Source organism: Nicotiana tomentosiformis, unplaced genomic scaffold (genome assembly GCF_000390325.3).
Source record: "Nicotiana tomentosiformis unplaced genomic scaffold, ASM39032v3 Un00004, whole genome shotgun sequence".
NCBI lineage: Eukaryota > Viridiplantae > Streptophyta > Magnoliopsida > Solanales > Solanaceae > Nicotiana > Nicotiana tomentosiformis.
In genome coordinates, this window is record NW_027174563.1 from 184,164 (window position 1) to 256,252 (window position 72,089).

The 72,089-nt window shown below is 35.0% G+C and overlaps 3 protein-coding genes and 1 pseudogene across 3 annotated transcripts; 2 read left to right on the forward strand and 2 right to left on the reverse strand.

The window, feature by feature from the left end:
• The first annotated feature begins 31,279 nt into the window (after positions 1-31,279).
• Positions 31,280-32,859, forward strand: LOC138903811 (uncharacterized). The gene has a single exon (XM_070192380.1). It carries the CDS (start codon positions 31,311-31,313, stop codon positions 32,562-32,564), a length of 1,254 nt encoding a protein of 417 aa, XP_070048481.1. The 5' UTR covers positions 31,280-31,310; the 3' UTR covers positions 32,565-32,859.
• A 5,346-nt stretch (positions 32,860-38,205) lies between these two features.
• LOC104089801 (uncharacterized) lies at positions 38,206-39,619 on the forward strand. Its single transcript, XM_070192379.1, has one exon. It carries the CDS (start codon positions 38,299-38,301, stop codon positions 39,550-39,552), a length of 1,254 nt encoding a protein of 417 aa, XP_070048480.1. The 5' UTR covers positions 38,206-38,298; the 3' UTR covers positions 39,553-39,619.
• Positions 39,620-46,772: 7,153 nt separating this feature from the next.
• Positions 46,773-48,299, reverse strand: LOC138903810 (uncharacterized; annotated as a pseudogene).
• A 3,679-nt stretch (positions 48,300-51,978) lies between these two features.
• Positions 51,979-53,241, reverse strand: LOC138903812 (uncharacterized). The gene has a single exon (XM_070192381.1). The coding sequence runs from the start codon at positions 53,222-53,224 to the stop codon at positions 52,028-52,030; it is 1,197 nt and encodes a 398-aa protein (XP_070048482.1). The 5' UTR covers positions 53,225-53,241; the 3' UTR covers positions 51,979-52,027.
• Between the last annotated feature and the right edge of the window lie 18,848 nt (positions 53,242-72,089).

Below are 72,089 nucleotides of genomic sequence, written 5' to 3' on the forward strand. Positions count from 1 at the left end.
AAAACTTTCAAGGAAATATTGTATTTATTATGGTGGTTCATGCCACTTAGGTTTCAAGGATGAAAGGTTGGAACATGGGCAATCATTTCCTGGAGATAGTAATGGTAATTTTTCTGTTGCCAGGGAGAATTGGAACATGAAATTTAAGGATGCTACCTCTGCTGCTCAAGTAGAGGCTGAGTTTGCAGTACATGCAAGCCTAGCTGCCAGAGCTGTTGTAGAACTTTCAAGGAAATATTTTGTTGATGATGGTGGTTCATGCCACTTAGGTTTCAAGGATGAAAGGTTGGAACATGGGCAATCATTTCCTAGAGATGGTAATGGTAGTATTTCTGTTGGCAGGTAGAATTAGAACATGAAATTTAAGGATACTACATATGCTGCTCAAGCAGCGACTGAGTTTGCAGAACATGCAATCCTAGCTGCAAGAGATATAGTAGAACTTTCAATGCAATATTGTGTTGATGATCGTGGTTCATGCCACTTAGGTTTCAAGGATGAAAGGTTGGAACATGGGCAATCATTTCCTGGAGATGGTAAATTTTCTACTGGCAGGCAGAATTAGAACATGAAATTTAAGGATGCTACCTCTGCTGCTCAAGCAGCGACTAAGTTTGCAGAACATGGTGGCCTAGCTGCCAGAGCTGTTGTAAAACTTTCAAGGAAATATTGTATTTATTATGGTGGTTCATGCCACTTAGGTTTCAAGGATGAAAGGTTTGAACATGGGCAATCATTTCCTGGAGATAGTAATGGTAATTTTTCTGTTGCCAGGGAGAATTGGAACATGAAATTTAAGGATGCTACCTCTGCTGCTCAAGTAGAGGCTGAGTTTGCAGTACATGCAAGCCTAGCTGCCAAAGCTGTTGTAGAACTTTCAAGGAAATATTTTGTTGATGATGGTGGTTCATGCCACTTAGGTTTCAAGGATGAAAGGTTGGAACATGGGCAATCATTTCCTAGAGATGGTAATGGTAGTATTTCTGTTGGCAGGTAGAATTAGAACATGAAATTTAAGGATACTACATATGCTGCTCAAGCAGCGACTGAGTTTGCAGAACATGCAATCCTAGCTGCAAGAGATATAGTAGAACTTTCAATGCAATATTGTGTTGATGATCGTGGTTCATGCCACTTAGGTTTCAAGGATGAAAGGTTGGAACATGGGCAATAATTTCCTGGAGATGGTAAATTTTCTACTGGCAGGCAGAATTTGAACATGAAATTTAAGGATGCTACCTCTGCTGCTCAAGCAGCGACTAAGTTTGCAGAACATGGTGGCCTAGCTGCCAGAGCTGTTGTAAAACTTTCAAGGAAATACTGTATTTATTATGGTGGTTCATGCCACTTAGGTTTCAACGATGAAAGTTTGGAACATGGGCAATCATTTCCTGGAGATAGTAATGGTAATTTTTCTGCTGGCAGGCAGAATTGGAACATGAAATTTATGATGCTACCTATGCTGCTCAAGCAGCGGGTGAGTTTGTAGAACATGCAAGCCTAGCTGCCAAAGCTGTTGTAGAACTTTCAAGGCAATATTGCGTTGATGATGGTGGTTCATGCCACTTAAGTTTCAAGGATGAAAGGTTGGAACATGGGCAATCATTTCCTGGAGATGGTAATGGTAATTGTTTCTTTTGGCACGCATAATTGGAACATGAAATTTAAGGATGCTACCTCTGCTTCTCAAGTAGAGGCTGACTTTGTATAACATTCAAGCTTTGCTGCCAGATCTGTTGTAGAACTTTAAAGGCAATATTGTGTTGATGATGGTGGTTCATGCCACTTAGGTTTCAAGGATGAAAGGTTGGGCAATCATTTCCTGGAGATGGTAATTTTTCTGTTGGCAAGCAGAATTGGAACATGAAATTTAAGGATGGTACCTCTGCTGCTTAAGCAGCGGCTGAGTTTGCTAAACATGCAAGCCTAGCTGCCAGAGCTGTTGTAGATCTTTCAAGGCAATATTGTGTTGATGATGGTGGTTCATGCCACTTAGGTTTCAAAGATGAAAGGCTAGAACATGGGCAATCATTTCCTGGAGATGGTAATGGTAATTTTTCTGTTGCCAGGGAGAATTGGAACATGAAATTTAACGATGCTACCTCTGCTTCTCAAGTAGAGGCTGAGTTTTCAGTACATGCAAGCCTAGCTGCCAGAGCTGTTGTAGAACTTTCAAGGAAATATTTTGTGGATGATGGTGGTTCATGCCACTTAGGTTTCAAGGATGAAAGGTTGGAACATGGGCAATCATTTCCTAGAGATGGTAATGGTAATATTTCTGTTGGCAAGCCGAATTAGAACATGAAATTTAAGGATGCTACCTCTACTGCTCAAGCAGCGGCTGAGTTTGCAGAATATGGTGGCCTAGTTGCCAGAGCTGTTGTAGAACTTTCAAGGAAATATTATGTTGATGATGGTGGTTCATTACACATAGGTTTCAAGGATGAAAGATTGAACATGGGCAATCATTTCCTGGAGATGGTAATGATAATTTTTTTGTTGGCAGGTAGAATTGGAACATGAAATTTATGATGTTACCTCTGCTGCTCAAGCAACGGCTGAGTTTGCAGAACATACAAGCCTAGCTGCCAGAGCTGTTGTAGAACTTTCAAGGAAATATTATGTTGATGAAGGTGGTTAATGCCACTTAGGTTTCAAGGATGAAAAGTTGGAACATGGGCAATCATTTCCTGGAGATAGTAATGGTAATTTTTCTGCTGACAGGCAGAATTGAAACATGAAATTTATGATGCTACCTCTGCTGCTCAAGCAGCAGGTGTGTTTCCAGAACATGCAAGCCTAGCTGCCAAATCTGTTGTAGAACTTTCAAGACAATATTGCGTAGATGATGGTGGTTCATGCCACTTAAGTTTCAAGGATGAAAGGTTGGAACATGGGCAATCATTTCTGGGAGATGGTAATGGTAATTGTTTCTTTTGGCACGCATAATTGGAACATGAAATTTAAGGATGCTACCTCTGCTTCTCAAGTAGAGGCTGACTTTGCATAACATTCAAGCTTAGCTGCTAGATCTGTTGTAGAACTTTAAAGGCTATATTCTGTTGATTATGGTGGTTCATGCCACTTAGGTTTCAAGAATGAAAGGTTGGGCAATCACTTCCTGGAGATGGTAATTTTTCTGTTGGCAAGCAGAATTGGAACATGAAATTTAAGGATGGTACCTCTGCTGCTCAAGCAGCGGCTGAGTTTGTAAAACATGCAAGCCTAGCTGCCAGAGCTGTTGTAGATCTTTCAAGGCAATATTGTGTTGATGATGGTGGTTCATGCCACTTAGGTTTCAAAGATGAAAGGCTAGAACATGGGCAATCATTTCCTGGAGATGGTAATGGTAATTTTTCGGTTGCTAGGGAGAATTGGAACATAAAATTTAAGGATGCTACCTCTGCTGCTCAAGTAGAGGCTGAGTTTGCAGTACATGCAAGCCTAGCTGCTAGAGCTGTTGTAGAACTTTCAAGGAAATATTTTGTTGATGATGGTGGTTCATGCCAGTTATGTTTCAAGGATGAAAGGTTGGAACATGGGCAATCATTTCCTAGAGATGGTAATGGTAATATTTCTGTTGGCAGGCAGAATTAGAACATGAAATTTAATGATGCTACATCTGCTGCTCAAGCAGCGACTGAGTTTGCAGAACATGCAAGCCTAGCTGCCAGAGATATAATAGAACTTTCAATGCAATATTGTGTTGATGATCGTGGATTATGCCACTTAGGTTTCAAGGATGAAAGGTTGGAACATGGGCAATCATTTCCTAGAGATGGTAAATTTTCTATTGGCAGGCAGAATTAGAACATGAAATTTAAGGATGCTACCTCTATTGCTCAAGCAGCGGCTGAGTTTGCAGAATATGGTGGCCTAGTTGCCAGAGTTGTTGACGAACTTTCAAGGAAATATTATGTTGATGATGGTGGTTCATGACACTTAGGTTTCAAGGATGAAAGATTGAAACATGGGCAATCATTTCCTGGAGATGGTAATGGTAATTTTTCTGTTGGCAGGCAGAATTGGAACATGAAATTTATGATGCTACCTCTGCTGCTCAAGCAACGGCTGAGTTTGCAGAACATGCAAGCCTAGCTGCCAGAGATGTTGTAGAACTTTCAAGGCTATATTATGTTGATGATGGTGGTTCATGCCACTTAGGTTTCAAGGATGAAAGGTTGGAACATGGGCAATCTTTTCCTGGAGATGGTAATTTTTCTATTGGCAAGAAGAATTGGAAGATGAAATTTAAGGATGCTACCTTTGTTGCTTAAGCAGCAGCTGAGTTTGCAGAATATGCATGCCTGGCTGCCAGAGCTGTTGTAGAACTTTCAAGGCAATATTGTGTTGATGATATTTGTTCATGCCACTTAGGTTTCAAGGATGAAAGGTTGGAACATGGGCAATAATTTCCTAGAGATGGTAATGGTAAATTTTTTGTTGGCAGGCAGAATTGGAACATAAAATTTAAGGATGCTACCTCTGATGCTCAAGCAGCTACTGAGTTTACAGAATATGCAAGCTTATCTGCCATAGATATAGTAGAGCTTTCAATGCAATATTATGTTGTTGATGGTGGTTCATGCCATTTAGGTTTCAAGGATGAAAGGTTGGACCATGGGCAATCATTTCCTGAAGATGGTAAATTTTCTATTGGCAGGCAGAATTAGAACATGAATTTTAAGGATGCTACCCCTGCTGCTCAAGCAACGGCTGTGTTTGCAGAACATGGTGGCCTAGCTGCCAGAGCTGTTGTAGAACTTTCAAATAAATATTGTGTTGATGATGGTGGTTCATGCCACTTAGCTTTCAAGGATGAAAGGTTGGAACATGGTCAATCATTTCATGGAGATGGTAATGGTAATTTTTCTGTTGGCAAGCAGAATTGGAACATGAAATTTATGATGCTACCTCTGCTGCTCAAGAAACGGCTGAGTTTGCAGAACATGCAAGCCTAGCTGCCAGAGCTGTTGTAGAACTTTCAAGGCTATATTGTGTTGATGATGGTGGTACATGCCACTTAGGTTTCAAGGTTGAAAGGTTGGAACATGGTCAATTCTTTCCTGGAGATGGTAATGGTAATTTTTCTGTTGGCAAGCAGAATTGGAACATGAAATTTATGATGCTACCTCTGCTGCTCAAGCAACGGCTGAGTTTGCAGAACATGCAAGCCTAGCTGCCAGAGCTGTTGTAGAACTTTCAAGGCTATATTGTGTTGATGATGGTGGTTCATGACACTTAGGTTTCAAGGATGAAAGATTGAAACATGGGCAATCATTTCCTGGAGATGGTAATGGTAATTTTTCTGTTGGCAGGCAGAATTGGAACATGAAATTTATGATGCTACCTCTGCTGCTCAAGCAACGACTGAGTTTGCAGAATATGCAAGCCTAGCTGCCAGAGCTGTTGAAGAACTTTCAAGGCTATATTGTGTTGTTGATGGTTGTTCATGCCACTTAGGTTTCAAGGTTGAAAGGTTGGAACATGGGCAATCATTTCCTGGAGATGGTAATGGTAATTTTTCTGTTGGCTGGTAGAATTGGAAAATGAAATTTAAGGATGTTATCTCTGCTGCTCAAGCAGGGGCTGAGTTTGCAGAATATGCAAGCCTAGCTGCCATAGCTGTTATAGAACTTTCAAGGCAATATTATGTTGATGATGGTAGTTCATGCCACTTAGGTTTCAAAGATAAAAGGTTGGAACATGGGGAATCATTTCCTGGAGGTGGTAGTAGTAATATTTCTGTTGGCAAGCGGAATTGGAACATAAAATTTATGGATGCTACCTCTGTTGCTCAAGCAGCGGCTGATTTTGCAGAATATGCAAGCCTAGCTGCCATAGCTATTGTAGAACTTTCAAGGCAATATTGTGTTGATAATGGTGGTTCATGCCACTTAGGTTTCAAAGAATAAAGGTTGGAACATGGGCAATCATTTCCTGGAGATGGTAATTGTAATTTTTCTGTTGGCAGGTAGAATTGGAACATGAAATTTAAGGATGCTACCTCTGCTACTCAAGCAGCGGCTGAGTTTGCAGAACATGCAAGCCTAACTGCCAGAGCTGTTGTAGAACTTTCAAGGCAATATTGTGTTGATGATGGTGGTTCATGCCACTTAGGTTTCAAGGATGAAAGGTTGTAACATGGGCAATCATTTTCTGGAAATGGTAATTTTTCTGTTGGCAAGAAGAATTGGAACATGAAATTTAAGGATGCTACCTTTGTTGCTCAAGCAGCAGCTGAGTTTGCAGAATATGCAAGCCTAGCTGCCAGAGCTGTTGTAGAACTTTCAAGGCAATATTATGTTGATGATATTGGTTCAGGCCACTTAGGTTTCAAGGATGAAAGGTAGGAACATGGGCAATAAATTCCTAGAGATGGTAATGGTAATATTTTTGTTGGCAGGGAGAATTGGAACATAAAATTTAAGGATGCTACCTCTGATGCTCAAGCAGCTACTGAGTTTGCAGAACATGCAAGCCTAGCTGCCATAGATATAGTAGAACTTTCAATGCAATATTGTGTTGTTGATGGTGGTTCATGCCATTTAGGTTTCAAGGATGAAAGGTTGGAACATGGGCAATCATTTCTTGGAGATGGTAAATTTTCTATTGGCAGGCAGAATTAGAACATGAATTTTAAGGATGCTACCTCTGCTGCTCAAGCAGCGGCTATGTTTACAGAATATGGTGGCCTAGCTGCCAGAGCTGTTGTAGAACTTTCTAGGAAATATTGTGTTGATGATGGTGGTTCATGCGACTTAGCTTTCAAGGATGAAAGGTTGGAACATGGTCAATCATTTCCTGGACATGGTAATGGTAATTTTTCTGTTGGCAAGCAGAATTGGAACATGAAATTTATGATGCTACCTCTACTGCTCAAGCAACGGCTGAGTTTGCAGAACATGCAAGCCTAGCTGCCAGAGCTGTTGTAGAACTTTCAAGGCTATATTGTGTTGATGATGGTGGTACATGCCACTTAGGTTGAAAGGTTGAAAGGTTGGAACATGGGCAATCATTTCTTGGAGATGGTAATGGTAATTTTTCTGTTGGCAGGTAGAATTGGAAAATGAAATTTAAGGATGCTATCTCTGCTGCTCAAGTAGCGGCTGAGTTTGCAGAATATGCAAGCCTAGCTGCCAGAGCTGTTGAAGAACTTTCAAGGCAATATTATGTTGATGATGGTAGTTCATGCCATTTAGGTTTCAAAGATGAAAGGTTGGAACATGGGCAATCATTTCCTGGAGGTGATAGTAGTAATTTTTCTGTTGGCAGGCAGAATTGGAACATAAAATTTAAGGATGCTACCTCTTTTGCTCAAGCATCGGTTGATTTTGCAGAACATACAAGCCTAGCTGCCAGAGCTGTTATAGAACAATCAAGGCAATATTGTGTTGATGATGGTTGTTCATGCCACTTAGGTTTCAAAGAATAAAGGTTGGAACATGGACAATCATTTCCTGGAGATGGTAATTGTAATTTTTCTGTCGGCAGGTAGAATTGGAACATGAAATTTAAGGATGCTACCTCTGCTGCTCAAGCAGCGGCTGAGTTTGTAGAACATACAGGCCTTGCTTCCAGAGCTGTTGTAGAACTTACAAGGCAATATTGTGTTGATGATGGTGGTTCATGCCACTTAGGTTTCAAGGATGAAAGGTTGGAACATGGGCAATCATTTCCTAGAGATGGTAATGGTAATATTTTTGTTGGCAGGCAGAATTGGAACATGAAATTTAAGGATGCTACCTCTACTGCTCAAGCATCTACTGAGTTTGCAGAACATGCAAGCCTAGCTGCCATAGATATAGTACAAATTTCAATGCAATATTGTGTTGTTGATGGTGGTTCATGCCATTTAGGTTTCAAGGTTGAAAGGTTGGAACATGGGCAATCATTTCCTGGATATGGTAATGGTAATTGTTTCTTTTGGCACGCATAATTGGAACATGAAATTTAAAGATGTTACCTCTGCTGCTCAAGCAGCGGCTGAGTTTGCAGAACATGCAAGCCTAGCTGCCAGAGCTGTTGTAGAACTTTCAATGCAATATTATGTTGATGATGGTAGTTCATGCCACTTAGGTTTCAAAGATGAAAGGTTGGAACATGGGCAATCATTTTCTGGAGGTGGTAGAAGTAATTTTTCTGTTGGCCGGCAGAATTGGAACATGAAATTTAAGGATGCTTCCTATATTTCTCAAGCAGCGGCTGAGTTTGCAGTACATGCAAGCCTAGCTGCCAGAGCTGTTGTAGAACTTTCAAGGCAATATTGTGTTGATGATGGTGGTTCATGCCATTTAGGTTTCAAGGATGAAAGGTTGGAACATGGGCAATCATTTCCTGGAGATGGTAAATCTTCTATTGGCAGGCAGAATTAGAACATGAATTTTAAGTATGCTACCTCTGCTGCTCAAGCAGCGGCTATGTTTACAGAACATGGTGGCCTAGCTGCCAGAGCTGTTGTAGAACTTTCTAGGAAATATTGTGTTGATGATGGTGGTTCATGCGACTTAGCTTTCAAGGATGAAAGGTTGGAACATGGTCAATCATTTCCTGGACATGGTAATGGTAATTTTTCTGTTGGCAAGCAGAATTGGAACATGAAATTTATGATGCTACCTCTACTGCTCAAGCAACGGCTGAGTTTGCAGAACATGCAAGCCTAGCTGCCAGAGCTGTTGTAGAACTTTCAAGGCTATATTGTGTTGATGATGGTGGTACATGCCACTTAGGTTGAAAGGTTGAAAGGTTGGAACATGGGCAATCATTTCTTGGAGATGGTAATGGTAATTTTTCTGTTGGCAGGTAGAATTGGAAAATGAAATTTAAGGATGCTATCTCTGCTGCTCAAGTAGCGGCTGAGTTTGCAGAATATGCAAGCCTAGCTGCCAGAGCTGTTGAAGAACTTTCAAGGCAATATTATGTTGATGATGGTAGTTCATGCCACTTAGGTTTCAAAGATGAAAGGTTGGAACATGGGCAATCATTTTCTGGAGGTGGTAGAAGTAATTTTTCTGTTGGCCGGCAGAATTGGAACATGAAATTTAAGGATGCTTCCTATATTTCTCAAGCAGCGGCTGAGTTTGCAGTACATGCAAGCCTAGCTGCCAGAGCTGTTGTAGAACTTTCAAGGCAATATTGTGTTGATGATGGTGGTTCATGCCATTTAGGTTTCAAGGATGAAAGGTTGGAACATGGGCAATCATTTCCTGGAGATGGTAAATTTTCTATTGGCAGGCAGAATTAGAACATGAATTTTAAGTATGCTACCTCTGCTGCTCAAGCAGCGGCTATGTTTACAGAACATGGTGGCCTAGCTGCCAGAGCTGTTGTAGAACTTTCTAGGAAATATTGTGTTGATGATGGTGGTTCATGCGACTTAGCTTTCAAGGATGAAAGGTTGGAACATGGTCAATCATTTCCTGGACATGGTAATGGTAATTTTTCTGTTGGCAAGCAGAATTGGAACATGAAATTTATGATGCTACCTCTACTGCTCAAGCAACGGCTGAGTTTGCAGAACATGCAAGCCTAGCTGCCAGAGCTGTTGTAGAACTTTCAAGGCTATATTGTGTTGATGATGGTGGTACATGCCACTTAGGTTGAAAGGTTGAAAGGTTGGAACATGGGCAATCATTTCTTGGAGATGGTAATGGTAATTTTTCTGTTGGCAGGTAGAATTGGAAAATGAAATTTAAGGATGCTATCTCTGCTGCTCAAGTAGCGGCTGAGTTTGCAGAATATGCAAGCCTAGCTGCCAGAGCTGTTGAAGAACTTTCAAGGCAATATTATGTTGATGATGGTAGTTCATGCCATTTAGGTTTCAAAGATGAAAGGTTGGAACATGGGCAATCATTTCCTGGAGGTGATAGTAGTAATTTTTCTGTTGGCAGGCAGAATTGGAACATAAAATTTAAGGATGCTACCTCTTTTGCTCAAGCATCGGCTGATTTTGCATAACATGCAAGTCTAGCTGCCAGAGCTGTTGTAGAACTATCAAGGCAATATTGTGTTGATGATGGTTGATCATGCCACTTAGGTTTCAAAGAATAAAGGTTGGAACATGGACAATCATTTCCTGGAGATGGTAATTGTAATTTTTCTGTCGGCAGGTAGAATTGGAACATGAAATTTAAGGATGCTACCTCTGCTGCTCAAGCAGCGGCTGAGTTTGTAGAACATGCAGGCCTTGCTGCCAGAGCTGTTGTAGAACATACAAGGCAATATTGTGTTGATGATGGTGGTTCATGCCACTTAGGTTTCAAGGATGAAAGGTTGGAACATGGGAAATCATTTCCTAGAGATGGTAATGGTAATATATTTGTTGGCAGGCAGAATTGGAACATGAAATTTAAGGATGCTACCTCTACTGCTCAAGCATCTACTGAGTTTGCAGAACATGCAAGCCTAGCTGCCATAGATATAGTACAACTTTCAATGCAATATTGTGTTGTTGATGGTGGTTCATGCCATTTAGGTTTCAAGGTTGAAAGGTTGGAACATGGGCAATCATTTCCTGGATATGGTAATGGTAATTGTTTCTTTTGGCACGCATAATTGGAACATGAAATTTAAGGATGTTACCTCTGCTGCTCAAGCAGCGGCTGAGTTTGCAGAACATGCAAGCCTAGCTGCCAGAGCTGTTATAGAACTTTCAATGCAATATTATGTTGATGATGGTAGTTCATGTCACTTAGGTTTCAAAGATGAAAGGTTGGAACATGGGCAATCATTTCCTGGAGGTGGTAGTAGTAATTTTTCTGTTGGCCGGCAGAATTGGAACATGAAATTTAAGGATGCTACCTATATTTCTCAAGCAGCGGCTGAGTTTGCAGTACATGCAAGCCTAGCTACCAGAGCTGTTGTAGAACTTTCAAGGCAATATTGTGTTGATGATGGTGGTTCATGCCACTTAGGTTTCAAGGATGAAAGGTTGGAACATGGGCAATCATTTCCTAGATATGGTAATGGTAATATTTCTGTTGGCAAGCAGAATTGGAACATGAAATTTAAGGATGCTACATCTGCTGCTCAAGAAGTGACTGAGTTTGCAGAACATGCAAGCCTAGCTGCCAGAGATATAGTAGAACTTTCAATGCAATACTGTGTTGATGATCGTGGTTCATGCCACTTAGGTTTCAATGATGAAAGGTTGGAACATGGGCAATCATTTCCTGGAGATGGTAAATTTTCTATTGGCAGTCAGAATTAGAACATGAAATTTAAGGATGTTACCTCTGCTGCTCAAGCAGCGGCTGAGTTTGCAGAACATGGTGGCCTAGCTGCCAGAGCTGTTGTAGAACTTTCAAGGAAATATTGTGTTGATGATGTTGGTTCATGACACTTAGGTTTCAAGGACGAAAGATTGGAACATGGGCAATCATTTCCAGGAGATGGTAATGGTAATTTTTCTGTTGGCAGGCAGAATTGGAACAAGAAATTCATGATGCTACCTCTGCTGCTCAAGAAACGGCTGAGTTTGCAGAATATGCAAGCCTAGCTGCCAGAGCTGTTGTAGAACTTTGAAGGCTATATTGTGTTGATGATGGTGGTTCATGCCACTTAGGTTTCAAGGTTGAAAGGTTGGAACATGGGCAATCATTTCCTGGAGATGGTAATAGTAATTTTTCTGTTGGCAGGCAGAATTGGAAAATGAAATTTAAGGATGCTATCTCTGCTGCTCAAGCAGCGGCTGAGTTTGCAGAATATGCAAGCCTAGCTGCTAGAGCTATTGTAGAACTTTAAAGGCAAAAGTGTGTTGATGATGGTAGTTCATGCCACTTATGTTCCAAAGATGAAAGGTTGGAACATGGGCAATCATTTTTTGGAGGTGGTAGTAGTAATTTTTCTGTTGGGAGGTAGAATTGGAACATAAAATTTAAGGATGCTACCTCTGTTGCTCAAGCAGGCGGCTGATTTTGCAGAACATGCAAGCCTAGCTGCCAGAGCTGTTGTAGAACTTTCAAGGCAATATTGTGTTGATGATGGTGGTTCATGCTACTTAGGTTTCAAAGAAGAAAGGTTGGAACATGTGCAATCATTTCCTGGAGATGGTAATTGTAATTTTTCTGTAGGCAGGTAGAATTTGAACATGAAATTTAAGGATGCTACCTCTGCTGCTCAAGCAGCGGCTGAGTTTGCAGAACATGCAAGCCTAACTGCCAGAGCTATTGTAGAACTTTCAAGGCAATATTGTGTTGATGATAGTGGTTCATGCCACTTAGGTTTCAAGGATGAAAGGTTGGAACATGGGCAATCATTTCCTGGAGATGGTAATTTTTCTGTTGGCAAGAAGAATTGGAAAATGAAATTTAAGGATGCTACCTTTGCTTCTCAAGCAGCAGCTGAGTTTGCAGAATATGCAAGCCTAGCAACCAGAGCTGTTGTAGAACTTTCAAGGCAATATTGTGTTGATGATATTGGTTCATGCCACTTAGGTTTCAAGGATGAAAGGTTGGAATATGGGCAATAATTTCCTAGAGATGGTAATGGTAATATTTTTGTTGGCAGGCAGAATTGGAACATAAAATTTAAGGATGCTACCTCTGATGCTCAAGCAGCTACTGAGTTTGCAGAACATGCAAGCCTAGCTGCCATAGATATAGTAGAACTTTCAATGCAATATTGTGTTGTTGATGGTGGTTCATGCCATTTAGGTTTCAAGGATGAAAGGTTGGAACATGGGCAATCATTTCCTGGAAATGGTAAATTTTCTATTGGCAGGCAGAATTAGAACATGAATTTTAAGGATGCTACCTCTGCTGCTCAAGCAGCGGCTGTGTTTGCAGAACATGGTCGCCTAGCTGCCAGAGCTGTTGTAGAACTCTCAAGGAAATATTGTGTTGATGATGGTGGTTCATGCCACTTAGCTTTCAAGGATGAAATATTGGAACATGGTCAATCATTTCCTGGAGATGGTAATGGTAATTTTTCTGTTGGCAAGCAGAATTGGAACATGAAATTTATGATGCTACCTCTGCTGCTCAAGCAACGGCTGAGTTTGCAGAACATGCAAGCCTAGCTGCCAGAGCTGTTGTAGAACTTTCAAGGCTATATTGTGTTGATGATGGTGGTACATGCCACTTAGGTTTCAAGGTTGAAAGGTTGGAACATGGGCAATCATTTCCTGGAGATGGTAATGGTAATTTTTCTGTTGGCAGGTAGAATTGGAAAATGAAATTTAAGGATGCTATCTCTGCTGCTCAAGCAGTGGCTGAGTTTGCAGAATATGCAAGCCTAGCTGCCAGAGCTGTTGAAGAAGTTTCAAGGCAATATTATGTTGATGATGGTAGTTCATGCCACTTAGGTTTCAAAGATGAAAGGTTGGAACATGGCAATCATTTCCTGGAGGTGGTAGTAGTAATTTTTCTGTTGGCAGGCAGAATTGGAACATAAAATTTAAGGATGCTACCACTTTTGCTCAAGCATCGGCTGATTTTGCAGAACATTCAAGCCTAGTTGCCAGAGCTGTTGTAGAACTTTCAAGGCAATATTGTGTTGATGATGGTGGTTCATGCCACTTAGGTTTCAAAGAATAAAGGTTGGAACATGGACAATGATTTTCTGGAGATGGTAATTGTAATTTTTCTGTCGGCAGGTAGAATTGGAACATGAAATTTAAGGATGCTACCTCTGCTGCTCAAGCAGCAGCTGAGTTTGCAGAACATGTAGGCCTTGCTGCCAGAGCTGTTGTAGAACTTTCAAGGCAATATTGTGTAGATGATGGTGGTTCATGCCACTTAGGTTTCAAGGATGAAAGGTTGGAACATGGGCAATCATTTCCTAGAGATGGTAATGGTAATATTTTTGTTGGCAGACAGAATTGGAACGTGAAATTTAAGGATGCTACCTCTGCTGCTCAAGCATCTACTGAGATTGCAGAACATGCAAGCCTAGCTGCCATAGATATAGTACAACTTTCAATGCAATATTGTATTGTTGATGGTGGTTCATGCCACTTAGGTTTCAATGATGAAAGGTTGGAACGTGGGCTATCATTTCCTGGAGATGGTAATGGTAATTTTTCTGTTGGCAGGTAGAATTGGAACATGAAATTTAAGGATGCTACCTCTGCTGCTCAAGCAGCAGCTGAGTTTGCAGAACATGCAAGCCTAGCAGCCAGAGCTGTTGTAGAACTTTCAATGCAATATTATGTTGATGATGGTAGTTCATGCCACTCAGGTTTCAAAGATGAAAGGTTGGAACATGGGCAATCATTTCCTGGAGGTGGTAGTTGTAATATTTCTGTTGGCCGGCAGAATTGGAACATGAAATTTAAGGATGCTACCTCTGTTGCTCAAGCAGCGGCTGAGTTTGCAGTACATGCAAGCCTAGCTGCCAGAGCTGTTGTAGAACTTTCAAGGCAATATTGTGTTGATGATGGTGGTTCATGCCACTTAGGTTTCAAGGATGAAAGGTTGGAACATGGGCAATCATTTCCTAGAGATGGTAATGGTAATTTTTCTGTTGGCAGGCAGAATTGGAACATGAAATTTAAGGATGCTACCTCTGCTGCTCAAGCAGCGGCTGAGTTTGTAGAACATGCAAGCCCAGCTGCCAGAGCTGTTGTAGAAATTTCAAGGAAATATTGTATTGATGATGGTGGTTCATGACACTTAGGTTTCAAGAACGAAAGATTGGAACATGGGCAATCATTTCCTGGAGATGATAATGGTAATTTTTCTGTTGGTAGGCAGAATTGGAACATGAAATTTATGATGCTACCTCTGCTGCTCAAGCAACGGCTGAGTTGGCAGAATAAGCAAGCCTAGCTGCCAGAGCTATTGTAGAACTTTCAAGGCAATATTGTGTTGATGATGGTAGTTCATGCGGCTTAGGTTTCAAAGATGAAAGGTTGGAACCTGGGCAATCATTTCCTGGAGGTGGTAGTAGTAATATTTCTGTTGGCAGGCAGAATTGGAACATGAAATTTAAGGATGCTACATCTGTTGCTCAAGCAGCAGCTGAGTTTGCAGTACATGTAAGCCTAGCTGCCAGAGCTATTGTAGAACTTTCAATGTAATATTGTGTTGATGATCGTGGTTCATGCCACTTAGGTTTCAATGATGAATGGTTGGAACATGGGCAATCATTTCCTGGAGATGTTAAATTTTCTATTGGCAGGCAGAATTAGAACATGAATTTTAAGGATGCTACCTCTGTTGCTCAAGCAGCGGCTGAGTTTGCAGAACATGGTGGCCTAGCTGCCAGAGCTGTTGTAGAACTTTCAAGGAAATATTGTGTTGATGATGGTGGTTCGTGACACTTAGGTTTCATGGACAAAAGATTGGAACATGGGCAATCATTTCCTGGAGATGGTAATGGTAATATTTCTGTTGGCAGGCAGAATTGGAACATGAAATTTATGATGCTACCTCTGCTGCTCAAGCAACGGCTGAGTTTGCAGAATATGCAAGCCTAGCTGCCAGAGCTGTTGTAGAACTTTTAAGGCTATATTGTGTTGATGATGGTGGTTCATGCCACTTAGGTTTCAAGGTTGAAAGGTTGGAACATGGGCAATCATTTCCTAGAGATGGTAATAGTAATTTTTCTGTTGGCAGGCAGAATTGGAACATGAAATTTAAGGATGCTACATCTGTTGCTCAAGCAGCAGCTGAGTTTGCAGTACATGTAAGCCTAGGTGCCAGAGCTATTGTACAACTTTCAATGTAATATTGTGTTGATGATCGTGGTTCATGCCACTTAGGTTTCAATGATGAATGGTTGGAACATGGGCAATCATTTCCTGGAGATGTTAAATTTTTTATTGGAAGGTAAAATTAGAACATGAAATTTAAGGATGCTACCTCTGCTGCTCAAGCAGCGGCTGAGTTTGCAGAACATGGTGGCCTAGCTGCCAGAGCTGTTGTAGAACTTTCAAGGAAATATTGTGTTGATGATGGTGGTTCATGACACTTAGGTTACAAGGACGAAAGATTGGAACATGGGCAATCATTTCCTGGAGATGGTAATGGTAATTTTTCTGTTGGCAGGCAGAATTGGAACATGAAATTTATGATGCTACCTCTACTGCTCAAGCAACAGCTGAGTTTGCAGAATATGCAAGCCTAGTTGCCAGAGCTATTGAATAACTTTCAAGGCAATATTGTGTTGATGATGGTAGTTCATGCGGCTTAGGTTTCAAAGATGAAAGGTTGGAACATGGGCAATCATTTCCTGGAGGTGGTAGCAGTAATTTTTATGTTGGCAGGCAGAATTGGAACATGAAATTTAAGGATGCTACATCTGTTGCTCAAGCAGCAGCTGAGTTTGCAGTACATGCAAGCCTAGCTGCCAGAGCTATTGTAGAACTTTAAAGGCAATAGTGTGTTGATGATGGTGGTTCATGCCACTTAGGTTTCAAGGATGAAAGGTTGGAACATGGGCAATCATTTCCTAGAGATGGTAATGGTAATTTTTCTGTTGGCAGGCAGAATTGGAACATGAAATTTAAGGATGCTACCTCTGTTGCTCAAGCAGCGGCTGAGTTTGCAGTACATGCAAGCCTAGCTGCCAGAGCTGTTGTAGAACTTTTAAGGCTATATTGTGTTGATGATGGTGGTTCATGACACTTAGGTTTCAAGAACGAAAGATTGGAACATGGGCAATCATTTCCTGGAGATGATAATGGTAATTTTTCTGTTGGTAGGCAGAATTGGAACATGAAATTTATGATGCTACCTCTGCTGCTCAAGCAACGGCTGAGTTTGCAGAATATGCAAGCCTAGCTGCCAGAGCTGTTGTAGAACTTTTAAGGCTATATTGTGTTGATGATGGTGGTTCATGACACTTAGGTTTCAAGAACGAAAGATTGGAACATGGGCAATCATTTCCTGGAGATGATAATGGTAATTTTTCTGTTGGTAGGCAGAATTGGAACATGAAATTTATGATGCTACCTCTGCTGCTCAAGCAACGGCTGAGTTGGCAGAATAAGCAAGCCTAGCTGCCAGAGCTATTGTAGAACTTTCAAGGCAATATTGTGTTGATGATGGTAGTTCATGCGGCTTAGGTTTCAAAGATGAAAGGTTGGAACCTGGGCAATCATTTCCTGGAGGTGGTAGTAGTAATATTTCTGTTGGCAGGCAGAATTGGAACATGAAATTTAAGGATGCTACATCTGTTGCTCAAGCAGCAGCTGAGTTTGCAGTACATGTAAGCCTAGCTGCCAGAGCTATTGTAGAACTTTCAATGTAATATTGTGTTGATGATCGTGGTTCATGCCACTTAGGTTTCAATGATGAATGGTTGGAACATGGGCAATCATTTCCTGGAGATGTTAAATTTTCTATTGGCAGGCAGAATTAGAACATGAATTTTAAGGATGCTACCTCTGTTGCTCAAGCAGCGGCTGAGTTTGCAGAACATGGTGGCCTAGCTGCCAGAGCTGTTGTAGAACTTTCAAGGAAATATTGTGTTGATGATGGTGGTTCGTGACACTTAGGTTTCATGGACAAAAGATTGGAACATGGGCAATCATTTCCTGGAGATGGTAATGGTAATATTTCTGTTGGCAGGCAGAATTGGAACATGAAATTTATGATGCTACCTCTGCTGCTCAAGCAACGGCTGAGTTTGCAGAATATGCAAGCCTAGCTGCCAGAGCTGTTGTAGAACTTTTAAGGCTATATTGTGTTGATGATGGTGGTTCATGCCACTTAGGTTTCAAGGTTGAAAGGTTGGAACATGGGCAATCATTTCCTAGAGATGGTAATAGTAATTTTTCTGTTGGCAGGCAGAATTGGAACATGAAATTTAAGGATGCTACATCTGTTGCTCAAGCAGCAGCTGAGTTTGCAGTACATGTAAGCCTAGGTGCCAGAGCTATTGTACAACTTTCAATGTAATATTGTGTTGATGATCGTGGTTCATGCCACTTAGGTTTCAATGATGAATGGTTGGAACATGGGCAATCATTTCCTGGAGATGTTAAATTTTTTATTGGAAGGTAAAATTAGAACATGAAATTTAAGGATGCTACCTCTGCTGCTCAAGCAGCGGCTGAGTTTGCAGAACATGGTGGCCTAGCTGCCAGAGCTGTTGTAGAACTTTCAAGGAAATATTGTGTTGATGATGGTGGTTCATGACACTTAGGTTACAAGGACGAAAGATTGGAACATGGGCAATCATTTCCTGGAGATGGTAATGGTAATTTTTCTGTTGGCAGGCAGAATTGGAACATGAAATTTATGATGCTACCTCTACTGCTCAAGCAACAGCTGAGTTTGCAGAATATGCAAGCCTAGTTGCCAGAGCTATTGAATAACTTTCAAGGCAATATTGTGTTGATGATGGTAGTTCATGCGGCTTAGGTTTCAAAGATGAAAGGTTGGAACATGGGCAATCATTTCCTGGAGGTGGTAGCAGTAATTTTTATGTTGGCAGGCAGAATTGGAACATGAAATTTAAGGATGCTACATCTGTTGCTCAAGCAGCAGCTGAGTTTGCAGTACATGCAAGCCTAGCTGCCAGAGCTATTGTAGAACTTTAAAGGCAATAGTGTGTTGATGATGGTGGTTCATGCCACTTAGGTTTCAAGGATGAAAGGTTGGAACATGGGCAATCATTTCCTAGAGATGGTAATGGTAATTTTTCTGTTGGCAGGCAGAATTGGAACATGAAATTTAAGGATGCTACCTCTGTTGCTCAAGCAGCGGCTGAGTTTGCAGTACATGCAAGCCTAGCTGCCAGAGCTGTTGTAGAACTTTCAAGGCAATATTGTGTTGATGATGGTGGTTCATGCCACTTAGGTTTCAAGGATGAAAGGTTGGAACATGGGCAATCATTTCCTGGAGATGTTAAATTTTCGATTGGCAGGCAGAATTAGAACATGAAATTTAAGGATGCTACCTCTGTTGCTCAAGCAGCGGCTGAGTTTGTAGAACATGGTGGCCTAGCTGCCAGAGCTGTTGTAGAACTTTCAAGGAAATATTGTGTTGATGATGGTGGTTCATGACACTTAGGTTTCAAGGACGAAATATTGGAACATAGGCAATCATTTCCTGGAGATGGTAATGGTAATATTTCTGTTGGCAGGCAGAATTGGAACATTAAATTTATGATGCTACCTCTGCTGCTCAAGCAACGACTAAGTTTGCAGAATATGCAAGCCTAGCTGCCAGAGCTGTTGTAGAACTTTCAAGGCTATATTGTGTTGATGATGGTGGTTCATGCCACTTAGGTTTCAAGGTTGAAAGGTTGGAACATGGGCAATCATTTCCTGGAGATGGTAATGGTAATTTTTCTGTTGGCAGGTAGAATTGGAAAATGAAATTTAAGGATGCTATCTCTGCTGCTCAAGCAGCGGCTGAGTTTGTAGAATATGCAATCCTAGCTGCTAGAGCTATTGTAGAACTTTAAAGGCAATAGTGTGTTGATGATGGTAGTTCATGCCACTTAGGTTCCAAAGATGAAAGGTTGGAACATGGGCAATCATTTCCTGGAGGTGGTAGTAGTAATTTTTCTGTTGGGAGGTAGAATTGGAACATAAAATTTAAGGATGCTACCTCTGTTGCTCAAGCAGCGGCTGATTTTGCAGAACATGCAAGCCTAGCTGCTAGAGCTCTTGTAAACTTTCAAGGCAATATTGTGTTGATGATGGTGGTTCATGCTACTTAGGTTTCAAAGAAGAAAGGTTGGAACATGCGCAATCATTTCCTGGAGATGGTAATTGTAATTTTTCTGTTGGCAGGTAGAATTCGTACATGAAATTTAAGGATGCTACCTCTGCTGCTCAAGCAGCGGCTGAGTTTGCAGAATATGCAAGCCTAGCTGCCAGAGCTGTTGTAGAACTTTCAAGGCAATATTATGTTGATGATGGTACTTCATGCCACTTAGGTTCCAAAGATGAATAGTTGGAACATGGGCAATCATTTCCTGGAGGTGGTAGTAGTAATTTTTCTGTTGGCAGGTAGAATTGGAACATAAAATTTAAGGATGCTACCCCTGTTGCTCAAGCAGTGGCTGATTTTGCAGAACATGCAAGCCTAGCTGCCAGAGCTGTTGAAGAACTTTCAAGGCAATATTGTGTTGATGATGGTGGTTCATGCTACTTAGGTTTCAAAGAAGAAAGTTTGGAACATGGGCAATCATTTCCTGGAGATTGTAATTGTAATTTTTCTATTGGCAGATAGAATTGGAACATGAAATTTAAGGATGCTGCCTCTACTGCTCAAGCAGCGGCTGAGTTTGCTGAATATGCAGGCCTAGCTGCCAGAGCTGCTGTAGAACTTTCAAGGGAATATTGTGTTGATGATGGTGATTCATGCCACTTAGGTTTCAAGGATGAAAGGTTGGAACATGGGCAATCATTTCTTGGAGATAATAATTTTTCTGTTGTCAAGCAGAATTGGAACATTAAATTTAAGGATGCTACCTCTGCTGCTCAAGCAGCAGCTGAGTTTGACGAATATGCAAGCCTAGCTGCCAGAGCTGTTGTAGAACTTTTAAGGAAATATTGTGTTGATGATATTGGTTCATGCCACTTAGGTTTCTAGGATGAAAGGTTGGAACATGGGCAATCATTTCCTAGAGATGGTAATGGTAATATTTTTGTTGGCAGGCAGAATTGGAACATGAAATTTAAGGATGCAACCTCTGCTGCTCAAGCAGCTACTGAGTTTGCAGAACATGCAAGCCTAGATGCCATAGATATAGTAGATCTTTCAATGCAATATTGTGTTGTTGATGGTAGTTAATGCCATTGAGGTTTCCAGGATGAAAGGTTGGAACATGGGCAATCATTTCCTGGAGATGGTAAATTTTCTATTGGCAGGCAGAATTAGAACATGAAATTTAAGGATGCTACCTCTGCTGCTCAAGCAGCGGCTGAGTTTGCTGAACATGGTAGCCTAGCTGCCAGAGCTGTTGTAGAACTTTCAAGGAAATATTGTGTTGATGATGGTGGTTCATGCCACTTAGGTTTCAAGGATGAAAGGTTGGAACATGGGCAATCATTTCATGGAGATGGTAATGGTAATTTTTCTGCTGGGAGGAAGAATTGAAACATGAAATTTATGATGCTACCTCTACTGCTAAAGCAACGGCTGAGTTTGCAGAACATGCAAGCCTAGCTGCCAGAGCTGTTGTAGAACTTTCTAGGCTATATTGTGTTGATGATGGTGGTTCATGCCACTTAGGTTTCAAGGTTGAAAGGTTGGAACATGGGCAATCATTTCCTGGAGATGGTGATGGTAATTTTTCTGTTGGCAGGTAGAATTGGAAAATAAAATTTAAGGATGCTACCTCTGCTGCTCAAGCAGCTACTGAGTGTGCAGAACATTCAAGCCTAGATGCCATAGATATAGTAGATCTTTCAATGCAATATTGTGTTGTTGATGGTAGTTCATGCCATTTAGGTTTCCAGGATGAAAGGTTGGAACATGGGCAATCATCTCCTGGAGATGGTAAATTTTCTATTGGCAGGCAGAATTAGAACATGAAATTTAAGGATGCTACCTCTGCTGCTCAAGCAGCGGCTGAGTTTGCTGAACATGGTGGCCTAGCTGCCAGAGCTGTTGTAGAACTTTCAAGGAAATATTGTGTTGATGATGGTGGTTCATGCCACTTAGCTTTCAAGGATGAAAGGTTGGAACATGGGCAATCATTTCCTGTAGATGGTAATGGTAATTTTTCTGCTGGGAGCAGAATTGGAACATGAAATTTATGATGCTACCTCTGCTGCTCAAGCAACGGCTGAGTTTGCAGAACATGCAAGCCTAGCTGCCAGAGCTGTTGCAGAACTTTCTAGGCTATATTGTGTTGAAGATGGTGGTTCATGCCACTTAGGTTTCAAGGTTGAAAGGTTGGAACATGGGCAATTATTTCCTGGAGATGGTAATGGTAATTTTTCTATTGGCAGGTAGAATTGGAAAATGAAATTTAAGGATGCTACCTCTGCTGCTCAAGCAGTGGCTGAGTTTGCAGAACATGCAAGCCTAGCTGCCAGAGCTATTATAGAACTTTCAAGGCAATATTATTTTGATGATGGTAGTTCATGCCACTTAGGTTTCAAAGATGAAAGGTTGGAACATGGGCAATCATTTCTTGGAGGTGGTAGTAGTAATTTTTCTGTTGGCAGGCAGAATTGGAACATGAAATTTAAGGATGCTACCTTTGTTGCTCAAGCAGCGGCTGATTTTGCAGAATATGCAAGCCTAGCTGCCAGAGCTGTTGTATAACTTTCAAGGCAATATTGTGTTGATGATGGTGGTTCATGCCACTTAGGTTTCAAGGATGAAAGGTTGGAACATGGGTAATCATTTCCTGGAGATGGTTATTTTTCTGTTGGCAAGCAGAATTGGAACATGAAATTTAAGGATGCTACCTCTGCTGCTCAAGTAGCGGCTGAGTTTGCAGAACATGCAAGCCTAGCGGCCAGAGCTGTTATAGAACTTTCAAGGCAATATTATTTTTATGATGGTAGTTCATGCCACTTAGGTTTCAAAGATGAAAGATTGGAACATGCACAATCATTTCCTGGAGGTGGTAGTCGTAATTTTTCTGTTGGCAGGCAGAACTGGAACATGAAATTTAAGGATGCTACCTTTGTTGCTCAAGCAGCGGCTGATTTTGCAGAACATGCAAGCCTAGCTGCCAGAGCTGTTGTAGAACTTTCAAGGCAATATTGTGTTGATGATGGTGGTTCATGGCACTTAGGTTTCAAAGATGAAAGGTTGGAACATGGGAAATCATTTCCTGAAGATGGTAATTGTAATTTTTCTGTTGGCCAGTAGAATTGGAACATGAAATTTAAGGATACTACCTCTACTGCTCAAGCAGCGGCTGAGTTTGCAGAACATGCAGGCCTAGCTCCCAGAGCTGTAGTAGAACTTTCAAGGCTATATTGTGTTGATGATGGTGGTTCATGCCATTTAGGTTTCAAGGATGAAAGGTTGGAACATGGGCAATCATTTCCTAGAGATGGAAATGGTAATATTTTTGTTGGCAGGCAGAATTGGAACATGAAATTTAAAGATGCTACCTCTGCTGCTCAAGCAGCTACTGAGTTTGCAGAACATTCAAGCCTAGAAGCCATAGATATAGTAGATCTTTCAATGCAATATTGTGTTGTTGATGGTAGTTCATGCCATTTAGGTTTCCAGGATGAAAGGTTGGAACATGGGAAATCATTTCCTGGAGATGGTAAATTTTTTATTGGAAGGTAGAATTAGAACATGAAATTTAAGGATGCTACCTCTGCTGCTCAAGCAGCGGCTGAGTTTGCTGAACATGGTGGCCTAGCGGCCAGAGCTGTTGTAGAACTTTCAAGGAAATATTGTGTTGATGATGGTGGTTCATGCCACTTAGGTTTCAAGGATGAAAGGTTGGAACATGGGAAATCATTTCCTGTAGATGGTAATGGTAATTTTTCTGCTGCGAGGCAGAATTGGAACATGAAATTTATGATGCTACCTCTGCTGCTCAAGCAACGGCTGAGTTTGCAGAACATGCAAGCCTAGCTGCCAGAGCTGTTGTAGAACTTTCTAGGCTATATTGTGTTGATGATGGTGGTTCATGCCACTTAGGTTTCAAGGTTGAAAGGTTGGAACATGGGCAATTATTTCCTGGAGATGGTAATGGTAATTGTTCTGTTGGCAGGTAGAATTGGAAAATGAAATTTAAGGATGCTACCTCTGCTGCTCAAGCAGCGGCTGAGTTTGCAGAACATGCAAGCCTAGCTGCCAGAGCTGTTATAGAACTTTCAAGGGAATATTATTTTGATGATGGTAGTTCATGCCACTTAGGTTTCAAAGATGAAAGGTTGGAACATGGGCAATCATTTCTTGGAGGTGGTAGTAGTAATTTTTCTGTTGGCAGGCAGAATTGGAACATGAAATTTAAGGATGCTACCTTTGTTGCTCAAGCAGCGGCTGATTTTGCAGAACATGCAAGCCTAGCTGCCAGAGCTGTTGTATAACTTTCAAGGCAATATTGTGTTGATGATGGTGGTCCATGCCACTTAGGTTTCAAGGATGAAAGGTTGGAACATGGGTAATCATTTCCTAGAGATGGTTATTTTTCTGTTGGCAAGCAGAATTGGAATATGAAATTTAAGGATGCTACCTCTGCTGCTCAAGTAGCGGCTGAGTTTGCAGAACATGCAAGCCTATCGGCCAGAGCTGTTATAGAACTTTCAAGGCAATATTATTTTTATGATGGTAGTTCATGCCACTTAGGTTTCAAAGATGAAAGATTGGAACATGCGCAATCATTTCCTGGAGGTGGTAGTCGTAATTTTTCTGTTGGCAGGCAGAACTGGAACATGAAATTTAAGGATGCTACCTTTGTTGCTCAAGCAGCGGCTGATTTTGCAGAACATGCAAGCCTAGCTGCCAGAGCTGTTGTAGAACTTTCAAGGCAATATTGTGTTGATGATGGTGGTTCATGGCACTTAGGTTTCAAAGATGAAAGGTTGGAACATGGGAAATCATTTCCTGAAGATGGTAATTGTAATTTTTCTGTTGGCCAGTAGAATTGGAACATGAAATTTAAGGATACTACCTCTACTGCTCAAGCAGCGGCTGAGTTTGCAGAACATGCAGGCCTAGCTCCCAGAGCTGTAGTAGAACTTTCAAGGCTATATTGTGTTGATGATGGTGGTTCATGCCATTTAGGTTTCAAGGATGAAAGGTTGGAACATGGGCAATCATTTCCTAGAGATGGAAATGGTAATATTTTTGTTGGCAGGCAGAATTGGAACATGAAATTTAAGGATGCTACCTCTGCTGCTCAAGCAGCTACTGAGTTTGCAGAACATTCAAGCCTAGAAGCCATAGATATAGTAGATCTTTCAATGCAATATTGTGTTGTTGATGGTAGTTCATGCCATTTAGGTTTCTAGGATGAAAGGTTGGAACATGGGAAATCATTTCCTGGAGATGGTAAATTTTTTATTGGAAGGTAGAATTAGAACATGAAATTTAAGGATGCTACCTTTGCTGCTCAAGCAGCGGCTGAGTTTGCTGAACATGGTGGCCTAGCGGCCAGAGCTGTTGTAGAACTTTCAAGGAAATATTGTGTTGATGATGGTGGTTCATGCCACTTAGGTTTCAAGGATGAAAGGTTGGAACATGGGAAATCATTTCCTGTAGATGGTAATGGTAATTTTTCTGCTGCGAGGCAGAATTGGAACATGAAATTTATGATGCTACCTCTGCTGCTCAAGCAACGGCTGAGTTTGCAGAACATGCAAGCCTAGCTGCCAGAGCTGTTGTAGAACTTTCTAGGCTATATTGTGTTGATGATGGTGGTTCATGCCACTTAGGTTTCAAGGTTGAAAGGTTGGAACATGGGCAATTATTTCCTGGAGATGGTAATGGTAATTTTTCTGTTGGCAGGTAGAATTGGAAAATGAAATTTAAGGATGCTACCTCTGCTGCTCAAGCAGCGGCTGAGTTTGCAGAACATGCAAGCCTAGCTGCCAGAGCTGTTATAGAACTTTCAAGGGAATATTATTTTGATGATGGTAGTTCATGCCACTTAGGTTTCAAAGATGAAAGGTTGGAACATGGGCAATCATTTCCTGGTGGTGGTAGTAGTAATTTTTCTGTTGGCAGGCAGAATTGGAACATGAAATTTAAGGATGCTACCTTTGTTGCTCAAGAAGCGGCTGATTTTGCAGAACATGCAAGCCTAGCAGCCAGAGCTGTTGTAGAACTTTCAAGGCAATATTGTGTTGATGATGGTGGTTCATGGCACTTAGGTTTCAAATATGAAAGGTTGGAACATGGGAAATCATTTCTTGGAGATGGTAATTGTAATTTTTCTGTTGGCCAGTAGAATTGGAACAAGAAATTTAAGGATGCTACCTCTACTGCTCAAGCAGCGGCTGAGTTTGCAGAATATGCAGGCCTAGCTCCCAGAGCTGTTGTATAACTTTCAAGGCAATATTGTGTTGATGATGGTGGTTCATGCCACTTAGGTTTCAAGGATGAAAGGTTGGAACATGGGCAATCATTTCTTGGAGATGGTAATTTTTCTGTTGGCAAGCAGAATTGGAACATGAAATTTAAGGATGCTACCTCTGCTGCTCAAGCAGCAGCTGAGTTTGCAGAATATGCAAGCCTAGCTGCCAGAGCTGTTGTTGAACTTTCAAGGCAATATTGTGTTGATGATGCTGGTTCATGCCACTTAGGTTTCAAGGATGAAAGGTTGGAACATGGGCAATCATTTCCTAGAGATGGTAATTGTAATATTTTTGTTGGCAGGCAGAATTGGAACATGAAATTTAAGGATGCTACCTCTGCTGCTCAAGCAGCGGCTGAGTTTGCAGAATATGCAGGCCTAGCTGCCAGAGCTGTTGTAGATCTTTCAATGCAATATTGTGTTGTTGATGGTAGTTCATGCCATTTAGGTTTCCAGGATGAAAGGTTGGAACATGGGCAATCAATTCCTGGAGATGGTAAATTTTCTATTGGAAGGTAGAATTAGAACATGAAATTTAAGGATGCTACCTATGAAAATCAAGACGGATTAAAAATTAAAATAATATTTTCAAACTTAGGTAGAAGATATAAAAAAATAGGAGACCAATTATACTTAATGATAGAAAAAGAAACAGCAAGATTAGAAGATAGCCTAACAGCTATGACTAGAATAAGTAGAGAAAATGAAGAAATCGATAAGAAAAAAGAAATCGAAATCATTAAAAAACAAGCAACCAAAGAAATACAACAATTGGAAGAAACTAAAAACATAAGAATTATAGCATTAGAAAAAGAATTAAACATGTTAAAAGCAATATATGAAAACAAACAAAGAGAAAAGAATAAAGAAATAGAATTAACAGATGAAATAAATAAATTTAAACAAATATTACAACCAGAAGAAATTCCTAGAATTGAAGAAATAGATAAAATAGATACAGGTGACAATATAGATGACCAAAAATCAGAATCAAGTGAAATAAGTGAAACATATACAGAACTTCTAGAAAATATAGAAAAAATAAAAAATGTAGAAATAAACACAGGAGATGTAAATATGGATGAAAAGCCGAGTACATCGGGTGTAAAAAATCCGAAAGGATTATACCCAAATTATTATACAGCTAACTATGAACAATCTGATAGATATGATACACTATGGAATAGTAGGTTAAATAAAAAATGGACACCAAAACCAATATCTGAACAATATAACTTTTTAGATTTAGATTGCGTAGCTGATATAAATAAAACAATCCAACTATGGATAGGATTTTTATCTAAGCAATTAGTAGATAATAAAATAGGAATGACTGAAACACCAGGATACATAGAAAGAACACTTATAGGAACCGTAAAATTATGGTTACACAATCTAACAAGAGAAAGTATAGATACCTTAAGAAGCAATAAAAAATTTAATGGTGAAATAGCAACAACAAATATAGAAATATTATACAAATATGAAATAGCCATAAGAAATGAATTTAGTAGTATGACTACAGAAATTGAAGAACAAAATAAAGAAAAACAAACAAATAGAAATCTAATAACAAAATTAGCAATATGTAATATGTGCTATATAGATGAATATACTTGTGCATTTAGAGAATATTACTATAAAGGAACATATAATACAGAAGAAAGTAAAGAAATAAGAAAATTATATTTCACAAAATTACCAGAACCTTTTAATTCTAAAATAATAAAAGAATGGAATGAAGCAGGATTAACAGATACTTTAGGAGCTAGAATAAAATTCCTACAACAATGGTTTGTACAATTATGTGAAAAATATAAAGAAGAAACAAAAATGGAAAAAATATTAATAAAAAACTTAAGATGTTGTAAAAATAAAACAGCACCACAATTTGGATGTACAGATAAATATTATAATAAAAAATGGAAAACAAAGAAATATAATAGATATAAGTCAAAATATAAAAATAAAAAACCAAGAAAAAGATATTATGTAAAAAACTATCAGAATAAAAGACCATTTAGACCAAAAAAGAAACTAACAGAATGTACTTGTTATAACTGTGGAAAATTAGGACATATAGCTAAAGACTGTAAAGCACCTAGAAACCTAAAGAAAAAACAAATAACTGAAATCGTAATTGATAATGAAGAATATATGCAAATGGAATATATAGATTACGAACTAGATAGCGAAGACAGTGTGTATGAAATATCAGACATAGAAGATGAAATAGAAGAAGAAATAGGAAATGAAATAACAAAAGAAGATGATGAAACCTAATGACTGAAAAAGAAATAGAAGTAATAAGACGAGAAGAATATAAAGATGAAGAATCATCAGAACAAAAAATTATATTTGATAATAATATTTTTGAACAAATAAAAGGAAAAGAGTTAGACCTTAGTGTTGAAAAAATATTTGAAGTACCTACAATAAAAAATTGGTTCAAAAGACAAAGAGAAGAATACTACGTAGTTAGTCAAAAAGAACATATAATTGACTGTAAATATACAAAAGGAAAAGCTAAAATACCAATAATAAATAAAAGAATAATAAATAAAGAAATACAAGATATAAAGGCAAAAAACCCAATTAAATATGTACACCTAGGAGGAACTGAAATATTAATAAAAGCATGTTTTAGAGAAGGAATAGATACCCCTATAGAAATATATTTAGCAGATGATAGGATAATCCAACCTATAGAAAAAAGCATAATAAGTGCAATAAAAGGAAATCTCATATACCAAAAATTTAAATTCATAATAAGTGCCAATTATTCAATAGCAATAAACGATAGGAATATAGATAAATCATTAGTATTATACTGGAAAATGTCAGGAATAGAATTAACACCTGGAAGTAAGATATTTACAGCTAGATGTAAAAACTTATACGTTTTAACAACAAAACATAAAATAGCAGCAAAAAATAAAATTAATAAAATAAAAATAGAAAATCCATTTGAAAGAATAGTTACAGTTATTGATAATAATGAATATAGTTATAAAGAAATTGACATGGAAGAAGACTTAGAAATAGTAAAAGAAAGATTAAGTACATCAAGTATACCAAACCAATTAACTTATGAAACACCAACATCATCAAGGATAAGTACATCAAGAAGGGAATATATAATCCCAAAAAACTTAATAAGAAACACAAAAGAAAAAATAAATCCATACCATTACTATATAACTGGAATCATGGAACAAAGAAAATATCAAATATTAATAAATACAGGTCAAGAAGAAAACTATATCACAAGAGAATTAGTAACAGAAACTGAAATAATAACTACTGAACAACTATGCCCAGAATTACCTAAAGAATTAATAATAAATGAAGAAATAACAGAAAAAGAAATAATTATTGGAGGAATACCCTTGATAATACAATTTAAAATATATCAAGAAAATGAAAACGAAAACATTACATTAGGAATAAAATGGTTAGAAAAAGTAAAACCATACAATCTAGGAGATAAACAATTAACCATAACATACAAAGATAAGAAAATAATAATAAAAAGAACAGAAGAATGAAAATATATATACTCGCAAAAATCATAGTAGAAGGATATTATAATAGATACTATACACCAATGATAGATACAGGAGCAGAAGCTAGCATATGTAAATATAATTGTTTACCAACAGATAAATGGGAAAAATTAAAAACACCTATGGTAGTAACAGGATTTAATAATGAAGGTAGTATGATTAACTACAGAGCCAAGAATATAAAAATACAAATATGGGATAAAATATTAACTATAGAAGAAATATATAACTTTGAATTCACTACAAAGGATATATTATTAGGAATGCCATTTTTAGATAAACTATACCCACATATAATAACAAGGACACACTGGTGGTTTACCACACCATGTAAAAACAAAGTAGGAGCAAAAAGAGTAAATAATAAACAAAGAAAAAATACAGAATGGATAAAAGGAAGTGAAAAAATCACACAAAAATTAGAAAATATAAGTAAAAATATAACTACTCAATTAGAAATTATTATATTTACAATAGACAAAGTAAAAATAATCCAGAATGAATTAGAAAAATTATATAATGATAACCCTCTAAAAGGATGGAATAAACATAAAACAAAAATAAAAATAGAATTAATAGAAGAAAACAGTATAATAACACAAAAACCTTTAAAATATAACTTTGATGACTTAGCAGAATTTAAAATGCATATAAAAGAATTGTTAGATAACAATTACATACAAGAAAGTAATAGTAAACATACAAGTCCAGCATTTATAGTAAATAAACATAGTGAACAAAAAAGAGGAAAAAGTAGAATGGTTATAGATTACCGAAACTTAAATGCAAAAACTAAAACATATAATTACCCAATACCTAATAAGATATTAAAAATAAGACAAATCCAAGGATATAATTACTTCAGTAAATTTGACTGTAAATCAGGATTTTACCATCTAAAACTAGAAGATGAATCTAAAAAACTAACAGCATTTACAGTACCACAAGGATTTTATGAATGGAATGTTTTACCATTTGGATATAAAAATGCACCAGGAAGATACCAACATTTTATGGATAATTATTTTAACCAACTAGAAAATTGTATAGTATATATAGATGATATACTACTATATTCAAGAACACAAGATGAACATATAAGATTATTAGAAAAATTCATACATATTATAGAAAACTCTGGCATAAGCTTAAGCAAAACCAAAGCAGAAATTATGAAGAATCAGATAGAATTTTTAGGTATACAAATAGATAAAAATGGAATAAAAATGCAAACACACATAGTACAAAAAATAATCAATCTTGATGAAAACATAGATACAAAAAAGAAATTACAATCATTTTTAGGATTAGTAAACCAAGTAAGAGAATATATACCTAAATTAGCAGAAAACCTAAAACCTCTACAGAAAAAACTAAAAAAGGATGTAGAATATGGGTTCGATGAAAAAGATAAGGAACAAATAAGGAAGATTAAAATATTGTGTAAGAAACTACCAAAATTATACTTCCCAGATGAAAATAAGAAATTTACTTATATTGTAGAAACAGATTCGAGTAATCATAGTTATGGAGGAGTTCTTAAATATAAATATGATAAAGAAAAAATAGAACATCATTGCAGATATTATTCAGGATCTTATACTGAACCACAAGAAAGATGGGAAATAAATAGAAAAGAATTATTTGCATTATATAAATGTTTATTAGCATTTGAACCATATATAGTTTACAACAGATTTATTGTAAGAACAGATAACACCCAAGTTAAATGGTGGATAACCAGAAAAGTACAAGATTCAGTTACAACAAAAGAAATACGCAGACTGGTATTAAATATATTAAACTTTACATTTACAATTGAAATAATCACTACTAACAAGAATGTTGTTGCAGATTATTTATCAAGACAAAGCTACCCAAACTGAACCAGATAATACAATGGAAAATCTACTCTTAGCTATGACTACACTTTGTAAAAAAGTGGAAAGCATAGAAGAAGAGATACAGATATTAAAGAAAACAGCTAGTGGTCAGCAGCATGACTTGAAAAATGCGGAGATAAGACGATCGGAAGTCTCTAAAATTCCAGAGCTAGAAGGTGACGTTGAGAAACACCTAAAAACTCATAACAGTTTGTTAAATGCAGTTGCAGGAAGCAGCACAGCTAGCAGTTCATCTGCAAAGAAAAAGGAAGAAATCAAACCTAGATATACAAATACAAATATGAACAATTTATTTTCAAAACCATTCATACAGAAAAATATCCAAAATACCCAGAAAGAAATATTCCTACCACCACAGATAAACACCTACAAAGAAAGCCTAAACCAAGCCAAAAAGACATACAACCATATAACCCGTACATATATAGACAACATATATAAAATACAAAACTTCCTAAACAAAAATCCAAGATCCCAAACTACCCAAAATCCAGATGAAGATTATATTACTCATTATCTAACAGGATATAATAAACTAATAGCATTACCAAATACAAATGCAAAACTAGTAGCCACTTGCTACAATTACGGATTACTAGATACAGTATATACACAGACAGGACAAGAAATAGCTACCATACCAGAAGTATACAGAGCATTTATGCAGTACAAAAGAATAACCAAAGGAACATTATTCTATATACGATTCTATTCAGCTACAGCAGAGATACTATATGAAGAAATAAAACCCATCATACAAGTTATCAAGATCGGACTTACAAGGGAGATGCTAGTACCAGAAAAAATAGAAGAACAAGAAGAGATAGAAAAAATAAATATTCCAGACTTTTATGCAAATAAAAGGATTATCGGAATATCCACTATACTAAATGAACTAGCAAACAACTACCTAAACCAGAATGCTATTTGGAGTTATTATTCAAGAGAACAGACAATGATATATTCAAACTGCAGAGAAATACGAGAACCAGATATGGAAGAATTAAGACAATGGGTCTTGAGTCTTTTGAAGCCAGAACAATCTACAACCACAAGAGCTATAAGGACAAATTTTATTTCTCCAGAATTATTAACAAGATATTGCAAGTTAATCAGTCACAAATATCCAGATCACATATGCTCAAAATGCAAAGGAGAAGATAATATTGTTCCAGACGTACAACTGGAATAAACAAGAAGAAGATTACTGAAGAAGAAGACGACAAGCTAGACAAAGAAATATGGCAGACAAAATAATATGAAAGAGATATTAGATTCCTTTCTTTTCTTTATGTTATTTTGTTTTTTGTAAAAAGTCGTAAAGTAAATAGTAAGAGTCAGTTTTCATGAACAGTAAAGGTCGTTCATGAATAGTAAGAGTCAAGAGTCAGTTTTCATGAACAGTAAAGGTCGTTCATGAATAGTAAGAGTCAAGAGTCAGATTCATGAACAGTAAAGGTCGTTCATGAATAGTAAAAGTCATTTTGTAATATTATAAATAAGTCTTTCGTTTATGAAATAAAACAGGCTACATCTTCAGGCCAAGGGCTTCTCTCTCCTCTCTCTTCTCTTCTCACAAGAAATACTTACAGATAAAATACAGGAGAGCTATGGAAGATAAGCAAGCTATGAATCAGCAAGAAAATATGAAAGATCAACAAGAAGACACCAAGAATCTACAAAAACAGGTATGTAACACTATGAACATGAGTAGCTAAACTAGTATATTCCTGATAATCTCTTACATGTAGATTATAATTATCCATCATATAAATTTTTCTTTTGTATTTTTTATTAGATTATTTGGGATTATATAATCTCTTCTTGATGTACTTATTCTCGATGATGTTGGTGTTTCATAAGTTAATTGGTTTGGTATACTTGATGTACTTAATCTTTCTTTTACTATTTCTAAATCTTCTTCCATATCAATTTCTTTATAACTATATTCATTATTGTCAATAACTGTAACTATTCTTTCAAATGGATGATTAAAATAACTTATTATAATATGATGAAAATCAGTTACCCTAACTACCATGCCATAGATTAAAAAATGAACAAAGAAGAATTTGCAATAGATGAAAAAACCTATGAAAATCAAGACGGATTAAAAATAAAAATAATATTTTCAAACTTAGGCAGAAGATATAAAAAAATAGGAGACCAATTATACTTAATGATAGAAAAAGAAACAGCAAGATTAGAAGATAGCTTAACAGCTATGACTAGAATAAGTAGAGAAAATGAGGAAATTGATAAGAAAAAAGAAATTGAAATTATTAAGAAACAAGCAAGCAAAGAAATACAACAATTGGAAGAAACCAAAAATACAAAGATTATGGCATTAGAAAAAGAGTTAAATATGTTAAAAGCACTATATGAAAACAAGCAAAGAGAAAAGAATAAAGAAATAGAATTAACAGATGAAATAAATAAATTTAAACAAATATTACAAACAGAAGAAACCCTCAGAATTGAAGAAATAGATAATAATATAGATGACCAAGAGTCAGAATCAAGCGAAATAAGTGAAACATATACAGAACTTTTAGAAAATATAGAAAAAACAAAAAATGTAGAAGTAAATACAGGAGATGTAAAAATGGAAGAAAAACCTAGTACATCAGGTGTAAAAAATCCAAAAGGATTATACCCAAATTATTATACAGCCAATTATGAACAACATGATAGATATAATACACTATGGGATAGTAGATTAAATAAAAAATGGACACCAAAACCAATATCAGAACAATATAACTTTTTAGATTTAGATTGCGTAGCAGATATAAATAAAACAATCCAACTATGGATAGGATATGTATCTAAACAATTGGTAGATAATAAAATAGGAATGACAGAAACACCAGGATATATAGAAAGAACACTTATAGGAACGGTAAAATTATGGTTACAAAATTTAACTAGAGAAAGTATAGATACCTTAAGAAGCAATAAAAAATTTAATGGTGAAATAGCAACAACAAATATAGAAATATTATACAAATATGAAATAGCTATAAGAAACGAATTTAGTAGCATGACTACAGAAATTGAAGAACAAAATAAGGAAAAACAAATAAATAGAAATCTAATAACAAAATTAGCAATATGTAATATGTGTTATATAGACGAATATACTTGTGCATTCAGAGAATATTATTATAAAGGAACATATAATACAGAAGAGAGCAAAGAAATAAGAAAACTATATTTCACAAAATTACCAGAACCTTTTAATTCTAAAATAATAAAAGACTGGAATGAAGCAGGATTAACAGATACTTTAGGAGCTAGAATAAAATTTCTACAACAATGGTTTGTACAAATATGTGAAAAATATAAAGAAGAAGCAAAAATAGAAAAAACATTAATAAAAAACCTTTAAGATGTTGTAAAAATAAAACAGCACCACAATTTGGATGTACAGATAAATATTATAATAAAAAATGGAAAACAAAGAAATATAATAAATACAAGTCAAAATATAAAAATAAAAAACCAAGAAAAAGATATTATGTAAAAAATTATCAGAATAAAAGACCATTTAGACCAAAAAAGAAACTAACAGAATGTACTTGTTATAACTGTGGAAAATTAGGACATATAGCTAAAGACTGTAAAGCACCTAGAAACTTAAAGAAAAAACAAATAACTGAAATCATAATTGATGATGAAGAATATATGCAAATGGAATATATAGACTATGAACTAGATAGTGAAGATAGTGTATATGAAATATCAGATATAGAAGATGAAATAGGAGATGAAATAACTAAAGAAGATGATGAAACCTAATGACTGAAAAAGAAATAAAAATAATAACACGAGAAGAATATAAAGATGAAGAATCCTCAGAACAAAAGATTATATTTGATAATAGTATATTTGAACAAATAAAAGGAAAAGAATTAGACCTCAGTGTCGAAAAAATATTTGAAGTACCTACAATAAAAAATTGGTTCAAAAGACAAAAAGAAGAATACTACGTAGTTAGCCAAAAAGAACATATAATTGACTGTAAATATACAAAAGGAAAAGCCAAAATACCAATAATAAACAAAAGAATAATAAACAAAGAAATACAAGATATAAAGGCAAAAAACCCAATTAAATATGTACACCTAGGAGGAACTGAAATATTAATAAAAGCATGTTTTAGAGAAGGAATAGATACCCCTATAGAAATATATTTAGCAGATGATAGAATAATCCAACCTATAGAAAAAAGCATAATAAGTGCAATAAAAGGAAATCTTATATACCAAAAATTTAAATTCATAATAAGTGCCAATTATTCAATAGCAATAAACGATAGGAATATAGATAAATCATTAGTATTATACTGGAAAATGTCAGGAATAGAATTAACACCTGGAAGTAAGATATTTACAGTTAGATGTAAAAACTTATACGTTTTAACAACAAAACATAAAATAGCAGCAAAAAATAAAATTAATAAAATAAAAATAGAAAATCCATTTGAAAGAATAGTTACAGTTATTGATAATAATGAATATAGTTATAAAGAAATTGACATGGAAGAAGACTTAGAAATAGTAAAAGAAAGATTAAGTACATCAAGTATACCAAACCAATTAACTTATGAAACACCAACATCATCAAGGATAAGTACATCAAGAAGGGAATATATAATCCCAAAAAACTTAATAAGAAACACAAAAGAAAAAATAAATCCATACCATTACTATATAACTGGAATCATGGAACAAAGAAAATATCAAATATTAATAAATACAGGTCAAGAAGAAAATTATATCACGAGAGAATTAGTAACAGAAACTGAAATAATAACTACTGAACAACTATGCCCTGAATTACCCAAGGAATTAATAATAAATGAAGAAATAACAGAAAAAGAAATAATTATTGGAGGAATACCTTTGATAATACAATTTAAAATATATCAAGAAAACGAAAACGAAAATATTACATTAGGAATAAAATGGTTAGAAAAAGTAAAACCATACAATCTAGGAGATAAACAATTAACCATAACACACAAAGATAAGAAAATAATAATAAAAAGAACAGAAGAATGAAAATATATATACTCGCAAAAATCATAGTAGAAGGATATTATAATAGATACTATACACCAATGATAGATACAGGAGCAGAAGCTAACATATGTAAATATAATTGTTTACCAACAGATAAATGGGAAAAATTAAAAACACCTATGGTAGTAACAGGATTTAATAATGAAGGTAGTATGATTAACTACAGAGCCAAGAATATAAAAATACAAATATGGGATAAAATATTAACTATAGAAGAAATATATAACTTTGAATTCACTACAAAGGATATATTATTAGGAATGCCATTTTTAGATAAACTATACCCACATATAATAACAAGGACACACTGGTGGTTTACCACACCATGTAAAAACAAAGTAGGAGCAAAAAGAGTAAATAATAAACAAAGAAAAAATACAGAATGGATAAAAGGAAGTGAAAAAATCACACAAAAATTAGAAAATATAAGTAAAAATATAACTACTCAATTAGAAATTATTATATTTACAATAGACAAAGTAAAAATAATCCAGAATGAATTAGAAAAATTATATAATGATAACCCTCTAAAAGGTTGGAATAAACATAAAACAAAAATAAAAATAGAATTAATAGAAGAAAACAGCATAATAACACAAAAACCTTTAAAATATAACTTTGATGACTTAGCAGAATTCAAAATGCATATAAAAGAATTATTAGATAACAATTACATACAAGAAAGTAATAGTAAACATACAAGTCCAGCATTTATAGTAAATAAACATAGTGAACAAAAAAGAGGAAAAAGTAGAATGGTTATAGATTACCGAAACTTAAATGCAAAAACTAAAACATATAATTACCCAATACCTAATAAGATATTAAAAATAAGACAAATCCAAGGATATAATTACTTCAGTAAATTTGATTGTAAATCAGGATTTTACCATCTAAAACTAGAAGATGAATCTAAAAAACTAACAGCATTTACAGTACCACAAGGATTTTATGAATGGAATGTTTTACCATTTGGATATAAAAATGCACCAGGAAGATACCAACATTTTATGGACAATTATTTTAACCAACTAGAAAATTGTATAGTATATATAGATGATATACTACTATATTCAAGAACACAAGATGAACATATAAGATTATTAGAAAAATTCATACATATTATAGAAAACTCTGGCATAAGCTTAAGCAAAACCAAAGCAGAAATTATGAAGAATCAGATAGAATTTTTAGGTATACAAATAGATAAAAATGGAATAAAAATGCAAACACATATAGTACAAAAAATAATCAATCTTGATGAAAACATAGATACAAAAAAGAAATTACAATCATTTTTAGGACTAGTAAACCAAGTAAGAGAATATATACCTAAATTAGCAGAAAACCTAAAACCTCTACAGAAAAAACTAAAAAAGGATGTAGAATATGGATTTGATGAAAAAGATAAGGAACAAATAAGAAAGATCAAAATATTGTGTAAAAAACTACCAAAACTATACTTCCCAGATGAAAATAAGAAATTTACTTATATTGTAGAAACAGATTCGAGTAATCATAGCTATGGAGGAGTTCTTAAATATAAATATGATAAAGAAAAAATAGAACATCATTGCAGATATTATTCAGGATCTTATACTGAACCACAAGAAAGATGGGAAATAAATAGAAAAGAATTATTTGCATTATATAAATGTTTATTAGCATTTGAACCATATATAGTCTATAACAGATTTATTGTAAGAATAGATAACACCCAAGTTAAATGGTGGATAACCAGAAAAGTACAAGATTCAATTACAACAAAAGAAATACGCAGACTGGTATTAAATATATTAAATTTTACATTTACAATTGAAATAATCACTACTAACAAGAATGTTGTTGCAGATTACTTATCAAGACAAAGCTACCCAAACTGAACCAGATAATACAATGGAAAATATACTCTTAGCTATGACTACACTTTGTAAAAAAGTGGAAAGCATAGAAGAAGAGATACAGATATTAAAGAAAACAGCTAGTGGTCAGCAGCATGACTTGAAAAATGCGGAGATAAGACGATCGGAAGTCTCTAAAATTCCAGAGCTAGAAGGTGACGTTGAGAAACACCTAAAAACTCATAACAGTTTGTTAAATGCAGTTGCAGGAAGCAGCACAGCTAGCAGTTTATCTGCAAAGAAAAAGGAAGAAATTAAACCTAGATATACAAATACAAATATGAACAATCTATTTTCAAAACCATTCATACAGAAAAATATCCAAAATACCCAGAAAGAAATATTCCTACCACCACAGATAAACACCTACAAAGAAAGCCTAAACCAAGCCAAAAAGACATACAACCATATAACCCGTACATATATAGACAACATATATAAAATACAAAACTTCCTAAACAAAAATCCAAGATCCCAAACTACCCAAAATCCAGATGAAGATTATATTACTCATTATCTAACAGGATATAATAAACTAATAGCATTACCAAATACAAATGCAAAACTAGTAGCCACTTGCTACAATTACGGATTACTAGATACAGTATATACACAGACAGGACAAGAAATAGCTACCATACCAGAAGTATACAGAGCATTTATGCAGTACAAAAGAATAACCAAAGGAACACTATTCTATATACGATTCTATTCAGCTACAGCAGAGATACTATATGAAGAAATAAAACCCATCATACAAGTTATCAAGATCGGACTTACAAGAGAAATGCTAGTACCGGAAAAAATAGAAGAACAAGAAGAGATAGAAAAAATAAATATTCCAGACTTTTATGCAAATAAAAGGATTATCGGAATATCCACTATACTAAATGAACTAGCAAACAACTACCTAAACCAGAATGCTATTTGGAGTTATTATTCAAGAGAACAGACAATGATATATTCAAACTGCAGAGAAATACGAGAACCAGATATGGAAGAATTAAGACAATGGGTCTTGAGTCTTTTGAAGCCAGAACAATCTACAACCACAAGAGCTATAAGGACAAATTTTATTTCTCCAGAATTATTAACAAGATATTGCAAGTTAATCAGTCACAAATATCCAGATCACATATGCTCAAAATGCAAAGGAGAAGATAATATTGTTCCAGACGTACAACTGGAATAAACAAGAAGAAGATTACTGAAGAAGAAGACGACAAGCTAGACAAAGAAATATGGCAGACAAAATAATATGAAAGAGATATTAGATTCCTTTCTTTTCTTTATGTTATTTTGTTTTTTGTAAAAAGTCGTAAAGTAAATAGTAAAGAGTCAGTTTTCATGAACAGTAAAGGTCGTTCATGAATAGTAAAAGTCAAGAGTTAGTTTCATGAACAGTAAAGGTCGTTCATGAATAGTAAGAGTCAAGAGTCAGATTCATGAACAGTAAAGGTCGTTCATGAATAGTAAAAGTCATTTTGTAATATTATAAATAAGTCTTTCGTTTATGAAATAAAACAGGCTACATCTTCAGGCCAAGGGCTTCTCTCTCCTCTCTCTTCTCTTCTCTCAAGAAATACTTACAGATAAAATACTTAAAGATAAAATACAGGAAAGCTATGGAAGATAAGCAAGCTATGAATCAACAAGAAAATATGAAAGATCAACAAGAAGACACCAAGAATCTACAAAAACAGGTATGTAACACTATAAACATGACTAGCTAAACTAGTATATTCCTGATAATCTCATACATGTAGATTATAATTATCCATCATATAATAGTACTGTTATAAAAATCATCTTGAGTAAGTTTGCCATGAAAATATGCTAAGAGTAGGTAAGCCCAGACTATGCATCCTAAAGTTGAAACCGGTAGGCAGAAGGCCGTTTAGGGGAGTAAACATGAGTTGAAGCGCTGTTAGGGTAACTGATTGAAGCAGAAAATCATGGTAGTGACCAAAAAGACGATTAAAATAACTTATTATAATATGATGAATAAGGATAATAAACATAGAGATTAAAAGGAATATGTTTTAGCAAATCATATGATAAGATGAACACTTATCTAATAGACGACGATATTACCTATAAAACACTTATACTTTATATACTAAAAGACATTAATAATGATGTAAGAAGAATAATCTATGAAAAAATATTAGCCTTTGAAATAACAGAAATAATAGAACCAGAATTGGACAGAACTAATTATACCAGAAACAGACTTATATGAACTAGATCTATATTTTGATAATATATAATGAATCAAACATATCTACAATACTGGCAACAAACTACAGAAAATATAAATTCACTAAAAAATCTAATAACAATTAATATAGAACGGTATCAAAGAACCCAAGATATAGTATACATAGAATATGTATTAGAATGCATATCAGAAATAATTAGAATCGTTCCACTACAAAGAGAATTTTATGCAAAATCTTTATAGATAGCTATAAATTAAAAATGAATAAAGAAGAATTTGCAATAGATGAAAAAACCTATGAAAATCAAGACGGATTAAAAATTAAAATAATATTTTCAAACTTAGGTAGAAGATATAAAAAAATAGGAGACCAATTATACTTAATGATAGAAAAAGAAACAGCAAGATTAGAAGATAGCCTAACAGCTATGACTAGAATAAGTAGAGAAAATGAAGAAATTGATAAGAAAAAATAAATCGAAATCATTAAAAAACAAGCAACCAAAGAAATACAACAATTGGAAGAAACTAAAAACATAAGAATTATAGCATTAGAAAAAGAATTAAACATGTTAAAAGCAATATATGAAAACAAACAAAGAGAAAAGAATAAAGAAATAGAATTAACAGATGAAATAAATAAATTTAAACAAATATTACAACCAGAAGAAATTCCTAGAATTGAAGAAATAGATAAAATAGATACAGGTGACAATATAGATGACCAAAAATCAGAATCAAGTGAAATAAGTGAAACATATACAGAACTTCTTGAAAATATAGAAAAAATAAAAAATGTAGAAATAAACACAGGAGATGTAAATATGGATGAAAAGCCGAGTACATCGGGTGTAAAAAATCCGAAAGGATTATACCCAAATTATTATACAGCTAACTATGAACATTCTGATAGATATGATACACTATGGAATAGTAGGTTAAATAAAAAATGGACACCAAAACTAATATCTGAACAATATAACTTTTTAGATTTAGATTGCGTAGCAGATATAAATAAAACAATCCAACTATGGATAGGATTTTTATCTAAGCAATTAGTAGATAATAAAATAGGAATGACTGAAACACCAGGATACATAGAAAGAACACTTATAGGAACCGTAAAATTATGGTTACACAATCTAACAAAAGAAAGTATAGATACCTTAAGAAGCAATAAAAAATTTAAAATCCTTGTGGTACTGTAAATGCTGTTAGTTTTTTAGATTCATCTTCTAGTTTTAGATGGTAAAATCCTGATTTACAGTCAAATTTACTAAAGTAATTATATCCTTGGATTTGTCTTATTTTTAATATCTTATTAGGTATTGGGTAATTATATGTTTTAGTTTTTGCATTTAAATTTCGGTAATCTATAACCATTCTACTTTTTCCTCTTTTTTGTTCATTATGTTTATTTACTATAAATGCTGGACTTGTATGTTTACTATTGCTTTCTTGTATGTAATTGTTATCTAACAATTCTTTTATATGCATTTTAAATTCTGCTAAATCATCAAAGTTATATTTTAAAGGTTTTTGTGTTATTATACTGTTTTCTTCTATTAATTCTATTTTTATTTTTGTTTTATGTTTATTCCATCCTTTTAGAGGGTTATCACTATATAATTTTTCTAATTTATTCTGGATTATTTTTACTTTGTCTATTGTAAATATAATAATTTCTAATTGAGTAGTTGTATTTTTACTTATATTTTCTAATTTTTGTGTGATTTTTTCACTTCCTTTTATCCATTCTGTAGTTTTTCTTTGTTTATTATTTACTCTTTTTGCTCCTACTTTGTTTTTACATGGTGTGGTAAACCACCAGTGTGTCCTTGTAATTATATGTGGGTATAAATTATCTAAAAATGGCATTCCTAGTAATATATCTTTTGTAGTAAATTCAAAGTTATATATTTCTTCTATAGTTAATATTTTATCCCATATTTGTATTTTTACATTCTTTGCTTTGTAGTTAATCATACTACCTTCATTGTTAAATCCTGTTACTACCATAGGTGTTTTTAATTTTTCCCATTTATCTGTTGGTAAACAATTATATTTACATATACTAGCTTCTGCTCCTGTATCTATCATAGGTGTATAGTATCTATTATAATATCCTTCTACTATGATTTTTGCAAGTATATAAATTTTCATTCTTCTGTTCTTTTTATTATTATTTTCTTATCTTTGTATGTTATGGTTAATTGTTTATCTCCTAGATTGTATGGTTTTACTTTTTCTAACCATTTTATTCCTAATGTAATGTTTTCGTTTTCATTTTCTTGATATATTTTAAATTGTATTATCAAGGGTATTCCTCCAATAATTATTTCTTTTTCTGTTATTTCTTCATTTATTATTAATTCTTTAGGTAATTCTGGGCATAGTTGTTCAGTAGTTATTATTTCAGTTTCTGTTACTAATTCTCTTGTGATATAGTTTTCTTCTTGACCTGTATTTATTAATATCTGATATTTTCTTTGTTCCATGATTCCGGTTATATAGTAATGGTATGGATTTATTTTTTCTTTTGTATTTTTTATTAGATTATTTGGGATTATATAATCTCTTCTTGATGTACTTATTCTCGATGATGTTGGTGTTTCATAAGTTAATTGGTTTGGTATACTTGATGTACTTAATCTTTCTTTTACTATTTCTAAATCTTCTTCCATATCAATTTCTTTATAACTATATTCATTATTGTCAATAACTGTAACTATTCTTTCAAATGGATTTTCTATTTTGATTTTATTAATTTTATTTCTTGCTGCTATTTTATGTTTTGTTGTTAAGACGTATAAATTTTTACATCTAGCTGTAAATATCTTACTTCCAGGTGTTAATTCTATTCCTGACATTTTCCAGTATAATACTAATGATTTATCTATATTCCTATCGTTTATTGCTATTGAATAATTGGCACTTATTATGAATTTAAATTTTTGATATATGAGATTTCCTTTTATTGCACTTATTATGCTTTTTTCTATAGGTTGGATTATCCTATCATCTGCTAAATATATTTCTATAGGGGTATCTATTCCTTCTCTAAAACATGCTTTTATTAATATTTCAGTTCCTCCTAGGTGTACATATTTAATTGGGTTTTTTGCCTTTATATCTTGTATTTCTTTATTTATTATTCTTTTATTTATTATTGGTATTTTAGCTTTTCCTTTTGTATATTTACAGTCAATTATATGTTCTTTTTGACTAACTACGTAGTATTCTTCTTTTTGTCTTTTGAACCAATTTTTTATTGTAGGTACTTCAAATATTTTTTCAACACTAAGGTCTAACTCTTTTCCTTTTATTTGTTCAAAAATATTATTATCAAATATAATTTTTTGTTCTGATGATTCTTCATCTTTATATTCTTCTCGTCTTATTACTTCTATTTCTTTTTCAGTCATTAGGTTTCATCATCTTCTTTTGTTATTTCATTTCCTATTTCTTCTTCTATTTCATCTTCTATGTCTGATATTTCATACACACTGTCTTCGCTATCTAGTTCGTAATCTATATATTCCATTTGCATATATTCTTCATTATCAATTACGATTTCAGTTATTTGTTTTTTCTTTAGGTTTCTAGGTGCTTTACAGTCTTTAGCTATATGTCCTAATTTTCCACAGTTATAACAAGTACATTCTGTTAGTTTCTTTTTTGGTCTAAATGGTCTTTTATTCTGATAGTTTTTTACATAATATCTTTTTCTTGGTTTTTTATTTTTATATTTAGACTTATATCTATTATATTTCTTTGTTTTCCATTTTTTATTATAATATTTATCTGTACATCCAAATTGTGGTGCTGTTTTATTTTTACAACATCTTAAGTTTTTTATTAATATTTTTTCCATTTTTGTTTCTTCTTTATATTTCTCACATAATTGTACAAACCATTGTTGTAGGAATTTTATTCTAGCTCCTAAAGTATCTGTCAATCCTGCTTCATTCCATTCTTTTATTATTTTAGAATTAAAAGGTTCTGGTAATTTTGTGAAATATAATTTTCTTATTTCTTTACTTTCTTCTGTATTATATGTTCCTTTATAGTAATATTCTCTAAATGCACAAGTATATTCATCTATATAGCACATATTACATATCGCTAATTTTGTTATTAAATTTCTATTTGTTTGTTTTTCTTTATTTTGTTCTTCAATTTCTGTAGTCATACTACTAAATTCATTTCTTATGGCTATTTCATATTTGTATAATATTTCTATATTTGTTGTTGCTATTTCACCATTAAATTTTTTATTGCTTCTTAAGGTATCTATACTTTCTTTTGTTAGATTGTGTAACCATAATTTTACGGTTCCTATAAGTGTTCTTTCTATGTATCCTGGTGTTTCAGTCATTCCTATTTTATTATCTACTAATTGCTTAGATAAAAATCCTATCCATAGTTGGATTGTTTTATTTATATCTGCTACGCAATCTAAATCTAAAAAGTTATATTGTTCAGATATTAGTTTTGGTGTCCATTTTTTATTTAACCTACTATTCCATAGTGTATCATATCTATCAGAATGTTCATAGTTAGCTGTATAATAATTTGGGTATAATCCTTTCGGATTTTTTACACCCGATGTACTCGGCTTTTCATCCATATTTACATCTCCTGTGTTTATTTCTACATTTTTTATTTTTTCTATATTTTCAAGAAGTTCTGTATATGTTTCACTTATTTCACTTGATTCTGATTTTTGGTCATCTATATTGTCACCTGTATCTATTTTATCTATTTCTTCAATTCTAGGAATTTCTTCTGGTTGTAATATTTGTTTAAATTTATTTATTTCATCTGTTAATTCTATTTCTTTATTCTTTTCTCTTTGTTTGTTTTCATATATTGCTTTTAACATGTTTAATTCTTTTTCTAATGCTATAATTCTTATGTTTTTAGTTTCTTCCAATTGTTGTATTTCTTTGGTTGCTTGTTTTTTAATGATTTCGATTTCTTTTTTCTTATCAATTTCTTCATTTTCTCTACTTATTCTAGTCATAGCTGTTAGGCTATCTTCTAATCTTGCTGTTTCTTTTTCTATCATTAAGTATAATTGGTCTCCTATTTTTTTATATCTTCTACCTAAGTTTGAAAATATTATTTTAATTTTTAATCCGTCTTGATTTTCATAGGTTTTTTCATCTATTGCAAATTCTTCTTTATTCATTTTTAATTTATAGCTATCTATAAAGATTTTGCATAAAATTCTCTTTGTAGTGGAACGATTCTAATTATTTCTGATATGCATTCTAATACATATTCTATGTATACTATATCTTGGGTTCTTTGATACCGTTCTATATTAATTGTTATTAGATTTTTTAGTGAATTTATATTTTCTGTAGTTTGTTGCCAGTATTGTAGATATGTTTGATTCATTATATATTATCAAAATATAGATCTAGTTCATATAAGTCTGTTTCTGGTATAATTAGTTCTGTCCAATTCTGGTTCATTATTTCTGTTATTTCAAAAGCGAGTATTTTTTCATAGATTATTCTTCTTACATCATTATTAATGTCTTTTAGTATGTATAATATAAGTGTTTTATAGGTAATATCGTCATCTATTAGATAAGTGTTCATCTTTATGATATGATTTGCTAAAACATATTCCTTTTAATCTCTATGTTTATTATCCTTATTCATCATATTATAATAAGTTATTTTAATCATCTTTTTGGTCACTACCATGATTTTCTGCTTCAATCAGTTACCCTAACAGCGCTTCAACTGTTGTTTACTCCCCTAAACGGCCTTCTGCCTACCGGTTTCAACTTTAGGATGCATAGTCTGGGCTTACTTACTCTTAGCATATTTTCATGGCAAACTTACTAAGATGATTTTTATAACAGTACTATTATATGATGGATAATTATAATCTACATGTAAGAGATTATCAGGAATATACTAGTTTAGCTACTCATGTTCATAGTGTTACATACCTGTTTTTGTAGATTCTTGGCGTCTTCTTGTTGATCTTTCATATTTTCTTGTTGATTCATAGCTTGCTTATCTTCCATAGCTTTCCTGTATTTTATCTTTGAATATTTTTATTTCTGTAAGTATTTCTTGAAAGAAGAGAAGAGAAGAGAGAGGAGAGAGAAGCCCTTGGCTTGAAGAGGTAGCCTGTTTTTATTTCATAAATGAAAGACTTATTTATAATATTACAAAATGACTTTTACTATTCATGAACGACCTTTACTGTTCATGAATCTGACTCTTGACTCTTACTATTCATGAACGACCTTTACTGTTCATGAAAACTGACTCTTGACTCTTACTATTCATGAACGACCTTTACTGTTCATGAAAACTGACTCTTACTATTTACTTTACGACTTTTTACAAAAAACAAAATAACATAAAGAAAAGAAAGGAATCTAATATCTCTTTCACATTATTTTGTCTGCCATATCTCTTTGTCTAGCTTGTCGTCTTCTTCTTCAGTAATCTTCTTCTTGTTTATTCCAGTTGTACGTCTGGAACAATATTATCTTCTCCTTTGCATTTTGAGCATATGTGATCTGGATATTTGTGACTGATTAACTTGCAATATCTTGTTAATAATTCTGGAGAAATAAAATTTGTCCTTATAGCTCTTGTGGTTGTAGATTGTTCTGGCTTCAAAAGACTCAAGACCCATTGCCTTAATTCTTCCATATCTGGTTCTCGTATTTCTCTGCAGTTTGAATATATCATTGTCTGTTCTCTTGAATAATAACTCCAAATAGCATTCTGGTTTAGGTAGTTGTTTGCTAGTTCATTTAGTATAGTGGATATTCCGATAATCCTTTTATTTGCATAAAAGTCTGGAATATTTATTTTTTCTATCTCTTCTTGTTCTTCTATTTTTTCTGGTACTAGCATTTCTCTTGTAAGTCCGATCTTGATAACTTGTATGATGGGTTTTATTTCTTCATATAGTATCTCTGCTGTAGCTGAATAGAATCGTATATAGAATAGTGTTCCTTTGGTTATTCTTTTGTACTGCATAAATGCTCTGTATACTTCTGGTATGGTAGCTATTTCTTGTCCTGTCTGTGTATATACTGTGTCTAGTAATCCATAATTGTAGCAAGTGGCTACTAGTTTTGCATTTGTATTTGGTAGTGCTATTAGTTTATTATATCCTGTTAAATAATGAGTAACATAATCTTCATCTGGATTTTGGGTAGTTTGGGATCTTGGATTTTTGTTTAGGAAATTTTTGTATTTTGTATATGTTGTCTATATATGTACGGGTTATATGGTTGTATGTCTTTTTGGCTTGGTTCAGACTTTCTTTGTAGGTGTTTATCTGTGGTGGTAGGAATATTTCTTTCTGGGTATTTTGGATATTTTTCTGTATGAATGGTTTTGAAAATAAATTGTTCATATTTGTATTTGTATATCTAGGTTTGATTTCTTCCTTTTTCTTTGCAGATGAACTGCTAGCTGTGCTGCTTCCTGCAACTGCATTTAACAAACTGTTATGAGTTTTTAGGTGTTTCTCAACGTCACCTTCTAGCTCTGGAATTTTAGAGACTTCCGATCGTCTTATCTCCGCATTTTTCAAGTCATGCTGCTGACCACTAGCTGTTTTCTTTAATATCTGTATCTCTTCTTCTATGCTTTCCACTTTTTTACAAAGTGTAGTCATAGCTAAGAGTAGATTTTCCATTGTATTATCTGGTTCAGTTTGGGTAGCTTTGTCTTGATAGATAATCTGCAACAACATTCTTGTTAGTAGTGATTATTTCAATTGTAAATGTAAAGTTTAATATATTTAATACCAGTCTGCGTATTTCTTTTGTTGTAACTGAATCTTGTACTTTTCTAGTTATCCACCATTTTACTTGGGTATTATCTGTTCTTACAATAAATCTGTTGTAAACTATATATGGTTCAAATGCTAATAAACATTTATATAATGCAAATAATTCTTTTCTATTTATTTCCCATTTTTCTTGTGGTTCAGTATAAGATCCTGAATAATATCTACAATGATGTTCTATTTTTTCTTTATCATATTTATATTTAAGAACTCCTCCATAACTATGATTACTCGAATCTGTTTCTACAATGTAAGTAAATTTCTTATTTTCATCTGGGAAGTATAATTTTGGTAGTTTTTTACACAATATTTTAATCTTCTTTATTTGTTCTTTATCTTTTTCATCGAACCCGTATTCTACATCCTTTTTTAGTTTTTTCTGTAGAGGTTTTAGGTTTTCTGCTAATTTAGGTATATATTCTCTTACTTGGTTTACTAATCCTAAAAATGATTGTAATTTCTTTTTTGTATCTATGTTTTCATCAAGATTGATTATTTTTTGTACTATGTGTGTTTGCATTTTTATTCCATTTTTATCTATTTGTATACCTAAAAATTCTATCTGATTCTTCATAATTTCTGCTTTGGTTTTGCTTAAACTTATGCCAGAGTTTTCTATAATGTGTATGAATTTTTCTAATAATCTTATATGTTCATCTTGTGTTCTTGAATATAGTAATATATCGTCTATATATATTATACAATTTTCTAGTTGGTTAAAATAATTATCCATAAAATGTTGGTATCTTCCTGGTGCATTTTTATATCCAAATGGTAAAACATTCCATTCATAAAATCCTTGTGGTACTGTAAATGCTGTTAGTTTTTTAGATTCATCTTCTAGTTTTAGATGGTAAAATCCTGATTTACAGTCAAATTTACTAAAGTAATTATATCCTTGGATTTGTCTTATTTTTAAGCATTTTTGTTTCTTCTTTATATTTCTCACATAATTGTACAAACCATTGTTGTAGGAATTTTATTCTAGCTCCTAAAGTATCTGTCAATCCTGCTTCATTCCATTCTTTTATTATTTTAGAATTAAAAGGTTCTGGTAATTTTGTGAAATATAATTTTCTTATTTCTTTACTTTCTTCTGTATTATATGTTCCTTTATAGTAATATTCTCTAAATGCACAAGTATATTCATCTATATAGCACATATTACATATCGCTAATTTTGTTATTAAATTTCTATTTGTTTGTTTTTCTTTATTTTGTTCTTCAATTTCTGTAGTCATACTACTAAATTCATTTCTTATGGCTATTTCATATTTGTATAATATTTCTATATTTGTTGTTGCTATTTCACCATTAAATTTTTTATTGCTTCTTAAGGTATCTATACTTTCTCTTGTTAGATTGTGTAACCATAATTTTACGGTTCCTATAAGTGTTCTTTCTATGTATCCTGGTGTTTCAGTCATTCCTATTTTATTATCTACTAATTGCTTAGATAAAAATCCTATCCATAGTTGGATTGTTTTATTTATATCTGCTACGCAATCTAAATCTAAAAAGTTATATTGTTCAGATATTAGTTTTGGTGTCCATTTTTTATTTAACCTACTATTCCATAGTGTATCATATCTATCAGAATGTTCATAGTTAGCTGTATAATAATTTGGGTATAATCCTTTCGGATTTTTTACACCCGATGTACTCGGCTTTTCATCCATATTTACATCTCCTGTGTTTATTTCTACATTTTTTATTTTTTCTATATTTTCAAGAAGTTCTGTATATGTTTCACTTATTTCACTTGATTCTGATTTTTGGTCATCTATATTGTCACCTGTATCTATTTTATCTATTTCTTCAATTCTAGGAATTTCTTCTGGTTGTAATATTTGTTTAAATTTATTTATTTCATCTGTTAATTCTATTTCTTTATTCTTTTCTCTTTGTTTGTTTTCATATATTGCTTTTAACATGTTTAATTCTTTTTCTAATGCTATAATTCTTATGTTTTTAGTTTCTTCCAATTGTTGTATTTCTTTGGTTGCTTGTTTTTTAATGATTTCGATTTCTTTTTTCTTATCAATTTCTTCATTTTCTCTACTTATTCTAGTCATAGCTGTTAGGCTATCTTCTAATCTTGCTGTTTCTTTTTCTATCATTAAGTATAATTGGTCTCCTATTTTTTTATATCTTCTACCTAAGTTTGAAAATATTATTTTAATTTTTAATCCGTCTTGATTTTCATAGGTTTTTTCATCTATTGCAAATTCTTCTTTATTCATTTTTAATTTATAGCTATCTATATAGCTCTGATACCATTTTTAGGGTCCCTTCTATTATAGTTTGTTTCATTTGTTATTTAATCTGATCTAAAAGATTTTGCATAAAATTCTCTTTGTAGTGGAACGATTCTAATTATTTCTGATATGCATTCTAATACATATTCTATGTATACTATATCTTGGGTTCTTTGATACCGTTCTATATTAATTGTTATTAGATTTTTTAGTGAATTTATATTTTCTGTAGTTTGTTGCCAGTATTGTAGATATGTTTGATTCATTATATATTATCAAAATATAGATCTAGTTCATATAAGTCTGTTTCTGGTATAATTAGTTCTGTCCAATTCTGGTTCATTATTTCTGTTATTTCAAAAGCGAGTATTTTTTCATAGATTATTCTTCTTACATCATTATTAATGTCTTTTAGTATGTATAATATAAGTGTTTTATAGGTAATATCGTCATCTATTAGATAAGTGTTCATCTTTATCATATGATTTGCTAAAACATATTCCTTTTAATCTCTATGTTTATTATCCTTATTCATCATATTATAATAAGTTATTTTAATCATCTTTTTGGTCACTACCATGATTTTCTGCTTCAATCAGTTACCCTAACAGCGCTTCAACTGTTGTTTACTCCCCTAAACGGCCTTCTGCCTACCGGTTTCAACTTTAGGATGCATAGTCTGGGCTTACCTACTCTTAGCATATTTTCATGGCAAACTTACTCAAGATGATTTTTATAACAGTACTATTATATGATGGATAATTATAATCTACATGTAAGAGATTATCAGGAATATACTAGTTTAGCTACTCATGTTCATAGTGTTACATACCTGTTTTTGTAGATTCTTGGCGTCTTCTTGTTGATCTTTCATATTTTCTTGTTGATTCATAGCTTGCTTATCTTCCATAGCTTTCCTGTATTTTATCTTTGAATATTTTTATTTCTGTAAGTATTTCTTGAGAGAAGAGAAGAGAGAGGAGAGAGAAGCCCTTGGCCTGAAGATGTAGCCTGTTTTATTTCATAAACGAAAGGCTTATTTATAATATTACAAAATGACTTTTACTATTCATGAACGACCTTTACTGTTCATGAATCTGACTCTTGACTCTTACTATTCATGAACGACCTTTACTGTTCATGAAACTGACTCTTGACTCTTACTATTCATGAACGACCTTTACTGTTCATGAAAACTGACTCTTTACTATTTACTTTACGACTTTTTACAAAAAACAAAATAACATAAAGAAAAGAAAGGAATCTAATATCTCTTTCACATTATTTTGTCTGCCATATTTCTTTGTCTAGCTTGTCGTCTTCTTCTTCAGTAATCTTCTTCTTGTTTATTCCAGTTGTACGTCTGGAACAATATTATCTTCTCCTTTGCATTTTGAGCATATGTGATCTGGATATTTGTGACTGATTAACTTGCAATATCTTGTTAATAATTCTGGAGAAATAAAATTTGTCCTTATAGCTCTTGTAGTTGTAGATTGTTCTGGCTTCAAAAGACTCAAGACCCATTGCCTTAATTCTTCCATATCTGGTTCTCGTATTTCTCTGCAGTTTGAATATATCATTGTCTGTTCTCTTGAATAATAACTCCAAATAGCATTCTGGTTTAGGTAGTTGTTTGCTAGTTCATTTAGTATAGTGGATATTCCGATAATCCTTTTATTTGCATAAAAGTCTGGAATATTAATTTTTTCTATCTCTTCTTGTTCTTCTATTTTTTCTGGTACTAGCATTTCCCTTGTAAGTCCGATCTTGATAACTTGTATGATGGGTTTTATTTCTTCATATAGTATCTCTGCTGTAGCTGAATAGAATCGTATATAGAATAATGTTCCTTTGGTTATTCTTTTATACTGCATAAATGCTCTATATACTTCTGGTATGGTAGCTATTTCTTGTCCTGTCTGTGTATATACTGTGTCTAGTAATCCATAATTGTAGCAAGTGGCTACTAGTTTTGCATTTGTATTTGGTAGTGCTATTAGTTTATTATATCCTGTTAAATAATGAGTAACATAATCTTCATCTGGATTTTGGGTAGTTTGGGATCTTGGATTTTTGTTTAGGAAATTTTGTATTTTGTATATGTTATCTATATATGTACGGGTTATATGGTTGTATGTCTTTTTGGCTTGGTTCAGACTTTCTTTGTAGGTGTTTATCTGTGGTGGTAGGAATATTTCTTTCTGGGTATTTTGGATATTTTTCTGTATGAATGGTTTTGAAAATAAATTGTTCATATTTGTATTTGTATATCTAGGTTTGATTTCTTCCTTTTTCTTTGTAGATGAACTGCTAGCTGTGCTGCTTCCTGCAACTGCATTTAACAAACTGTTATGAGTTTTTAGGTGTTTCTCAACGTCACCTTCTAGCTCTGGAATTTTAGAGACTTCCGATCGTCTTATCTCCGCATTTTTCAAGTCATGCTGCTGACCACTAGTTGTTTTCTTTAATATCTGTATCTCTTCTTCTATGCTTTCCACTTTTTTACAAAGTGTAGTCATAGCTAAGAGTAGATTTTCCATTGTATTATCTGGTTCAGTTTGGGTAGCTTTGTCTTGATAGAGATAATCTGCAACAACATTTTTGTTAGTAGTGATTATTTCAATTGTAAATGTAAAGTTTAATATATTTAATACCAGTCTACGTATTTCTTTTGTTGTAACTGAATCTTGTACCTTTCTGGTTATCCACCATTTAACTTGGGTGTTATCTGTTCTTACAATAAATCTGTTGTAAACTATATATGGTTCAAATGCTAATAAACATTTATATAATGCAAATAATTCTTTTCTATTTATTTCCCATCTTTCTTGTGGTTCAGTATAAGATCCTGAATAATATCTGCAATGATGTTCTATTTTTTCTTTATCATATTTATATTTAAGAACTCCTCCATAACTATGATTACTCGAATCTGTTTCTACAATGTAAGTAAATTTCTTATTTTCATCTGGGAAGTATAATTTTGGTAGTTTTTTACACAATATTTTAATCTTCTTTATTTGTTCTTTATCTTTTTCATCGAACCCATATTCTACATCCTTTTTTAGTTTTTTCTGTAGAGGTTTTAGGTTTTCTGCTAATTTAGGTATATATTCTCTTACTTGGTTTACTAATCCTAAAAATGATTGTAATTTCTTTTTTGTATCTATGTTTTCATCAAGATTGATTATTTTTTGTACTATATGTGTTTGCATTTTTATTCCATTTTTATCTATTTGTATACCTAAAAATTCTATCTGATTCTTCATAATTTCTGCTTTGGTTTTGCTTAAGCTTATGCCAGAGTTTTCTATAATATGTATGAATTTTTCTAATAATCTTATATGTTCATCTTGTGTTCTTGAATATAGTAATATATCATCTATATATACTATACAATTTTCTAGTTGGTTAAAATAATTATCCATAAAATGTTGGTATCTTCCTGGTGCATTTTTATATCCAAATGGTAAAACATTCCATTCATAAAATCCTTGTGGTACTGTAAATGCTGTTAGTTTTTTAGATTCATCTTCTAGTTTTAGATGGTAAAATCCTGATTTACAGTCAAATTTACTAAAGTAATTATATCCTTGGATTTGTCTTATTTTTAATATCTTATTAGGTATTGGGTAATTATATGTTTTAGTTTTTGCATTTAAATTTCGGTAATCTATAACCATTCTACTTTTTCCTCTTTTTTGTTCATTATGTTTATTTACTATAAATGCTGGACTTGTATGTTTACTATTGCTTTCTTGTATGTAATTGTTATCTAACAATTCTTTTATATGCATTTTAAATTCTGCTAAATCATCAAAGTTATATTTTAAAGGTTTTTGTGTTATTATACTGTTTTCTTCTATTAATTCTATTTTTATTTTTGTTTTATGTTTATTCCATCCTTTTAGAGGGTTATCACTATATAATTTTTCTAATTTATTCTGGATTATTTTTACTTTGTCTATTGTAAATATAATAATTTCTAATTGAGTAGTTGTATTTTTACTTATATTTTCTAATTTTTGTGTGATTTTTTCACTTCCTTTTATCCATTCTGTAGTTTTTCTTTGTTTATTATTTACTCTTTTTGCTCCTACTTTGTTTTTACATGGTGTGGTAAACCACCAGTGTGTCCTTGTAATTATATGTGGGTATAAATTATCTAAAAATGGCATTCCTAGTAATATATCTTTTGTAGTAAATTCAAAGTTATATATTTCTTCTATAGTTAATATTTTATCCCATATTTGTATTTTTACATTCTTTGCTTTGTAGTTAATCATACTACCTTCATTGTTAAATCCTGTTACTACCATAGGTGTTTTTAATTTTTCCCATTTATCTGTTGGTAAACAATTATATTTACATATACTAGCTTCTGCTCCTGTATCTATCATAGGTGTATAGTATCTATTATAATATCCTTCTACTATGATTTTTGCAAGTATATAAATTTTCATTCTTCTGTTCTTTTTATTATTATTTTCTTATCTTTGTATGTTATGGTTAATTGTTTATCTCCTAGATTGTATGGTTTTACTTTTTCTAACCATTTTATTCCTAATGTAATGTTTTCGTTTTCATTTTCTTGATATATTTTAAATTGTATTATCAAGGGTATTCCTCCAATAATTATTTCTTTTTCTGTTATTTCTTCATTTATTATTAATTCTTTAGGTAATTCTGGGCATAGTTGTTCAGTAGTTATTATTTCAGTTTCTGTTACTAATTCTCTTGTGATATAGTTTTCTTCTTGACCTGTATTTATTAATATCTGATATTTTCTTTGTTCCATGATTCCGGTTATATAGTAATGGTATGGATTTATTTTTTCTTTTGTATTTTTTATTAGATTATTTGGGATTATATATTCTCTTCTTGATGTACTTATTCTTGATGATGTTGGTGTTTCATAAGTTAATTGGTTTGGTATACTTGATGTACTTAATCTTTCTTTTACTATTTCTAAATCTTCTTCCATGTCAATTTCTTTATAACTATATTCATTATTGTCAATAACTGTAACTATTCTTTCAAATGGATTTTCTATTTTGATTTTATTAATTTTATTTCTTGCTGCTATTTTATGTTTTGTTGTTAAGACGTATAAATTTTTACATCTAGCTGTAAATATCTTACTTCCAGGTGTTAATTCTATTCCTGACATTTTCCAGTATAATACTAATGATTTATCTATATTCCTATCGTTTATTGCTATTGAATAATTGGCACTTATTATGAATTTAAATTTTTGATATATGAGATTTCCTTTTATTGCACTTATTATGCTTTTTTCTATAGGTTGGATTATCCTATCATCTGCTAAATATATTTCTATAGGGGTATCTATTCCTTCTCTAAAACATGCTTTTATTAATATTTCAGTTCCTCCTAGGTGTACATATTTAATTGGGTTTTTTGCCTTTATATCTTGTATTTCTTTATTTATTATTCTTTTATTTATTATTGGTATTTTAGCTTTTCCTTTTGTATATTTACAGTCAATTATATGTTCTTTTTGACTAACTACGTAGTATTCTTCTTTTTGTCTTTTGAACCAATTTTTTATTGTAGGTACTTCAAATATTTTTTCAACACTAAGGTCTAACTCTTTTCCTTTTATTTGTTCAAAAATATTATTATCAAATATAATTTTTTGTTCTGATGATTCTTCATCTTTATATTCTTCTCGTCTTATTACTTCTATTTCTTTTTCAGTCATTAGGTTTCATCATCTTCTTTTGTTATTTCATTTCCTATTTCTTCTTCTATTTCATCTTCTATGTCTGATATTTCATACACACTGTCTTCGCTATCTAGTTCGTAATCTATATATTCCATTTGCATATATTCTTCATTATCAATTACGATTTCAGTTATTTGTTTTTTCTTTAGGTTTCTAGGTGCTTTACAGTCTTTAGCTATATGTCCTAATTTTCCACAGTTATAACAAGTACATTCTGTTAGTTTCTTTTTTGGTCTAAATGGTCTTTTATTCTGATAGTTTTTTACATAATATCTTTTTCTTGGTTTTTTATTTTTATATTTAGACTTATATCTATTATATTTCTTTGCTTTCCATTTTTTATTATAATATTTATCTGTACATCCAAATTGTGGTGCTGTTTTATTTTTACAACATCTTAAAAACCATTCATACAGAAAAATATCCAAAATACCCAAAAAGAAATATTCCTACCACCACAGATAAACACCTACAAAGAAAGTCTGAACCAAGCCAAAAAGACATACAACCATATAACCCGTACATATATAGATAACATATACAAAATACAAAATTTCCTAAACAAAAATCCAAGATCCCAAACTACCCAAAATCCAGATGAAGATTATGTTACTCATTATTTAACAGGATATAATAAACTAATAGCACTACCAAATACAAATGCAAAACTAGTAGCCACTTGCTACAATTATGGATTACTAGACACAGTATATACACAGACAGGACAAGAAATAGCTACCATACCAGAAGTATATAGAGCATTTATGCAGTATAAAAGAATAACCAAAGGAACATTATTCTATATAAGATTCTATTCAGCTACAGCAGAGATACTATATGAAGAAATAAAACCCATCATACAAGTTATCAAGATGAGTTTGCTGAACATGGTGGCATAGCTACCAGAGCTGTTTTAGAACTTTTAAGAAAATATTGTGTTGATAATGGTGGTTCATGCCACTTAGGTTTCAAGGATGAAAGGTTGGAACATGGGCAATCATTTCCTGGAGATGGTAATGGTAATTTTTCTGTTGGGAGGCAGAATTGGAACATGAAATTTATGATGCTACCTCTGCTGCTCAAGCAACGGCTGAGTTTGCAGAACATGTAAGCCTAGCTGCCAGAGCTGTTGTAGAACTTTAAGGCTATATTGTGTTGATGATGGTGGTTCATGCCACTTAGGTTTCAAGGTTGAAAGGTTAGAACATGGGCAATCATTTCCTGGAGATGGTAATGGTAATTTTTCTATTGGCAGGTAGAATTGGAAAATGAAATTTAAGGATGCTACATATGCTGCTCAAGCAGCGGCTGAGTTTGCAGAACATGCAAGCCTAGCTGCTAGAGCTGTTGTAGAACTTTCAAGGCAATATTATTTTGATGATGGTAGTTCAAGCCACTTAGGTTTCAAAGATGAAAGGTTGGAACATGGGCAATCATTTCCTGGAGGTGGTAGTAGTAATGTTTCTGTTGGCAGGCAGAATTGGAACATGAAATTTAAGGATGCTACCTCTGTTGCTCAAGCAGCGGCTGATTTTGCAGAACATGCAAATCTTGCTGCCAGAGCTGTTGTAGAACTTTCAAGGCAATATTGTTTTGATGATGGTGGTTCATGCCACTTAGGTTTCAAAGATTAAAGGTTGGAACATGGGCAATCATTTCCTAGAGATGGTAATGGTAATATTTTTGTTGGCAGGCAGAATTGGAACATGAAATTTAAGGATGCTACCTCTGCTGCTCAAGCAGCGGCTGAGTTTGCAGAATATGCAGGCCTAGCTGCCAGAGCTGTTGTAGATCTTTCAATGCAATATTGTGTTGTTGATGGTAGTTCATGCCATTTAGGTTTCCAGGATGAAAGGTTGGAACATGGGCAATCATTTCCTGGAGATGGTAAATTTTCTATTGGAAGGTAGAATTAGAACATGAAATTTAAGGATGCTACCTCTGCTGCTCAAGCAGCGGCTGAGTTTGCTGAACATGGTGGCATAGCTACCAGAGCTGTTTTAGAACTTTCAAGAAAATATTGTGTTGATGATGGTGGTTCATGCCACTTAGGTTTCAAGGATGAAAGGTTGGAACATGGGCAATCATTTCCTGGAGATGGTAATGGTAATTTTTCTGTTGGGAGGCAGAATTGGAACATGAAATTTATGATGCTACCTCTGCTGCTCAAGCAACGGCTGAGTTTGCAGAACATGTAAGCCTAGCTGCCAGAGCTGTTGTAGAACTTTAAGGCTATATTGTGTTGATGATGGTGGTTCATGCCACTTAGGTTTCAAGGTTGAAAGGTTGGAACATGGGCAATCATTTCGTGGAGATGGTAATGGTAATTTTTCTATTGGCAGGTAGAATTGGAAAATGAAATTTAAGGATGCTACATATGCTGCTCAAGCAGCGGCTGAGTTTGCAGAACCTGCAAGCCTAGCTGCTAGAGCTGTTGTAGAACTTTCAAGGCAATATTATTTTGATGATGGTAGTTCAAGCCACTTAGGTTTCAAAGATGAAAGGTTGGAACATGGGCAATCATTTCCTGGAGGTGGTAGTAGTAATGTTTCTGTTGGCAGGCAGAATTGGAACATGAAATTTAAGGATGCTACCTCTATTGCTCAAGCAGCGGCTGATTTTGCAGAACATGCAAATCTTGCTGCCAGAGCTGTTGTAGAACTTTCAAGGCAATATTGTTTTGATGATGGTGGATCATGCCACTTAGGTTTCAAAGATTAAAGGTTGGAACATAGGAAATCATTTCCTAGAGATGGTAATTGTAATTTTTCTGTTGGCAAGTAAAATTAGAACATGAAATTTAAGGATGCTACCTCTACTGCGCAAGCAGCAGCTGAGTTTGCAGAACATGTAGGCCTAGCTGCCAGAGCTGTTATAGAACTTTCAAAGAAATACTCTGTTGATAATGGTGGTTCATGCCACTTAGGTTTCAAGGATGAAAGGTTGGAACATGGGCAATCATTTCCTGGAGATGGTAATGGTAATTTTTCTGTTGGCAGGATGTATTGGAACATGAAATTTATGATGCTATCTCTGTTGCTCAAGCAGCGGCTGATTTTGCAGAACATGCAAGCCTAGTTGCCAGAGCTGTTGTAGAACTTTCAAGGCAATATTGTGTTGATTATGGTGGTTCATGCCACTTAGGTTTCAAAGATGAAAGGTTGGAACATAGGAAATCATTTCCTGGAGTTGGTAATTGTAATTTTTCTGTTGGCAAGTAGAATTGGAACATGAAATTTAAGGATGCTACCTCTACTGCTCAAGCAGCGGCTGAGTTTGCAGAACATGCAAGCCTAGCTGCCAGAGCTGTTGTAGAACTTTCAAGGCAATATTATGTTGATGATGCTGGTTGATGCCACTTAAGTTTCAAGGAGGAAAGGTTTGAACATGGGCAATCATTTCCTGGAGATGGTAATGGTAATTGTTTCTTTTGGTAGGCATAATTGGAACATGAAATTTAAGGATGTTAGCTCAGCTGCTCAAGTAGAGGTTGACTTTGCATAACATTCAAGCTTAGCTGCCAGAGCTGTTGTAGAGCTTTAAAGGCAATATTGTGTTGTTGATGGTGGTTCATGCCACTTGGGTTTCAAGGATGAAAGGTTGGAACATGGGCAATCATTTCCTAGAGATCGTAATGGTAAATTTTTAGTTGGCAGGCAGAATTAAAACATGAAATTTAAGAATGCTACGTCTACTGCTCAAGCAGCAGCTGAGTTTGCAGAACATGTAGGCCTAGCTGCCAGAGATGTTGTAGAACTTTCAAGTAAATACTGTGTTGATAATGGTGGTTCATGCCACTTAGGTTTCAAGGATGAAAGGTTGGAACATGGGCAATCATTTCCTGGAGATGGTAATGGTAATTTTTCTGTTGGCAGGATGTATTGGAACATGAAATTTATGATGCTATCTCTGTTGCTCTAGCAGCGGCTGATTTTGCAGAACATGCAAGCCTAGTTGCCAGAGCTGTTGTAGAACTTTCAAGGCAATATTGTGTTGATGATGGTGGTTCATGCCACTTAGGTTTCAAAGATGAAAGGTTGGAACATAGGAAATCATTTCCTGGAGTTGGTAATTGTAATTTTTCTGTTGGCAAGTAGAATTGGAACATGAAATTTAAGGATGCTACCTCTACTGCTCAAGCAGCGGCTGAGTTTGCAGAACATGCAAGCCTAGCTGCCAGAGCTGTTGTAGAACTTTCAAGGCTATATTGTGTTGATGATGCTGGTTGATGCCACTTAAGTTTCTAGGATGAAAGGTTTGAACATGGGCAATCATTTCCTGGAGATGGTAATGGTAATTGTTTCTTTTGGCAGGCATAATTGGAACATGAAATTTAAGGATGTTACCTCAGCTTCTCAAGTAGAGGTTGACTTTACATAACATTCAAGCTTAGCGGCCAGAGCTTTTGTAGAGCTTTAAAGGCAATATTGTGTTGATGATGGTGGTTCATGCCACTTAGGTTTCAAGGATGAAAGGTTGGAACATGGGCAATCATTTCCTGGAGATGGTAATTTTTCTGTTGGCAAGCAGAATTGGAACAAGAAATTTAAGGATGCTACCTTTGCTGCTCAAGCAGCAGCTGAGTTTGCAGAATATGCAAGCCTAGCTTCCAGAGCTGTTGTAGAACTTTCAAGGAAATATTGTGTTGATGATGGTGGTTCATGCCACTTAGGTTTCAAGGATGAAATATTGGAACATGGGCAATCATTTCCTGGAGATGGTAATGGTAATTTTTCTATTGGCAGGCAGAATTGGAACATGAAATTTATTATGCTACCTCTGCTGCTCATGCAACGGCTGAGTTTGCAGAACATGCAAGCCTAGCTGCCAGAGTTGTTGAAGAACTTTCAAGGATATATTATGTTGATGATGGTGGTTCATGCCCTTAGTTTTCAAGGTTGAAAGGTTGGAACATGGGCAATCATTTCCTAAAGATGGTAATGGTAATTTTTCGGTTGGCAGGTAGAATTGGAACATGAAATTTAAGGATGCTACCTCTGCTGCTCTAGCAGCGGCTGAGTTTGCAGAACATGCAAGCCTAGCTTCCAGAGCAGTTGTAGAACTTTCAAGGCAATATTATGTTGATGATGGTAGTTCATGCCAATTAGGTTACAAAGATGAAAGGTTGGAACATGGGAAATCATTTACTGAAGGTGGTAGTAGTAATATTTCTGTTAGCAGGCAGAATTGGAACATGAAATTTAAGGATGCTAACTCTGTTGATCAAGCAGCGGCTGATTTTGCAGAACATGCAAGCCTAGATGCCAGAGCTGTTGTAGAACTTTCAAGGCAATATTGTGTTGATGATGGTGGTTCAAGCCACTTAGGTTTCAAAGATGAAAGGTTGGAACATGGGCAATCATTTCCTGGAGATGGTAATTGTAATTTTTCTGTTGGCAAGTAGAATAGGAACATGAAATTTAAGGATGCTACCTCTACTGCTCAAGCAGCGGCTGTGTTTACAGAATATGCAAGCCTAGCTACCAGAGCTGTTGTAGAACTTTCAAGGCAATATTGTGTTGATGATGGTGGTTCATGCCACTTAGGTTTCAAGGATGAAAGGTTGGAACATGGGCAATAATTTCCTTGAGATGGTAATTTTTCTGTTGGCAAGCAGAATTGGAACATGAAATTTAAGGATGCTACCTCTGCTGCTTAAGCAGCAGCTGAGTTTGCAGAATATGCAAGCCTAGCTGCCAGAACTGTTGTAGAACTTTCAAGGCAATATTATGTTGATGATACTGGTTCATGCCACTTAGGTTTCAAGGATGAAAGGTTGGAACATGGGCAATCATTTCCTAGAGATGTTAATGGTAATATTTTTGTTGGCAGGCAGAATTGGAACATGAAATTTAAGGAGGCTACCTCTGCTGCTCAAGCAGCTACTGAATTTGCAGAACATGCAAGCCTAGCTGCTAGAGATATAGTATAACTTTCAATGCAATATTGTGTTGTTGATGGTGGTTCATGCCACTTAGGTTTCAAGGATGAAAGGTTGGAACATGGGCAATCATTTCCTGGAGATGGTAAATTTTCTATTGGCAGGCAGAATTAGAACATGAAAGTTAAGGATGCTACCTCTACTGCTCAAGCAGCGACTGAGTTTGCAGAATATAGTGGCCTAGCTGCCAGAGCAGTTGTAGAACTTTCAAGGAAATATTGTGTTGATAATGGTGGTTCATGCCACTTAAGTTTCAAGGTGAAAGGTTGGAACATGGGCAATCATTTCCTGGAGATGGTAATGGTAATTTTTCTGCTGGCAGGCAGAATTGGAACATGAAATTTATGATGCTACGTCTGCTGCTCAAGTAGCGGCTGAGTTTGCAGAACATGCAAGCCTAGCTGCCAGAGCTATTGTAGAACTTTCAAGGCAATATTGTGTTGATGATGGTGGTTCATTCCACTTAAGTTTCAAGGATGAAATGTTGGAACATGGGCAATCATTTCCTGGAGATGGTAATGGTAATTGTTTCTTTTGGCAGGCATAATTGGAACATGAAATTTAAGGATGCTACCTCTGCTGCTCAAGTAGAGGCTGACTTTGCATAACATTCAAGCTTAGCTGCCAGATCTGTTGTAGAACTTTAAAGGCAATATTGTGTTGATGATGGTGGTTCATGCCACTTAGGTTTCAAGGATGAAAGGTTGGAACATGGGCAATCATTTCCTGGAGATGGTAATTTTTCTATTGGCAGGCAGAATTTGAACTTGAAATTTAAGGATGCTACCTTTGCTGCTCAAGCAGTAGCTGAGTGTGCAGAATATGCAAGCCTAGCTGCCAGAGCTGTTGTAGAACTATCAAGGCAATATTGTGTTGATGATGGTGGTTCATGCCACTTAGGTTTCAAAGAATAAAGGTTGGAACATGGGTAATCATTTCCTGGAGATGGTAAATTTTCTATTGGCAGGCAGAATTAGAACATGAAATTTAAGGATACTACCTCTGCTGCTCAAGCAACAGCTGTGTTTGCAGAACATGGTGGCCTAGCTGCCAGAGCTGTTGTAGAACTTTCAAGGAAATATTGTGTTGATGATGGTGGTTCATGCCACTTAGCTTTCAAGGATGAAAGGTTGGAACATGGTCAATCATTTCCTGGAGATGGTAATGGTAATTTTTCTGTTGGCAGGCAGAATTGGAACATGAAATTTATGAAGCTACCTCTACTGCTCAAGCAACGGCTGAGTTTGCAGAACATGTAAGCCTAGCTGCCAGAGCTGTTGTAAAACTTTCAAGGCTATATTCTGTTGATGATGGTGGTTCATGCCACTTAGGTTTCAAGGTTGAAAGGTTGGAACATGGGCAATCTTTTCCTGGAGATGGTAATGGTAATTTTTCTGTTGGCAGGTTGAATTTGAAAATTAAATTTAAGGATGCTATCTCTGCTGCTCAAGAAGCGGCTGAGTTTGCAGAATATGCAAGCCTAGCTGCCAGAGCTGTTGTAGATTTTTCAAGGCAATATTATGTTGATGATGGTAGTTCATGCCACTTAGGTTTCAAAGATGAAAGGTTGGAACATGTGCAATCATTTCTTGGAGGTGGTAGTAGTAATTTTTCTGTTGGCAGGCAGAATTGGAACATAAAATTTAAGGATGCTACCTCTGTTCCTCAAGCATCGGCTGATTTTGCAGAACATGCAAGCCTAGCTGCCAGAGCTGTTGTAGAACTATCAAGGCAATATTGTGTTGATGATGGTGGTTCATGCCACTTAGGTTTCAAAGAATAAAGGATGGAACTTGGGCAATCATTTCCTGGAGATGGTATTTGTAATTTTTCTGTCGGCAGGTAGAATTGGAACATGAAATTTAAGGATGCTACCTCTGTTGCTCAAGCAGCGGTCGAGTTTGCAGTACATGCAAGCCTAGCTGCCAGAGCTGTTGTAGAGCTTTCAAGGCAATATTGTGTTGATGATGGGGGTTCATGCCACTTAGGTTTCAAGGATGAAAGGTTGGAACATGGGCAATCATTTCCTGGAGATGGTAATGGTAATTTTTCTGTTGGCAAGCAGAATTGGAACATGAAATTTAAGGATGCTACCTTTGCTGCTCAAGCAGCAGCTGAGTTTGCAGAATATGCAAGCCTAGCTGCCAGAGCTGTTGTAGAACTTTCAAGCCAATATTGTGTTGATGATGTTGGTTCATGCCACTTAGGTTTCAAGGATGAAAGGTTGGAACATGGGTAATCATTTCCTAGAGATGGTAATGGTAATATTTTTGTTGGCAGGCAGAATTGGAACATGAAATTTAAGGATGCTACCTCTGCTGCTCAAGCAGCTACTGAGTTTGCAGAACATACAAGCCTAGCTGCCATAGATATAGTAGAACTTTCAATGCAATATTGTGTTGTTGATGGTGGTTCATGCCATTTAGGTTTCAAGGTTGAACGGTTGGAACATGGGCAATCATTTCCTGGAGATGGTAATGGTAATTGTTCTGTTGGCAGGCAGAATTGGAAAATGAAATTTAAGGATGCTACCTCTGCTGCTCAAGTAGCGACTGAGTTTGCAGAACATGCAAGCCTAGCTGCCAGAGCTATTGTAGAACTTTCAAGGCAATATTGTGTTGATGATGGTGGTTCATGCCATTTAGGTTTCAAGGATGAAAGGTTGGAACATGGGAAATCATTTCCTGGAGATGGTAATGGTAATTGTTCTGTTGGCAGGCAGAATTGGAAAATGAAATTTAAGGATGCTACCTCTGCTGCTCAAGTAGCGACTGAGTTTGCAGAACATGCAAGCCTAGCTGCCAGAGCAGTTGTTGAACATTAAAGGCAATATTGTGTTGATGATGGTGGTTCATGCCATTTAGGTTTCAAGGATGAAAGGTTGGAACATGGGAAATCATTTCCTGGAGATGGTAATGGTAATTTTTCTGTTGGCAGGTAGAATTAGAACATGAAATTTAACGATACTACCTCTGCCGCCCAAGCAGTGGCTGAGTTTGCAGAACATGCAAGCCTAGCTACCAGGGCTATTGTAGAACTTTCAAGGCAATATTGTGTTGATGATGGTGATTCATAGCACTTAGCTTTCAAGAATAAAAGGTTGGAACATGGGCACTCATTTCCTGGAGATGGTAAATTTTAATTGGCAGGCAGGATTGGAACATGAAATTTAAGGATGCTACCTCTACTGCTCAAGCAACGGCTGAGTTTGCAGAGCATCCAAGCTTAGCTGCCAGAGCTGTTGTAGAACATTCAAGGCAATATTGTGTTGATGATGGTGGTTCATGACACTTAGGTTTCAAGGACGAAAGATTGGAATATGGGCAATCATTTCCTGGAGATGGTAATGGCAATTTTTCTGTTGGCAGGCAGAATTGGAACATGAAATTTATGATGCTACCTCTGCTGCTCAAGCAACGGCTGAGTTTGCAGAATATGCAAGCCTAGCTGCCAGAGCTGTTGTTGAACTTTCAAGGCAATATTGTGTTGATAATGGTGGTTCATGCCACTTAGGCTTCAAGGTTGAAAGGTTGGAACATGGGCAATCATTTCCTGGAGATGGTAATGGTAATTTTTTTGTTGGCATGTAGAATTGGAAAATGAAATTTAAGGATGCTACCTTTGCTGCTCAAGCAGCGGCTGAGTTTGCAGAACATGCAAGCCTAGCTGCCAGAGCTATTGTAGAACTTTCAAAGCAATATTATGTTGATGATAGTAGTTCATGCCACTTAGGTTTCAAAGATGAAAGGTTGGAACATGGGCAATTATTTCCTGGAGGTGGTAGTAGTAATTTTTCTGTTGTCAGGCAGAATTGGAACATACAATTTAAGGATGCTACCTCTGTTGCTCAAGCAGCGGTCGAGTTTGCAGTACATGCAAGCCTAGCTGCCAGAGCTGTTGTAGAACTTTCAAGGCAATATTGTGTTGATGATGGTGGTTCATGCCACTTAGGTTTCAAGGATGAAAGGTTGGAACATGGGCAATCATTTCCTAGAGATGGTAATGGTAATATTTCAATTGGCAGGCAGAATTGGTACATGAAATTTAAGGATGCTACAGCTCCTGCTCAAGCAGCGACTGAGTTTGCAGAACATGAAAGCCTAGCTGCCAGAGATATAGTAGAACTTTCAATGCAATATTGTGTTGATCATCGTGCTTCATGCCACTTAGGATTCAAGGTGGAAAGGTTGGAACATGGGCAATCATTTCCTTGAGATGGTAATGGTAATTTTTCTGTTGGCAGGCAGAATTGGAACATGAAATTTATGATCCTACCTCTGCTGCTCAAGCAACGGCTAAGTTTGCAGAATATGCAAGCCTAGCTGCCAGAGCTGTTGTAGAACTTTCAAGGCTATATTGTGTTGATGATGGTGGTTCATGCCACTTATGTTTCAAGGTTGAAAGGTTCGAACATGGGCAATCATTTCCTGGAGATGGTAATTGTAATTTTTCTGTTGGCAGGTAGAATTGGAAAATGAAATTTAAGGATGCTATCTCTGCTGCTCAAGCAGCGTCTGGGTTTGCAGAATATGCAAGCCTAGCTGCCAGAGCTGTTGTAGAACTTTCAAGGCAATATTATGTTGATGATGGTAGTTCATGCCACTTAGGTTCCAAAGATGAAAGGTTGGAACATGGGCAATCATTTCCTGGAGGTCGTAGTAGTAATTTTTCTTTTGGCAGGTAGAATTGGAACATAAAATTTAACGATGCTACCTCTATTGCTCAAGTAGCGGCTGATTTTGCAGAACATGCAAGCCTAGCTGCTAGAGCTGTTGTAGAACTTTCAAGGCAATATTGTGTTGATGATGGTGGTTCATGCTACTTAGGTTTTAAAGAAGAAAGGTTGGAACATGGGCAATCATTTCCTGGAGATGGTAATTGTAATTTTTCTGTTGGCAGGTAGAATTGGAACATGAAATTTAAGGATGCTACCTGTGCTGCTCAAGCAGCGGCTGAGTTTGCATAATATGTAAGCCTAGCTGCCAGAGCTGTTGTAGAACTTTCAAGGCTATATTGTGTTGATGATGGTGGTTCATGCCACTTAGGTTCCAAGGTTGAAAGGTTCGAACATGGGCAATCATTTCCTGGAGATGGTAATTGTAATTTTTCTGTTGGCAGGTAGAATTGGAAAATGAAATTTAAGGATGCTATCTCTGCTGCTCAAGCAGCGTTTGAGTTTGCAGAATATGCAAGCCTAGCTGCCAGAGCTGTTGTAGAACTTTCAAGGCAATATTATGTTGATGATGGTAGTTCATGCCACTTAGGTTCCAAAGATGAAAGGTTGGAACATGGGCAATCATTTCCTGGAGGTCGTAGTAGTAATTTTTCTTTTGGCAGGTAGAATTGGAACATAAAATTTAAGATTGCTACCTCTATTGCTCAAGTAGCGGCTGATTTTGCAGAACATGCAAGCCTAGCTGCTAGAGCTGTTGTAGAACTTTCAAGGCAATATTGTGTTGATGATGGTGGTTCATGCTACTTAGGTTTCAAAGAAGAAAGGTTGGAACATGGGCAATCATTTCCTGGAGATGGCAATTGTAATTTTTCTGTTGGCAGGTAGAATTGGAACATGAAATTTAAGGATGCTACCTGTGCTGCTCAAGCAGCGGCTGAGTTTGCAGAATATGCAAGCCTAGCTGCCAGAGCTGTTGTAGAACTTTCAAGGCTATATTGTGTTGATGATGGTGGTTCATGCCACTTAGGTTCCAAGGTTGAAAGGTTCGAACATGGGTAATCATTTCCTGGAGATGGTAATTGTAATTTTTCTGTTGGCAGGTAGAATTGGAAAATGAAATTTAAGGATGCTATCTCTGCTGCTCAAGCAGCGTCTGAGTTTGTAGAATATGCAAGCCTAGCTGCCAGAGCTGTTGTAGAACTTTCAAGGCAATATTATGTTGATGATGGTAGTTCATGCCACTTAGGTTCCAAAGATGAAAGGTTGGAACATGGGCAATCATTTATTGGAGGTCGTAGTAGTAATTTTTCTTTTGGCAGGTAGAATTGGAACATAAAATTTAAGGATGCTACCTCTATTGCTCAAGTAGCGGCTGATTTTGCAGAACATGCAAGCCTAGCTGCTAGAGCTGTTGTAGAACTTTCAAGGCAATATTGTGTTGATGATGGTGGTTCATGCTACTTAGGTTTCGAAGAAGAAAGGTTGGAACATGGGCAATCATTTCCTGGAGATGGTAATTGTAATTTTTCTGTTGGCAGGTAGAATTGGAAAATGAAATTTAAGGATGCTACCTCTGCTGCTCAAGCAGCGGCTGAGTTTGCTGAACATGGTGGCCTAGCTGCCAGAGCTGTTATAGAACTTTCAAGGAAATATTATGTTGATGATGGTGGTTCATGCCACTTAGGTTTCAAGGATGAAAGGTTGGAACATGGGCAATCATTTCCTGGCGATGGTAATGGTAATTTTTCTGCTGGGAGGCAGAATTGGAACATGAAATTTATGATGCTACCTCTGCTGCTCAAGCAACGGCTGAGTTTGCAGAACAAGCAAGCCTAGCTGCTAGAGCTGTTGTAGAACTTTCAAGGCTATATTGTGTTGATGATGGTGGTTTATGCCACTTAGGTTTCAAGGTTGAAAGGTTGGAACATGGGCAATCATTTCCTAGAGATGGTAATGGTAATTTTTCTGTTGGCAGGTAGAATTGGAAAATGAAATTTAAGGATGCTACCTCTGCTACTCAAGCAACGGCTGAGTTTGCAGAACATGCAAGCCTAGCTGCCAGAGCTGTTGTAGAACTTTAAAGGTTATATTATTTTGATGATGGTAGTTCATGCCACTTAGGTTCCAAAGATGAAAGGTTGGAACATAGGCAATCATTTCCTGGAGGTGGTAGTAGTAATTTTTCTGTTGGTAGGTAGAATTGGAACATATAATTTAAGGATGCTACCTCTGTTGCTCAAGCAGTGACTGATTTTGCAGAACATGCAAGCCTAGCTGCTAGAGCTGTTGTAGAACTTTCAAGGCAATATTGTGTTGATGATGGTTGTTCATGCTACTTAGGTTTCAAAGTAGAAAGGTTGGAACATGGGCAATCATTTCCTGGAGATGGTAATTGTAATTTTTCTGTTGGCAGGTAGAATTGGAACATGAAATTTAAGGATGCTACCTCTGCTGCTCAAGCAGCGGCTGAGTTTGCAGAATATGCAAGCCTAGCTGCCAGAGCTGTTGTAGAACTTTCAAGGCAATATTATGTTGATGATGGTAGTTCATGCCACTTAGGTTCCAAAGATGAAAGGTTGGAACATGGGCAATCATTTCCTGGAGGTGGTAGTAGTAATTTTTCTGTTTGCAAGTAGAATTGGAACATAAAATTTAAGGATGCTACCTCTGTTGCTCAAGCAGCGGCTGATTTTGCAGAACATGCAAGCCTAGCTGCCAGAGCTATTGTAGAACTTTCAAGGCAATATTGTGTTGATGATGGTGGTTCATGCTACTTAGGTTTCAAAGAAGAAAGGTTGGAACATTGGCAATCATTTCCTGGAGATGGTAATTGTAATATTTCTGTTGGCAGGTAGAATTGGAACATGAAATTTAAGGATGCTAGCTCTGCTGCTCAAGAAGCGGATGAGTTTGCAGAATATGCAGGCCCAGCTGCCAGAGCTGTTGTAGAACTTTCAAGGCAATTTTATGTTGATGATGGTAGTTCTTGCCACTTAGGTTCCAAAGATGAAAGGTTGGAACATTGGCAATCATTTCCTAGAGGTGGTAGTAGTGATATTTCTGTTGCTAGGTTGAATTGGAACATAAAATTTAAGGATGCCACCTCTGTTGCTCAAGCAACGGCTGATTTTTCAGAACATGCAAGCCTAGCTGCCAGAGCTGTTGTAGAGCTTTCAAGACAATATTGTGTTGATGATGGTGGTTCATGCTACTTAGGTTTCAAAGAAGAAAGGTTGGAATATGGGCAATTATTTCCTGGAGATGGTAATTGTAATTTTTCTATTGGCAGGTAGAATTGGAACATGAAATTTAAGGATGCTACCTCTGCTGCTCAAGCAGTGGCTGAGTTTGCAGAATATGCAGGCCCAGCTGCCAGAGCTGTTGTAGAACTTTCAAGGCAATATCGTGTTGATGATGGTGGTTCATGCCACTTAGGTTTCAAGGATGAAAGGTTGGAACATGGGCAATCATTTCCTGGAGATGGTAATTTTTCTGTTGGCAAGCAGAATTGGAACATGAAATTTAAGGATGCTACCTCTGCTGCTCAAGCAACAGCTGAGTTTGCAGAATATGCAAGCCTAGCTGCAAGAGCTGTTGTAGAACTTTCAAGGAAATATTGTGTTGATGATGCTGGTTCATGCCACTTAGGTTTCAAGGATGAAAGGTTGGAACATGGGCAATCATTTCCTAGAGATGGTAATGGTAATATTTTTGTTGGCATGCAGAATTGGAACATGAAATTTAAGGATGCTACCTCTGGTGCTCAAGCAGCTACTGAGTTTGCAGAACATGCAAGCCTAGATGCCATAGATATAGTAGAACTTTCAATACAATATTGTGTTGTTGGTTGTGGTTCATGCCATTTAGGTTTCCAGGATGAAAGGTTGGAACATGGGCAATCATTTCCTGGAGATGGTAACTTTTCTATTGGCAGGCAGAATTAGAACATGAAATTTAAGGATGCTACCTCTACTGCTCAAGCAGCGGCTGAGTTTGCTGAACATGGTGGCCTAGCTGCCAGAGCTGTTGTAGAACTTTCAAGGAAATATTGTGTTGATGATGGTGGTTCATGCCACTTAGGTTTCAAGGATGAAAGGTTGGAACATGGGCAATCATTTCCTAGAGATGGTAATGGTAATTTTTCTGCTGGGAGGCAGAATTGGAACATGAAATTTATGATGCTACCTCTGCTGCTCAAGCAACGGCTGAGTTTGCAGAACAAGCAAGCCTAGCTGCTAGAGCTGTTGTAGAACTTTCAAGGCTATATTGTGTTGATGATGGTGGTTTATGCCACTTAGGTTTCAAGGTTGAAAGGTTGGAACATGGGCAATCATTTCCTAGAGATGGTAATGGTAATTTTTCTGTTGGCAGGTAGAAATGGAAAATGAAATTTAAGGATGCTACCTCTGCTACTCAAGCAGCGGCTGAGTTTGCAGAACATGCAAGCCTAGCTGCCAGAGCTGTTGTAGAACTTTAAAGGCAATATTATTTTGATGATGGTAGTTCATGCCACTTAGGTTCCAAAGATGAAAGGTTGGAACATGGGCAATCATTTCCTGGAGGTGGTAGTAGTAATTTTTCTGTTGGTAGGTAGAATTGGAACATATAATTTAAGGATGCTACCTCTGTTGCTCAAGCAGCGACTGATTTTGCAGAACATGCAAGCCTAGCTGCTAGAGCTGTTGTAGAACTTTCAAGGCAATATTGTGTTGATGATGGTTGTTCATGCTACTTAGGTTTCAAAGTAGAAAGGTTGTAACATGGGCAATCATTTCCTGGAGATGGTAATTGTAATTTTTCTGTTGGCAGGTAGAATTGGAACATGAAATTTAAGGATGCTACCTCTGCTGCTCAAGCAGCGGCTGAGTTTGCAGAATATGCAAGCCTAGCTGCCAGAGCTGTTGTAGAACTTTCAAGGCAATATTATGTTGATGATGGTAGTTCATGCCACTTAGGTTCCAAAGATGAAAGGTTGGAACATGGGCAATCATTTCCTGGAGGTGGTAGTAGTAATTTTTCTGTTTGCAAGTAGAATTGGAA

Bases quoted from the DNA above. Each gene is read 5' to 3' on its own strand.
- LOC104089801 (XM_070192379.1), top strand. From the start codon at position 38,299: ATGTTGTTGCAGATTACTTATCAAGACAAAGCTACCCAAACTGAACCA.
- LOC138903811 (XM_070192380.1), top strand. From the start codon at position 31,311: ATGTTGTTGCAGATTATTTATCAAGACAAAGCTACCCAAACTGAACCA.
- LOC138903812 (XM_070192381.1), bottom strand. From the start codon at position 53,224: ATGGAAAATCTACTCTTAGCTATGACTACACTTTGTAAAAAAGTGGAA.